Here is a 72,089-nt window from a genome sequence, read left to right on the forward strand (position 1 = left end):
GGCAGAGTCAGAGGCAGGACTGAGCGTGAGCAGGCAGAGTCAGAGCAGGACTGAGTGTGAGCAGGCAGAGTCAGAGCAGGACTCAGCGTGAGCAGGCAGAGTCAGAGGCAGGACTGAGCGTGAGAAGGCAGAGTCAGAGGCAGGACTGAGCGTGAGAAGGCAGAGTCACAGCAGGACTGAGCGTGAGCAGGCAGAGTCAGAGCAAGACTGAGCATAAGCAGGCAGAGTCAGAGGCAGGACTGAGCGTGAGCAGGCAGAGTCAGAGCAGGACTGAGCGTGAGCAGGCAGAGTCAGAGGCAGGACTGAGCGTGAGAAGGCAGAGTCAGAGCAGGACTGAGCGTGAGCAGGCAGAGTCAGAGGCAGGACTGAGCGTGAGAAGGCAGAGTCAGATGCAGGACTGAGCATGAGAAGGCAGAGTCAGAGCAGGACTAAGCGTGAGCAGGCAGAGTTATAGGCAGAATTGAGCGTGAGCAGGCAGAGTTAGAGGCAGAATTGAGCGTGAGCAGGCAGAGTCAGAGCAGGACTGAGCGTGTGCAGGCAGAGTCAGAGCAGGACTGAGCGTGTGCAGGCCTGAGCATGTGCAGGCAGAGTCAGAGGCAGGACTGAGCATGAGCAAGCAGAGTCAGAGCAGGACTGAGCATAAGCAGGCAGAGTCAGAGGCAGGACTGAGCGTGAGCAGGCAGAGTCAGAGCAGGACTGAGCGTGAGCAGGCAGAGTCAGAGTAGGACTGAGCGTGAGCAGGCAGAGTCAGAGCAGGACTGAGCGTGAGCAGGCAGAGTCAGAGGCAGGACTGAGCATGAGCAGGCAGAGTCAGAGGCAGGACTGAGCGTGAGCAGGCAGAGTCAGAGCAGGACTGAGCGTGAGCAGGCAGAGTCAGAGGCAGGACTGAGCGTGACAAGGCAGAGTCAGAGCAGGACTGAGCATAAGCAGGCAGAGTCAGAGGCAGGACTGAGCGTGAGCAGGCAGAGTCAGAGGCAGGACTGAGCGTGAGAAGGCAGAGTCAGAGCAGGACTGAGCGTGAGCAGGCAGAGTCAGAGGCAGGACTGAGCGTGAGAAGGCAGAGTCAGAGCAGGACTGAGCGTGAGCAGGCAGAGTCAGAGCAGGACTGAGCGTGTGCAGGCCTGAGCATGTGCAGGCAGAGTCAGAGCAGGACTGAGCATGAGCAGGCAGAGTCAGAGCAGGACTGGGCATGAGCAAGCAGAGTCAGAGCAGGACTGAGCATAAGCAGGCAGAGGCAGGACTGAGCGTGAGCAGGCAGAGTCAGAGGCAGGACTGAGCGTGAGCAGGCAGAGTCAGAGCAGGACTGAGTGTGAGCAGGCAGAGTCAGAGCAGGACTCAGCGTGAGCAGGCAGAGTCAGAGGCAGGACTGAGCGTGAGAAGGCAGAGTCAGAGGCAGGACTGAGCGTGAGAAGGCAGAGTCACAGCAGGACTGAGCGTGAGCAGGCAGAGTCAGAGCAAGACTGAGCATAAGCAGGCAGAGTCAGAGGCAGGACTGAGCGTGAGCAGGCAGAGTCAGAGCAGGACTGAGCGTGAGCAGGCAGAGTCAGAGGCAGGACTGAGCGTGAGAAGGCAGAGTCAGAGCAGGACTGAGCGTGAGCAGGCAGAGTCAGAGGCAGGACTGAGCGTGAGAAGGCAGAGTCAGATGCAGGACTGAGCATGAGAAGGCAGAGTCAGAGCAGGACTAAGCGTGAGCAGGCAGAGTTATAGGCAGAATTGAGCGTGAGCAGGCAGAGTTAGAGGCAGAATTGAGCGTGAGCAGGCAGAGTCAGAGCAGGACTGAGCGTGTGCAGGCAGAGTCAGAGCAGGACTGAGCGTGTGCAGGCCTGAGCATGTGCAGGCAGAGTCAGAGGCAGGACTGAGCATGAGCAAGCAGAGTCAGAGCAGGACTGAGCATAAGCAGGCAGAGTCAGAGGCAGGACTGAGCGTGAGCAGGCAGAGTCAGAGCAGGACTGAGCGTGAGCAGGCAGAGTCAGAGTAGGACTGAGCGTGAGCAGGCAGAGTCAGAGCAGGACTGAGCGTGAGCAGGCAGAGTCAGAGGCAGGACTGAGCATGAGCAGGCAGAGTCAGAGGCAGGACTGAGCGTGAGCAGGCAGAGTCAGAGCAGGACTGAGCGTGAGCAGGCAGAGTCAGAGGCAGGACTGAGCGTGACAAGGCAGAGTCAGAGCAGGACTGAGCGTGAGCAGGCAGAGTCAGAGGCAGGACTGAGCGTGAGAAGGCAGAGTCAGAGGCAGGACTGAGCGTGAGAAGGCAGAGTCAGAACAGGACTAAGCGTGAGCAGGCAGAGTTATAGGCAGAATTGAGCGTGAGCAGGCAGAGTTCGAGGCAGAATTGAGCGTGAGCAGGCAGAGTCAGAGCAGGACTGAGTGTGAGCAGGCAGAGTCAGAGCAGGACTGAGCGTGAGCAGGCAGAGTCAGAGCAGGACTGAGCGTGTGCAGGCCTGAGTGTGTGCAGGCAGAGTCAGAGGCAGGACTGAGCGTGAGAAGGCAGAGTCAGAGCAGGACTGAGCGTGTGCAGGCAGAGTCAGAGCAGGACTGAGCATGAGCAGGCAGAGTCAGAGCAGGATTGAGCGTGAGAAGGCAGAGTCAGGGCTGGACTAAGCGTCAGCAGGCAGAGTTAGAGGCAGGACTGAGCATGAGAAGGCAGAGTTAAAGGCAGAATTGAGCGTGAGCAGGACTGAGTCTGAGCAGGTAGAAAGTCAGAGCAGGACTGAGCGTGTGCAGGCCTGAGTGTGTGCAGGCAGAGCCAGAGGCAGGACTGAGCGTGAGCAGGCAGAGTCAGAGGCAGGACTGAGCGTGAGAAGGCAGAGCCAGAGCGGGACTAAGCGTGAGCAGGCAGAGTTAGAGGCAGGACTGAGCATGAGCAGGCAGAGTTAGAGGCAGAATTGAGCGTGAGCAGGCAGAGTCTGAGCAAGACTGAGTGTGAGCAGGTAGAAAGTCAGAGGCAAGACTGAGCGTGTGCAGGCCTGAGTGTGTGCAGGCAGAGTCAGAGGCAGGACTGAGCGTGAGCAGGCAGAGTTAGAGGCAGAATTGAGCGTGAGCAGGCAGAGTCTGAGCAGGACTGAGTGTGAGTAGGTAGAAAGTCAGAGGCAGGACTGAGCGTGAGCAGGTAGAAAGTCAGAGGCAGGACTGAGTGTGTGCAGGCCTGAGTGTGTGCAGGCAGAGTCAGAGGCAGGACTGAGCATGAGCAGGTAGAGTTAAAGGCAGAACTGAGCGTGAGCAGGCAGAGTTAGAGGCAGGACTGAGCATGAGCAGGCAGAGTCAAAGCAGGACTGAGCATGTGCAGGCAGAGTCAGAGCAGGACTGAGTGTGTGCAGGCAAAGTCAGAGCAGGACTACATGTGAGCAGGCAGAGTCAGAGCAGGACTGAGCGTGAGCAGGCAGAGTCAGAGGCAGGACTGAGCGTGAGCAGGCAGAGTCAGAGGCAGGACTGAGCGTGAGCAGGCAGAGTCAGAGCAGGACTGAGCGTGAGCAGGCAGAGTCAGAGGCAGGACTGAGCGTGACAAGGCAGAGTCAGAGCAGGACTGAGCGTGAGCAGGCAGAGTCAGAGGCAGGACTGAGCGTGAGAAGGCAGAGTCAGAGGCAGGACTGAGCGTGAGAAGGCAGAGTCAGAACAGGACTAAGCGTGAGCAGGCAGAGTTATAGGCAGAATTGAGCGTGAGCAGGCAGAGTTCGAGGCAGAATTGAGCGTGAGCAGGCAGAGTCAGAGCAGGACCGAGTGTGAGCAGGCAGAGTCAGAGCAGGACTGAGCGTGAGCAGGCAGAGTTAGAGGCAGAATTGAGCGTGAGCAGGCAGAGTCTGAGCAGGACTGAGTGTGAGTAGGTAGATAGTCAGAGGCAGGACTGAGCGTGAGCAGGTAGAAAGTCAGAGGCAGGACTGAGCGTGTGCAGGCAGAGTCAGAGCAGGACTGAGTGTGAGAAGGCAGAGTCAGAGCAGGACTGAGCGTGAGCAGGCAGAGTTAGAGGCAGGACTAGGCATGAGCAGGCAGAGTCAGAGGCAGGACTGAGCGTGAGCAGGCAGAGTTAGAGGCAGGACTGAGCATGAGCAGGCAGAGTCAAAGCAGGACTGAGCATGTGCAGGCAGAGTCAGAGGCAGGACTGAGCGTGAGAAGGCAGAGTCAGAGCAGGACTGAGCGTGAGCAGGCAGAGTTAGAGGCAGGACTAGGCATGAGCAGGCCGAGTTAGAGGCACGACTAGGCATGAGCAGGCAGAGCCAGAGCAGGACTGAGCATGAGCAGGCAGAGTCAGAGCAGGACTGATCGTGAGCAGGCAGAGTCAGAGGTAGGAGTCCAGAACAAGGAAGCATGGAGCCAGTAAAGAAGGCTGTGGTTGCCTACTGTGGTGGCTGCAAATGCAGCACCACAGCAGTCGAAAAGAAGGGTTTAAGACAGACAGCAACTTCTACCCCATAACCCTTTATGACACCAAGCAGTGGATTAAATTCCATTCAACGCAGAAAGAAGTAAAGTTAGAACCCCTCCATTCATTTTTAGGTTCCTAGTATTTCTTTTGTTTTTACTCAGCTCAATTTCTCTACCTCGCCTGCATTCTGTTTTTAAGTCCAACCTTGGGATAGTGTTCTCATCTACAGCACCCACCCTGATCTCAAGTCCTAGGAGTACGGGACTAAAGGCCAATAAAGGCAAGGCATGCTGGCTTTTAATCCTAACCTAAAAAACCTAACCTGGTATTTGTAAAGCGCAAACTAATCACCCCTGAGGGTCTCAAGGCGCTGGGGGCCATAGGGGAGAATAAGCGAGCTATTGTCCAGAGTCACATGGTGCTGGGTTGAGCTGCCGCCGGGAATCGAACTGTGAGCCCCATGCTCCAGAGTCAGCTGCCCTAGCCACTGCGCCACACCTGTCCAACCTATAATTCCGGAGTGAAGCAAGCTTAAAATCATACGCAGATAGCCATGGCAGTGCCAAAAGAGAGTGACCTCAACATACATACCTCACACACTACTAAAATGCATATAATATTACCTGATCTCTCACTGTCCCATGCCTCCTAACTTCACAGTAGGGGAAGCAGAGGGACAGCCAGACCTAAGGATCAATAAGAAATAAGAAATGTATATAAGAGGCTACGAGGATCATACAGTTGACCGACAGACTTCCAACAAACATACCTTAATCTTTTAATTGCATCATCTTTGATCAGAATTAAAGAAACATGCCCTCCACACTCAACGGTAGCTGGTGTCACTAGAGGAGCAAACAGCTGCAAGGAGGTGAACCGTGAGACATCTGCAAGCAAAGAAAGAACTGAGGCTTACATTTTAAATTACTGCCACCGACATAAGCCACTGGGGTGTGGGGAGGTGCCAGGGCGAACAGTAGGAAGACAGGGTGGGAAAGCCTCTGGTTTGGGCCTCGGCCAATTCTGAATCTGGCAAAGCCCCAAAATGGAAAGGTAAAGCAATGATAGGGTCTCTATAGCACGATTCCTATGGTGATGTAACAGCCAATGTTCAAGCAACATATATCTCTCTAGTGGAAGCATTAGGAAGTGACGGAATGTCTCAAAGACTCAGTCCAAGCAGCACAAACACTGCGTCCCTCTCTTTGACTTTATGCCCTGCAGTAAAAGCAATTTGCTTGGTGAGTCGTGCAATGCAGACTATATAGAAGCGGCATTACAACTTCACTGCCTGTCAACTCAGCCTCCTATCGCGCCAATCTAATTGTAAACAGGAGTTTGTTCAAGCTCGCACTTATATTTTACAGACATGGTAGCCCAGAGGCAGATTTAGCAGCAAGAGATGATGGAAATTCTATCTCCTCTCATTCCAACATGTGTGTGTCTGTTGCACTGCTCTACAGAAAGTCTTTAGTAACAACAAACAAACTGAACGTACCAGCAAAAGATTTCTGTCTATAAATCAGAACCAGTCAACATAAAATTCTGATGCTACAGCAAACTTCCAACTATAAAATATGGCAAGCTCAAGATTAACCTGAAGACTGAAACTAAATAACCCTGATATGCAACCCCAAAAATCAAAGGACACAGACCACTGGAGGCGATAAAGAATAGAAACGGATGGCTCAGAAGAAAAAACTGTCCGGGCTATTTCACTCATGTGGTTTTCAAACCCTATAACGGGTCAACAATAAGAGGTAGATCCCAAAAAAGAACTAATAGAATGTGGGAGAGGACACTTTCCCAGGATACTAAGGAGATTCTTCAATTTAGAAAGTGTATACTTAAGTATTCAATCTTTCTAAATGTCTCCATATCATCTACATGTGCGTGACATGTACGAAACCCTCGCATTACCTTGCTGTTTCCATGTAATAATCCAGCACTCCCAAAAAAAGTGTTGCTCTCTACTGGAGAAGGACAATTATCCTGAAACACGTGTCTAGATATACACAGCACTGGCTGCACCAACAAGGGTGAAAAACTATAGCCTGACATTGGACAAAAGTGTTATCATGCACTGCATTTACTATGATGCATCGGGGCAAACTAAGTGCTGGAGTGTGAGGCGGTGTGCGCCACCCCCCTCCTATAGGAAAAGGCTCCCTTGAGCTAACGAGCTGACGAGCTCTGGTTGATGCACCTGCGCCAAGCGAGTGGTACTGAGACCTGTGAAGACTTTGGGCAGCATCTCCAGTACCCCCAAAAAAAGTGTTGCTCTCTACCGAAGAAGGACAATTATTCTGAAACACGTGTCTGGAGAATACACAGCACTGGCTGCACCAACAAGGGTGAAAAACTATAGCCTGACATTGGACAAAAGTGTTATCATGCACTGCATTTACTATGATGCATCGGGGCAAACTAAGTGCTGGAGTGTGAGGCGGTGTGCGCCACCCCCCTCCTATAGGAAAAGGCTCCCTTGAGCTAACGAGCTGACGAGCTCTGGTTGATGCACCTGCGCCAAGCGAGTGGTACTGAGACCTGTGAAGACTTTGGGCAGCATCTCCAGCACCCCCAAAAAAAGTGTTGCTCTCTACCGAAGAAGGACAATTATTCTGAAACACGTGTCTGGAGAATACACAGCACTGGCTGCACCAACAAGGGTGAAAAACTATAGCCTGACATTGGACAAAAGTGTAATCATGCACTGCATTTACTATGATGCATCGGGGCAAACCGAGTGCTGGAGTGTGAGGCGGTGTGCCCCCCCCCCCTCCTAAATAATCCTAAATTTTCTCTGACTGTAGTTGCAGCATTTGTCCTTTAGTTATAAGAAAGTACTATTGTGCAGTAGTCTCCTATCATTTGTTGCCTTTGACCCTGTCCAGCGCTCCGCTGTCTGTTCTGGCTAGGGTAGTATTACGTAAATACCACATAAATAAAGATCTCTCACTGAGTCTTTGAGGGACAAGGAAGCTAGACTTTGTCCATGGCATCTCTTCTCCTCAGCACGTTTGTTGTCTCTTTTTGAGTCTGCAATATTTCCCCCGCTCTCTTGCAAAGGGGAACTCTTGCTATGATTAATAAAATAGATTTTCTGACTGCTTTTTTAATTAGTCTTTGTAATTGTTTTTACGACTGATGCATGATGTCCACCATGAAGAAAACCCTCCTATTCGTTCTGCTTTGTCTTTCTCTGTATTTTCATGTTTTTAATACATAGTTATCTAGACTCCCATTTTTATTTAAATTTTCATTGCTGATAATTGTTTTATATATCATAGCTTTACTGATACAACAAAGCAGGAGTGTCTTAAGTGCATTTAAATAAACAAGTTATTGACATAAAAAGCAAAATACTTTTATAAAAAATAAAATAAAAAACATGCCTCCGGCAAAACATACTATACAAATTTACAAGAATACACAGGACCCGTCTTGATGTTTCCATGGAAGGTGCCCAAGTGATTGTGAAATGAAATCAAAGTCTGTTAATCAAATAAAGATCCAATGTAATTTGTGAGTCTCTACTGTGCGGACAGGATGGACCAGATGAAGGGCCAAAACATGACTTTTTCTCAGAATGTTCCTTGATGGTTCTTTACATCTAAGATTACAATCTGGTCGTAGAAAAGTGGTTTATTTTGATGGTCATAAATCCTATTTTTGCTGAATCTTGTTGTTTTTCGATGTTAGATTTAAGAATGTGGAATACCATCAAATATATTTTCATCATCTATCAACACTATACTTTGTTTTCTTTTCTGCACTAGTCTACAATGACTTTATCGAAAACACGTTGTTCCATTGTTATGATGTAATAGCTTACCCTTTAGCATAAGTGGTCTGCAGGTATTATTCACGTTATTATTCTGGATAACTACTAGATTTAACATGTTTGTAGATTTCAAGGGAAAAATTACATTCAGTTATTGCAGAGTTAAAATGTCTTAACATCTTCCGTGCGGACACGATTTACCGCCGGTGCTGAGCCCTAATAAAAACGGGCGTGGTCATGACGGAACGGTTCCGTCATCAGCACAGCCCAACCGATGCTCATGACGGAACCGTTCCACCATCAGCATCGAAAGGGTTAATGGTAATTGATATGCAGGTACTAACGGAGTTTTTATGTGCTTTCTCCAGTTCACCTTTTTTCTTTGTGAATTTGCAGTTGTGATAGAAAACGCGTCTTCTGAATAAATATTTTATGCATAGTACAGGTAATAAAAGTACCACCTTTTCTGGGTCTTCAGGAGCCAAAGAAGGTGCAACTTGCTTATGAATCTCTTCTCAAATTCAGCTAGTGAAATGTCACCATTCATTTGACAATCACTCTGTGTGGCTAGCTGTTCTGTCTTTGCCATTTTTGCTAGAATCTCTCCTCACCTTCCGAGCAGCAAAAGCAACAGCAACTTTTCCCACGGTGTTATTAGGTACTTTCGAAGTGCAGAGTTTATACTAACGCTCGTTTCATGTGCCGCTCATTGAAAAAGCCGCTCTCCTGTATGTGTTCTTTGGTGTGCTAGAAGATTTTGCTTTTGAGTAAAGCTCTTCTCACACACAGTACAGAAAAAAGGCCTCTCTCCCCTGTGTGATCTTAGGTGTTTTAGAAGGTCTGACTTATGGGCAAACCTCTTTTCACAAACACTGCAGTGAAAGGGTTTTGATCCTGAATGTGTTCTTTGGTGTGTTACAAGATTTTGTTTTTGAGTAAAAGTCTTCTCACACTCTGTACAGTGATAAGGCCTCTCTCCAGTGTGTATTCGTAGGTGCCTCTGAAGATCTGACTTAAGAACAAAGCTCTTCTCGCACACAGTGCAGCGAAAGCGCCTCTCCCCTGTGTGGATTCTTAGGTGAGTTTGAAGATTACTCTTTTGAGCAAAACTCTTTCCACACACGGTACAACAATAGGGTCTCTCTCCTGTGTGTGTTCTTAGGTGGTTTTGAAGATCTGGCATTCGAGGAAAGCTTTTCTTACACATGCTGCAGTGATAGGGCCTCAATGATCTATGCAAACTTTCATGCCGTAGAAGACTCGACATTCCAGTGAAGCTCTTATCACACTTGGTGCACAGGTAAGGTCTCAGCCCAGCATGGATTTGTTGATGCTCCACAAGAAGCTCCTTTTGGTTAAATCTCTTCTCACACTTCGTACAGGCAAAGCATCTCTCACTTTTGTAGACTTGTTGGTAACTTTTTTGTAAGCAAGGGTCGAACTCTTCCTCAGGCATGCTTCTCGTCTCCTCTTGTTTGGCTGCAGAATGAAAATAACAGTTAAAATTGCAGTTAGGAAATTAATATATAAAGAGAAACAAAGACATGTAAAAAGTACATAGTATTATTACAGTATACCATTTGAATAAAAAGAGAATGTCCTTCAAACAAATGCTGAGCAGTCGTCCAATACGAAGTACCACCACTCAGTTCAACAACTGAACACCAAGAAATCCATCCTTCGAAATGAATCATTCAATGCAGCGATAACGATCTTAGGGGTACATACATCAATGTAGGCTTTTGAGATTCCTTAATTGCAATTATTAAGGAATCACAATTAAGGAATTGCAAAAGCCTATGCATGTAGGAATCGCTATAAAATTAGCGATTCCCAAACATTCCTTAATTGCGAGTTGCAATTTAGAAATGCCTTCCCATTCATTCCTATGGGCCGACAGGCCCATAGAAAAGAAAGGGAATTTGCATGCACAATTTGCGAGTACCCAATAGGTACTTGCAAATTGCGCATGCAATTTCAAGGGTGCAGAGGTGTCAAAAGGACACCCTGTTGCACCTCTGAAATTGATCTATGCACACATGTTGCGCAGATTAAATTGATGGTAATTTGTGACCCTTATTAGCGAAATCGCTATTTGCTATTTCATCATGCATTGCATTAAAGGAACCTCAATTTGTGATTCCTTAAATAAATTGTGATTTCTAAAACTGCGAGAGCCTTACAGTTTGAAGCATCTCAGAAGCCCTTTTTGCGGGCGCAATTGGGCGATTTTTGCAAATCGCACAGTTCGTGCTCGCATAAAAGGTTGATGCATGTGCCTGTTAGAGACCTGAGATATACAAGTGTAGAGAAAGACACCAATGGTAAATGGAAGCAATCTAGCACTATAAACAATGCTCCCAACTCTCCAAAAGAAGTAGTCCAGATCTTTTCATGAAATCTCTACATGGTTGTGAACAGAAAAGCCCCTTCTCATAAGGTTCTTCCCCCGTCTCGTTACAGGATATTCCTTTTTCTGTAAAAACCAAGCAAAGAATAGCTTGTGACAGCCAACTATAGGTTAAAGTGTTGTTGGCCTACAACCTTCTAAAACTCAGATACAGCTTGGACTCAATTAGGTTTTGGTTTTAGTGTTTTATTAATGACTTCCAGTGTTTTTCAACGTGTTCTTAAATTGAGAAAAACAGTGGTTATAAGTATTTACACATTTTGGGGTCCTAGAAATATGTCGGAGATTGCTTTCTTGAGCATAAAAAAATCCAGTACAGACAATTCCACTATTAACCTTTGTATTGTTGAGTCAGTTCAGTTCTTAAACTTTATTCGATTATTCATAAAAACAATCATAAAAGCGTACAGATTAGAAAAAATGACACATAAGAATTGTTACAGAATAAGGGGATTATGGCACAACAGATGGCACTCAAATATGGGCAATATCATGGACTTAGCAGCGAGATTAGACTGACACAATATTAAAAAAACCAGACTTTTTCTAACAGATACTGATTTCAAAATAAAGGTTGCAGTAAAAAAACAAATATCTGGGGTGGCAAGTGCAAAAAGAAATCTCATGGCATTAACAGTTGTGAACATGGAGTATTTCTTAAACAATGGTTTGAGGTAACAAATAAGTAGATGCTTATACAGTGGGCATATTAACATAAAGTGCAGCGTGCTTGGTTTAGTAGTTCCATCACACAGACAAGGGGTGGGAGAGTAGATTTTCATCCTTGGGAATGCCACAGGTTATGTACAATACCTAATCTCAGCCTTGTGAGTACATACTGATGAGACTGTCTGGTGATAACTTTTAAATACATAGGCATGCCATTCCCTTCATCCTTGTTGGAAGAATAGTAAACATGAGTTGAGTCATGGCTACATTGTTCTTTACGTCTGTTGTATTTATGCCCCAGAAAAACTCTTTTAACCTCCTGCTTCGGTAAGTCAATGGCACATGTGGGATCACCGTGGACATCCAGATCAAAAAGTTCCTTAAAAGATGTCAAGACATATTTTAACCATGGGATCTGGCGAGCATTGTCCTGGCGTAAACAGTCTTGAATTATTCGCCTGGTGAAACCAGTTTCATCTTTGGACCAAATAGATCTCCAAGCCATAAGGGGTCTCAATCCTGTTAAGTCAGATAAATAATCCAGCCCTAGTTCTTTGTGGATCAATTCGGTAGATGCCGAAGATGGGAGGCAAAGGAGTCTCTTAAGAAATATATTTTCAGCAATTTGCAGATCCCCCTGGGTCCGGTGTTCCCATACCCCTGAGCCATAAAGGGCAATTGACGCACACCTGTGCCGATAGACATTCAACATGTCAGGGATGCAGCGACTGCCTAGTTTAGCAGCAAAACGAAATACACCTGATGAGGCCTTGCCCATCTTACCCTTGACATTGAGTAGTTCCGGGGCCCAAGACCCTCTGTTGCTAAAGGTTATACCCAGATAACAGAAATTGTTCACAACCTCAATTCGATTTTCCTTAAAATAGAAAGATTTAAGTTGATTCATCTTTTTCCCGCAAGCCATGATAAAAGTTTTGGAATTATTGATTTTTAGTTTCTTCCCCTGAATAAAATCATAAAAATGGTTCATAAGTTTCTGAAGGCCTATGGGAGTTCTTGAAAGTAAAACCGTGTAGTCTGCATAAAGCAGTACCGGGATTGGTTGTCCCTCAACTTGTGGAGCTTCAGCTTGAACATTCTTCAGATCGGACTCCATAGATTTTCTAAAAAGGGATAAGAGTAGCGGGGCCAAGACACAGCCCTGCCTGATGCCAGATTTAACCCTGATCTTCCTCGTGCATTCCCCCTCATGTCCATAGGAGTGGTGTGGCTCACTGGTTAGAGGTGGCAGACCCGGAAGCTGAGGACGGCCCGGAACCAGGGTTCAATTCCCGACGCGGCAGGGTCGTGGACCAGGGTCAGCGGACTTGATAATTCTCGCCTCAGTGCCTACTCTAACCAGGGATCACACTCGGAAACTCTGGGCATTAGCTTGCCTTATCTCCACAACGGACCCCCACATACGCCGGGGATGCCTGGTTTCACCTTGGAGATACCCAGCAGGGACCATCTCACAGGGAAAGCCAGGACGGGTTCCCCAGTGGTCTACAGCGCTGAGATACCCCATGGCGGGGTGATAAATGCGCTTTACAAGACACCATTACATTACATTACATTACATAGCGAATCTGGGCAGATAGCTTGCTATAAAGTCTAGCCAGGAAGTGGATTATCGCAGCCGGTGCTCCCATTTCGAGTAGGGTTGACCATAACAAAGTATGGTCGACCAGGTCGAAGGCACTCGAGAGGTCTGCAAAACAAAGGAACAGAGAGCCCTGTTTAGCTTTGGTGTATTTTCCTATTAAAAGATCTAAATTAATAGACTGCTCAATAGTGCCAAGGCCCTTCCCAAAACCGTATTGGGAGACCGAAAGGATATTATTAGCTTCAGCCCATTCCTCCAGGCGTAGCAATAGAACCCTGCTCATGATTTTTAACGAGGAATCCAAGAGGGAGATAGGGCGGTAGTTCTTGGCATCTCCTCTATCTCCCTTCTTATAAATAGGCAGGATTACAGATTCACTCCAGGTGGAGGGAGTAGTATCGTTGACTGCGGTGTTAAACACCTGGGTCAGTAGGGGGCTCCACAGGGCCAAATCGGTTTTATATAGATCGACCGGGACACCGTCCGGTCCAGGTGCCTTCCCCCCTTTGCTCTTTCGGATAGCTTTGTCTACTTCATGGAGTGTAATCCCCAGGGGTTCAATAAATCTGGGATATTAACACAAGAATTATCCAGAACCTCACAGGCTGGGTCAAAAATGCCTGTAAAGTATTGGACCCAACTATCCTCACTAACCTGGGCAGTTAAGACTGGGAATTCCTCCTTCTGGGGAAAGGGGCTATTGACAGTGCTCCAGAATAGCTTACTGTCCCGCAGTTCTGCCGCCTTTGTCAGGTCCTCCCAGGCTTGTTCCCTTAATTCCTGTTTTCTACGTTTTAACTCATGTTTATAAGTAGCCCTCAGGAGCGTTACTGCATCCCTATCTCTAGGGTGGTTGGACAGTGCCCTCTTGAGATCTTGTAACGAAGACGTACAGGCTCTGTCAAACCAACCTAGCGTGGCACGCTTGGTTATACCCTTAGAGGAGGTGAGGGACATTTTAATTATATCGCCAAGTTTCTCGAAATCGGCAATAATGCAACTAGGGGCGGCATCAGCTTCAAGACAACGAAGTAACACTTTAGAGCCTGCTCCCACAATTTTCCGTAACAGTTTATCGGAATTGTCTCTACACCATTTAATCCGAATGCCATTTTGCCTGCAAAGGGTAATCTCATCAACAATCCTACCATTAAAACGGGTCATAGGACCCCAGATGAGAATTGACATAGTAATGGCATTGTGGTCGCTAATTCCAAAATCCACAATGATGGGGACCGTACAGAAAGGGGCAATATGTGCCGATATCAACAGATAGTCAATAACGGAGGCAGAATTCCTCCCAATAAACTTCGGGGCAATATTACCCTCTTTATCCAAAGCAGGTTGGTGGATGACCAGGTCAAAGTTTAACAGGAGGGTGTTAAGGGAATCACCATAAGGAGTGTGAGTAAAATGAGCCCGATGCTCCCCATTATCCCCGTCAAACCCACATATGTTAGTATATGAATAGGGACAGGTTTGAATATTAAAATCTCCGCCCCAGATGATGCCACATGGTTTATGGATATCTCTACAAATTTTATTTACAGCTGACTCAAGGTCATCTACAACAAGAGTACTCGTAGGGTCAAACGTATTGTTGTAATGATTAATTAACAAAGTATCCCGACCCCCTCTATGTTCCAACCTAAGTATTTGTGAATGTGAGCCAACGGTGGAGTGGGATCTCACGCGAACTGGGAAGTGCACAGACAGTAAAATTACCAGCCCACCTTTTGCCCTACCCATGGATGATTCTTGTGCTAAACAATTGTAAGACACAAAGCCGTCAAAGTGGATATCTGTCGTCGACCAGGTCTCCTGTAAGCAGAGATGGATTCCCTCCAGCCCAGGGATGACATCCTCTGCCGCCAACCGGCAATATTCCAGCTCGCGATTTTAAAGCCTGGGGGACTAGGTACCAGAACAGGTTCTACCAACGCGTCGGTACTTAGGGGTACTGGAGTGGTTGATGGCTCTAGAGTAATTAGCGGATGGTAGGTATCCGCTATGTCATCTTGCAGAAAGGGCTCCAGGGGCAACCTTTTAGATGTTAAGGTGGTTAGCAAGCACTCATCTGGGCACACTACATTAGTCACAGCTTCTCCAACGAATAAACCATTAACCATCTCGGGCAGAGAAAACCTTAAATCATATGTAGGAGATAGTCAGTCAACTCCCTCTAGACAACTGTACCGATTAATATCACAAAAGGGAGTATACTGGGGCAGCGTAGCCGGTCTAGCATCATATCTTCTTTGCCTGCTCCTCCGGTCAACCCTTATCCAGTCGTCCCTTCCTCTACCGTGGCTTATATGGTTAGGTGGAAAGAAGAAGGACACTGGGAGTGTCTGGATAGTAGAGTAAAAAGACCTGTTAAAACTAGAACAAATATGTGACACAGTTCTAGGGTCTCTGAAGCTGACCGTTATACAGTCCCCGTTTATAGACTTGACCGTCTTACCTAGCCAGGGCACCCTTCTTACCATAATAATTTGGTTGTGGAGATGGGCCGGGAGTGGTCTATTCCAGTTGAGCCACTTAACAACTTTGCCTTTCAAGGAACTAAAGGTTTCTGTTTCTCCTGTCTCCACGGTGGGGGCTCCAGCTAAAACTACCATGTAGCGGTTTGCTTTCGGTGGGAGATCTGGCAAACGTGGTCTGGGGGCTCTATGTGTTTTAGAAGGGGAGCCTTGTGTGCCATCAAGCGTAAGGCCGTATGTATTAATGTTACAAGGTTGCGGCCCAGATGAATGTTGTGGGGGTACATTTTTGCCCTGGTTGGAATCTTGGTGGACTACAGGGGGGCCTATGGGAGGACAGGTAGGGTGTTGGGCCTCATTAACTTGTAGTAGGCCAGAAATGGTAGGGGTAATTTGTAGGGTACTCGGGTTCTGGTTTTGTTGGAGTTGGCTAGGACAGTATCGGAGGCTTTCTCTGTGATAGACAATCTAAGTTCTATCCTTTCCATTTTGGCCTCTAGAGGGAATAGGATCGATTTAAAAAGGGCACCCAAGCTTTCAATAGAGACCTCGCTACTAGACTGGGTTTGTGTTGAATTGGGAGTGGGGTCATGTTGTAGCTTTGCTGTTTTCGATTTTCTACCAGCTTTCTGGGTATACGGCCTTTTGCGTTTTGAAGTAGCCCCTTCCTTAACCCCCTGAGACATTGTGTTATTAGCGGTATCGTTGGGTTCGGATACAATGGCGACATTATTTATATGAAGAACTAGATTGATTTCAGGTAGTATTTCGTTAACCAAAATGTCCAGATCCACTGAAGCCTGATTATCAGCTTCGGAAAGGGGAGCTTGGTCAGCCACAACCGTGGTAACAATGACTTACTTCATTCGTCCCAATCTGGTTTCAGGAGTGGTTACTCCACCGAGACTGCCCTGCTCGGGGTCACAGAAAAGATCAGGGAGCTTATGGATGATGGCCAAACGGTAGCATTGGTCCTGTTAGACCTCAGTGCGGCCTTTGACACCATTTCTCACTCCAGACTGCTTGCCAGGTTGGAGGAGAATGGTGTAGAGGGCAGGGCACTAGAGTGGATTAGATCATACTTATCCCTCCGCACCTTTCAGATCGCCTCTTCCTCAGCATGTTCCGATGTATTCTACTCCCCCCCTGGTGTACCACAGGGATCTATCCTGAGCCCACTATTTTTCAACTTGTACCTACGACCACTTGCCGACCTTGCAGAAAATTATGGTCTTACCTTAATGACCTATGCAGACGACTCTCAAATTCTGTTTTCACTCTCTAAATCTGACCCGTCTGCTCCATCTGCACTAAAAATAGGCCTACACGAAGTGTTTAGTTGGATGTCGGCTAACCAACTTAAACTAAATGGGGAGAAAACCGAGATCCTCCTCCTAGGGAATAGTAAAGATCTTTGGAGTGATCCCCACTGGCCGGCGTCATTAGGTAAGCTCCCGCCACCAGCTTCCCAGGTTAGAAATCTCGGGGTCATCATAGATGACAGTTTATCTATGACACAGCAAGCCAACAAAGTGGCAGGCATGTGCTTCACCATTCTTAGATGGCTACGCAAAATTGTCTGGATGTTACCACCCACCACCCAGAAGACCGTAGTCAATGCCTTAGTTACATCTCGGCTTGACTACGGTAACATCCTGTACCTGGGCTCAAACAAAGCAGTAATAAGACGCTTGCAACTCGTGCAAAACGCTGCTGCCAGATTGCTTTGCAGAATTCCTAGATCCGCTAGGATCACAAAACGTCTTAGGGACCTGCATTGGCTCAGGGTAGAAAATCGGATTCGCTTTAAAACCCTGAACTATCTGTTTAAAATCAAAGCTGGTACTGCCCCCAGGTACCTACAAGATCTTGCTAAGCCTTATCTCCCAAATCGCAGTCTCCGTTCATGTACAGCAGCGAACTTCGCGGTGCCTAGGTACAAAAGGGCTAGAATGGGCGGGAGATCCTTCTCATATCTGGGTCCAACTCTCTGGAACACACTGCCCGTCCATATACGCAAGGAAGAAAACCATATGAGATTCAGGAAAAGCGTAAAAACTTGGTTGTTCGACAAATAATTGCCTGCTGATTGCTTTTCTCTCTAGTTGTGTCATGTGCTTTGCTATTGCCGGCGCCGGGAAACCCTTCGTGGGTAGCTGCGCGCCTTATAAGTGCTATAAAATAAATAAATAAATAAACAGGTCTTTCGGGTGTTTTGGCATTAGATATTGTCCCCAGGGAAGATCTCTTGATAGCCAGCAATTCTAGCTAAATAGGGAGTGGAGATAGGAAGAGGCAGGGTGGGAAGAGGAGCCAGGTGCGGTCGGTCACTCGCCGCAAAGCAGCCTGGTCCTCGCAGTCCCGCAAGCTACAACACTCCTCTGCCCCAAGATCGCGTTGCTCCACAAGAGAGTCCCGGAGTCAGCAGGCAGCTCCACAAAGTCCTGAGCCTCTCACAGTTTAGCTCCACTAGAGGAGCTGGAGCCCCAGAAAATGTACCTGCATCAATTAGCTCTGCCTGAACACAGCATCTGCCGAGCACACTGCAGCTCTCAAACAGTCTGATCTAATGAGGACTGAGATATTTACCATAGTTGGCTTCCAAGCTGGTACCCCTTGAAAAGATAGTGCAGTTGGAGCAGCATCAATACTTCATTCAGATGCAGTTTGACATGTGACTCACTCATCTCGTCCAGAAGTTTCCCACTTCCTTTAATAGTTAAGTTGTCAGAAAGAGCAGCTAAGCAGATTCAGTTGGGCTGAGCTTCACACTGCTAGCTGTCAAGCAAGGTAGGGTAGTGTATCTTGGACTGGCTCTCAAAGGAGTGCAGCTGCCTAGCTGACCCTGACATTGTTGGATGTTTGGTTTGTGAGACATACATTAAAGTGATAAGAAGGATCTGCAGGCAGCTGTGCCTGCTTACCAGAGTGAGCAATGATTCACTGCGGCACCTCACATTCAATGAGAGACTCTCAGAGTACCAGGAATGATCAAGCACTTGGAAAGTTCTGTTCTTCAGGAAGGAGGAGAGCCATTTCAAGGCTGGGCCTTCGATGCCCACTGTGGAAATCCTATGGATAGGTGCAAGCTGTTTCAGTGCCGTGCTCTAAACTCCATTTGAGTGGGGTGCAGGATTTCATTGGATTACGGGAAGTTAGAAAGATGTTTATTGACATTCTTTCCCAAGAGCTGTGTCGGGCCAGGTAGACGAGAGATTGGCTTGTTATTACTGAGGCAGAGAGGGTTTAACCGCATGTTTCCATTGCAAGGGGACTTCCCCACTGAGGAGGGAGAGGTTCAACAGGTCAACCAAGATGGGGCAATGCTCTCAAACCCCTGGAGTAAGATGTGAATGGGGGGGGGCAGGATCCAGGGGGGAGCCATATTTGACCATTGCTAAAAGATTAGAGAGTGAGCCTACGATAAGACCAGGAAAAGCGGTAAGCGCCCCTTTCAATTGAGCAGAGGGAGGCTTCCTATCTGAAGTCTGCTCAGTGATGGGATCTGCAGTAAAAGAAGAGTAGATGTCTAGGATCTTTCTCTGGAAAAATAGCGCCAAATTATTGCTGTGCTTAGGTGAAGCCTCTAGGGCAGAATCTACAGTCTTAGGCTCTGTGATATCTTTCCAGATCCGGCAGATGTCTTTAGGAGAATTAGCAGAATGCTCAATTTTTTAAAAGAAGTAGCTCTTTGTTGGGTATGTGAGCACCAAGAAAGGCGAGGCGGTCCAGAAGTGAGCACTGTCCTGATGGATTGTCTTCTGCATTAAAATCTATTATGCCTTTACAATAAAGGAACCACCGGAAGGAATCTGGGTTCATTACGCCAGAGTGAAGGCATCCTCCTCAGCCAGGGAAGGCCTTGTAATGGATATATGTGACATGGCGACATAGACTTCATTATCACATTCACAATAAATTATTGCTTGGATCCAGAATTGAGAAGGGATGGCCATTTTGTTTATTTTGTGCTCACGGTAGAAGTATTCATCAGAAGAAATAGTTGCTTACATCTGGTGACAATCCTTTTGGCATACTTTATCTACGTGCATGTCTGCCCACTTCAACGTTGGTGATAAAAATGTGAAAAATAAGTTTCCTGTTTAAATGTTGCATTGCATTTTTCACAGTTGTTTTGCACTGGTCTTGTATCTGCCAATAAGGACTTGGAAAGTATGGGCAAGAAATGGACATCAGAGCCCCAAGGTCACTCTACATGATTACAAAAAGGTCACATCCATGTAGTAACCAAGGATGAGAGGGAGCCGATGGAGAAGTGTGGCTCAATGATTAGAGCGGCAGACCCTGATGCAGAGGTCTAGCCCGGGACCAGGGTTCGATTCCCCGCCTCGGCGAGTCTTGGGCTCAAAATTCCACGGACCTGATCATTCTCGCCTCGGTGCCTATTCCAATCATGGAGTCCCACTCTGCAACTCTGGGCAATAGCTTGCTTAATCTCCACAACGGCCCCCACAACGCTAAGGATGCCTGGCCTCCACCTTGGGGGTGCCCAGGAGTGGACGCCTCACGGGGAAAGCCAGGATGGGTTCCACAGCAGTATTCGTACAAGCACCTTGAGACCCTTGCGGGTGAGTAGTGCGCTATACAAGTATCAATTTACAATTTACCTACTGGTGCAGGAGATCTATTGTGAGTTACCGGGATTGAATCTGGCACCTGTAATCTTAGTTCTCTCTAATGTTATTATCCATTGAAATCATAAGCCCTGAATAGTCCTGCCCACGTGCAATTCTTTCAAAGTGACATTTTCACCTTAATTCTGAAAAGCCAGGAGGTGTATGTGACAAAAAAAGTATAATTTGTGGCCTCAAGACAGGATTTATTTCCAATTCCATTAACTTACTTTAAAAGATAGAAGGAAAAACAATTCAGTCTTCAGAAATCAGTAAAAATAAGTAAAAGTGATCTTTTAAAACGTCCTTCACAAACTCTTTTTACTTTCTTTTAAAGTGAATGAAAGGGAAGGATACCATAGCTGCCAAGGTTCAGTTTCCATGTGTGACGTTATGAGTGACATTTCAACAACTATGAGTGACACTTTCTCGGGAGCTGAAATAATCCAATAAAGATTAGGGAAACTTCTAAATATCAGAAATTACAGCCATATGAGCAACAAGAAACTCCAAGAAGTTCTTGAAACTGCTGCAGAGCACCAGAAATGGAAGGGCACTAACCCTAGTGCTCCCTCCTGTAATATGACTGTACTGTAAGGAATGGGTAAGGCCTCTGGCTCCTCCTTCCTAATGATGCAGCAGTTGGAGCATGGACATGCACCATCACTTCAGGGCCTCTCTCATGTGGTGGGAGATGACACCAGCTTAAACAGGATGTGAGAGAGGCTGGGCAGGCTGAACTGAAAGCGAACTTGCCTGGCAGGCTATCTGCGTTGTGCTGGTGGGGGCAGGTAGGGCCTCTCCTCCTCCCTTTAAATGATCATGCGGCCGGGCTATTGCTTAGAAACTTGACCCCAAGGCCTCTCTCATGTGGTGTCTGAGACCGTCCTTGCCCCAGGATCTGTGAGCAGAAGTTAAAACAGGTGTCACTGCTTAGCAACAAGATGGGGACCCCTGGTCTGGGCCTCGAGGAGTCGGAGTCATCATAGGCAAGCGGCTACAATAAGAAGTTAACAGCTCTGAGCTCTTAAGTTGCGGAGTGTCACTTTTGTCTTCTAACACACTGGTTGCTACCTCCTACATATTGTTTGCTTTAGACACTTGCACCAGTGCCACCATTGCCTACGTAACGTTTGTTCTTTCTTCCTGTAATGCACCGTTTGCTATCTCTTGTATTTTGCTTGCTCACGATTGTCACTTTTGCCTCATGTAACTTAACGTTTGGTTTTTGTAATGTGTTGTCTCATAAATAATTTTCTCCTCATGTATCAGTACTGTCTGTTCCTATTGTGAAGCGCTCTGACACCCCGGGGTAACTGTCGGCGTGACGCATAACATAATTAAAACCCAGTGACACCGGCCGGCGCCGCGTTCGCAGCTTGGACACTGACAGTGACTGACACTTACTTGTTAGTGAAGTGTCGACCTGCTGCTGCCTGCGGCTGCCTATGATGACCCCCGGCGGCCCACGATCATGTGCACTGGCCCTGACTCTGACACACTGCCAGTGGTGCCGGCTCCTGTCTTCATCCAGGAGGCTTCTCAGCTCTGTCCACTCTCCTCGCCGCGCCCACGACTGACTGCACTCCTCGGCCGCTGCCGGCCAGCGGCGTGGCTGCGCTCACAGTCTCCTGTTGGCCAGAGAGCTGACTCGTGGGCTCATCTGAGTTGCCAGGAGGTGACATTGGTGCAGCTGGCTGCAGCTTGCCGCAGCTGCAGTGTTTTAGCGGAGCCGGGCGCAGGCGGCCGCGGCGGGGGGTCAAAGCTGAGAGAGAAAGCGTCTGCACTGCAGATTGCACTTTCTAATCCCCGCGCCACTTCTGCACTTTTTCTTGTTCCTCCGGACGTGACCTGCACTACCGCGGCCGGCACATCCGGATTTAATCCCGGCCACACGGTGATTGACAGCTCTGATTCTACTTTCCAGGGCAACAGGAGTCGGACCAGGCAGCTCCAGGCTGGCAGAGACTGATACATTGTAGCGCGCCGCTCTCAGCCTCTACAGAGCTGAGAGCTGCGGCAGTCTGATTAACTGTTTAGGCACTCGACCCGGGCTGAGCAGCACCTCTCTCAGAACAGCAGAGAGAGGCTGAGAGCCCGGGCACAGGAGCGCCCTGGCACAGGTGGAAAATGCGTGACAATGCATTTCAGTCCGGTGATGCGGATCACCGCACTAAAATGCGTGAGCGTCACACCTGTTGCGTGACGCTTGGCAGGACTGGGATACAGCAAAGTAACTGTATGGGCTGCAGGACTGAAAACAATGAGAATAGAATACTGCGTTTTTAAGGACTCTCTAACTTCCTGTGTCCCATCATGCCCTACAGGTGGCAGCCTAGCCAGCTCTTTTTCCAGCTTCTGCTGACAGTATCCTGAAGCAGAGCTCTACCATTTTCAGGCTTTTTCACTTAATTTTTTCTTATCAATAGTGATTCACTCGACTTCCTTTACGGAGAAGAGGATTTTCTGATATTTTCCTGACAGGATATATTCTCTTTTTTCAAAAAATGCCATATTTCTTAGAATTTCTGAATTTTCAGAATGTGTCAAAGAAATGGCAAAACAGATCCGCACAGGATCTGTTATCTCTGTTTGCCAGAAACTCTCATCACGTACTTTGAGAGAGAGAGAGAAGATTCACCTGCATAGTCAAGTGAAACGCCGTACAAGGCAAGATTCCCTGGCTGGAGAGACATCCAAGGGTAAAGGAGAGACTGTTCTTTCCACCAGTGCCCATATTCGCCCTCTGAGGACTTCAGCAAAGGGCGATCCAAAAGGAAAAAATCCAGTGAGACAACGTCCCTGTTCAAAGTCGTGGACATAGACGACGAGTAGAGGTACAGCACCTACTTACTCATCCGTCGAGACATTGATCGACAACGACAATACACACCATCGAGAGGCACATCGGCAATGAGACATAGGTCAGCAATAAAAAACATCAACGTCGAGACATGGTTCGACATAAAGACATCAGGGGCCAGATGTACGACCATAGCATTTTGCGACTCGCAAATTGCGCTCAATTACGAGTCGCAATTTGCGAGTCGCAAAATGCTATGTACAACAGTGTCTGAGAAACTGTTTGCTATTCCCAATGGGGTCGCAAATTGCATGCCTCATGAATATTAATGAGGCACTCGCAATTTGCGACTCCATTGGGAATGGCTGGCCCTCCCAGGTATGGTGGCCTGCTGGGCTCAGCAGACCTCCATGTCTGGGACTCCTTTTAAATAAATCAGTTTTTTTAATGCAGTCCGTTTTCTTTAAAGGAAAACGGGATGCATTTGAAAAAAGAAAAATTTAACGTTTTTGTTTCATTTTTTAAGGGCAGGTACAGGTCCCTGGGACCACTGCCTGCCCCAAAAACATATTTTTCCCTGGATTCACAAACTGGAAGGGGTCCCCTAGGCACCCCTTCCCACTTGCGAGTCCTTTACCACCCTTCTGAGAAGAGTGGTAACTGCAACTGTTTTGTGACCACAATTGCGGTTGTAAAACAGTCATACATAGGGGTCTGACTTGTTACGCCCTCGGAATGCCCCTACCTAATAGCGAGTCGCTAATCCTATTTAGTGAGTCGCAAATAAATTGCGAGTCACTAAATAGAGTTAGTACATGGCCATTTTGTAGTTTGCATGAAACAAATTGTAATAAGGGTCAACAAGGGTGCGAAGGGTGAAACCTATATAGTGTGTCGGGACAGTTCAGTGCCACTAAACATTTTTCTAATTACTTTATTAAATAATGTTGTACACAACATGTTATCGACCTTTTTATGGGTAGGATATATTACATAATATATCTGCCATCCAACTTGCCTACTAGTGATCAGAGTTATACAAACAGAAGATAAAATAGGATAGCACAGTTATCGCCAGAGGTCAACCCCACACTTTACTCTTCCACAATGGCCAAAAATGGTCCCACAAAGCAAAGTCAGGGACATCCGTATCTGTTGACCACATCTGGCATACATATACTGGCTACTTGTCCAGGCACAGGGATGTTCACATATTCAGTGAATGAATGCCATACATGTTCAATATATTCATTTTCATGCACCATGGCTCATTAAACGTGGTGGGGAAAAAAGGGCACTGCAGGCTTTAGAGCCAGCTCTGAAAGATAACCCACTGCTTGGAGGTCTGCTACTAAGAGGATGGCTCCTCTGCCACGGAAAATACATGCATGTGGCCAGAGAAGAATTGTACACTAGATAGAAACTTGAATGGACAGTACAGAAATGTTTGTTCCATAGATAAGGAGGTGCTGAGAAACTACCATAACGTTTCTCCTGAAACCATGGGTTTGCTATTCCAACACGCAGCTAAAGGCCCAATATGATTGATCCATTTGATCGATTCAATGTTTTTTAAATTTCAGGTAGAAAAAGATGACATACCTGCAGGGCTGTGAGTGTTCTTATCTTCTCCAGAGTCCTGATCAGCCACAGGATAGGGCTCTTCCTCAACTTTAATGACATCTGATATAATCTCTATAGTGAAGTCTTTTTCTGTAATAAAGGAAACATCAAAGATTAATTTCACCACCAGAGACTGGACCTGAAGCCCTGGACCTCCATCACCTGCCCGCTCGCTTCATTACAGACACTGATTTCACTGCCAGTCACTGGGTTACCACCCTGCACCTCTGTCACTTCCCCATTTGCCTCATTAAATCCATTGATTTCATAGTCAAAGGGAGAGGGAGGAGGAACAAAAGCAATCCAAGCACTACAAGAGTAATCCCTACATGAAGTCTCTACTCCATGACCATCTAACATACACCCCGGAAAGGCCAAATGACACTTTAAGAACTATGTTACAAACAGAGTTAGACACAAACAAGAGAAACATAGCATTGCTTTTGAAGCAGCGCTGTAACACTGGTCAATAAATGGAAGTTGTACTTAATTAAATATAGCAGCAGGTACTGGAACATGAAAGAGGTGAATCCGGGCATGTACAAAGCAGGCAGATACATTTGTCAGACTGAAGTCTCTGGTTTGTAGTGTAGCGTATCGCATCTGACGGGGCCCGTGCAATGAAAGATACACTGACGGCTCCCAAAGGCTGGCTGAAACGAAGTGGATTTTTTTGAACAGTAAAATTAAGGGTCAGCTGACTGACCACCTCTCCTTTGTTGAACTGAACACCTGACCTGGTTCTCTTAACCTGCCCTTGTCATGGCTGCTCACAATCCAGAGTCCTTTTTTTCCTCCCAGCCAATGATCTCCCTCAAATATAGGTAGACCTTAAATCTGAAGACGTATCTCTTGATGCTCAGAGCTGACAACTGCTGCTGTGAACTCTTGGTTCAAGCAGTGCTGTTAACCAGATTACACCAATGCCAGCCAACATGTACAGGTTTCACAAAGAAGGGAATACAGAAGTGTAAAAAACAACTGTGCAAACTACTGATCACTTAAAGAAGAACAACCATGTGCCCACTAAAGGTACTGTAGTAAGGCGGCAGCTGATAGAACAAAACCAGCAGGGAGTCTCGAGCCTTGGCTGGACGGCAGTGAACACCAAAGCTCCAAAATAATGTTATGACCTATTATCTGACCAACCAATCATATTTCTTCACTCTCACCAGGATCAATTATGGTCCCATCCGAGAAGGCACCCGAATACATTTGGAGGCAGATCCTTGAAGACTGCAAGTATTTAACTGTGCAATGATTCTCCTTTGGCACGTGGAGGTTCTCAGCTTTCTTGCTGCTGCTTCATAAAGGTGGTCTGTCTATACTGTTCCCTTATAGTGTAGTTCTCATTACTTAGTTTATTGTCCTACTCGTGATTCATTTATTCTATATTTATCTGTTTTGTTTGCTGTGCCCTGAAGATGGGAATCTGGCATTATTGCGCACTACAGAATATACACTAAAATGATGTCAAATAAATAGCTTTCTGCCATAACTAATAGAAATATAAGAATTATTATTCTAATACTGCGTTAGATGAGGTCACTAACATCTCTTTCTCTGGCGAAAGCTACTTCCTCACCTTTAAAGTTGCTGGCACTTCCTTTCATCTCAGAGCACTGTTGATCCATGGAACAAGATCCCAGCTCCTTTTCAAATCCTGCAAGAATGTGACAAACACTAGTTACAGTAAACAATGGCACTGGTTATCTAGAATGGCCAGCACATCCGTTGTGTTTGCATATAAAGTACAATAAGAAATAATTCCTTCTAAGCGTGCTCAATGTCCTTGTACCGAGCCACTCACAGTAGTAAAACATATACATAGAATCCTCTATATATATACATATGAAAAACAGCATAGACAGAGCACAGCACCAAGTCAATGATAACTGACTATCCACAATCAGTACAAAAGTTTAATACAAGATATGAATCAGTTATTTGTCCAGCAAAAGGTCTGCTACTTACTTGGGTGTCATATACCGTTTTTATTTTATGACATTGCAAATATCGAGTTGTTCCTTAGTCCCTTGTGGCATCAACATGAGTGTTAATACATTTACCCCCACATGCATAATTGTTGGTATTTGCGATTCCTAAATTGCAAAAATTAAGAAATCGCAATTTAGAAATCGCAAATACCTATGCATTAAAAATTCGCATTTTAATTTGCGATTCCTTATTATTCCTTATTTGCGATTCCCAATTTTGCGAAACGCAAATAAGGAATCCCTTTACCATGATTCCTATGGGCCTAGGGGCCCATAGGAATCAATTGGAAGGCAATCACATTTTACGAATTTCAAATTGCGATTCGCAAAATGTGAATGCTATTTCACAGGTGCAGGAGGGGCTGCAAAGAACCACTCCCTGCACCCCTGAAATTTAACTGTAAGTGCAATTTACACACACACATGACCCAAGGCCATGTGTGTGTGTAAATTAAAACTTTCAAATATGCAACTAGTGCATGTTTGAAAGTTTTTGGTAAATTAGCATGAAGTTCAACTTCATGCTAATTTACCCCTTCCAAATTGCGAATACGCAATTTGAAAATAATCATGTATTGCATTTAAGAAATCGCAAAATTGCGATTTCTTAAATGCTATCGCAATTTAAGAAATCGCAAATAAATTGCGATTTCTTAAATTGCGAAAAAGGCCAAAACCTTAATGCATCCCAAAAAAGGGTTTTGCATTCGCAAACGGCCGATTTTTGCAATTCGCAACGTTTGCGAATGCAAAAACCCTTGATGCATGTGGGCATATGTCTTTTTGTGAACACATAACGGGTATTTATATTTTAGCACTTCGAGTATCTAAGGGCTGAATGACTCGGCTCGTGCGCTAGTTGCAGGCGACTTTTACTACCAATCATGAAGGTATTTACGCGGTAATTATTTGGATAAAATTTGCCTACCTTGATAGTTTTCTGTGGGACATATAGAGAGAATAAGACTATAACCTCACCTTATAATTGTTATTGAAATTAGGTTCTAGTAGTAACCAATAAATCTGTCTCCCAAAGAAAACTCAAAATACAATGTGTTGTTTTCCAGCGTCAGTCCACAAACTTTGGGATCAATATCATATAATTAATCTGGACAAACAATTTCCAGATCCTGCAGAGTTAGATCAACCAAGCATATGTGATCTTCAAATCTGAAATCTACCTATTGTTGAAGGTACTGAGAATTTAATTAGTTTTCTTTTCTCTTTTTTCCTCTTCCTAAGTCTTTCTTTTACTTGACATAATACTAATCACAGGATTAGAGGGTCTATAGCTTGTTAACATCTCCTGTGTCATCAAGTGGGGAACGTACAAACCTCTTTCATGACATTTTCGTGTTGCTTTTTTAAAATATTTTTCTCCTATGACTTCTTACACTGGGGTGTTATTTATGTTTACACTCTTTCTATCTCAATCATCATGTATATTAGTTATTTACACTTTTTCATACTTTTTAATAGCACTACTCATTCTGAGTGTATGTGTCTAACAAACACAAGTGGTGGATATGGCACCATAGGTTTATTAAGCTAATTTTTCCAATTTATCTTGGATAAAGTAACAAGTTACAAATACAATGTATCATTTTTTGTTTGACAGCCTTGAAAAAGTCGCACATGGCGACGAAACACGTGTCGGCTGTGGCAGAATCAATGTTACTCATAATCTAACGGGTGTTATCAAAATAGACTAGCTTAAATATAACCAATATTGGTAGAACTCTGATTAGATTTGTTATGGGCACCTCGTTGGTGAGTTCATGAAGCCCTTACCCACCAACCTGGTTGGTGGCATGCTTCATCATCGGGCCCACCCAGTGACACCTAATGTGTCCCGGGTGTGCTGCGACGCCTGATTACAGCGGAGCTGGTATTTTACTGAGAGTGCAGTGTGAGGTGTAAAGTGAAGTGTGAGTTAAAACAGCTTGGCGAGGGTCCCAGTACCCGAGGGTAAATTAAATTTTAATAACTGGGCCCCCGTGGGCGGTTAAAATAAGGCTTGGGGATGTTTAAGGGAGGCGAGTTACTACCTCCTACATCCATCAGTTGGTCGACATGTTTCAGCCAGTGCCTTAAACTTAATCTGGCTTTCCTCGGGACCTTTTTAAAATAGAGTGTAGTGCAGGATAAAAAAGATTGTAATCCAGGCTATGTGTTACACTCACTAAGGTGATTCCCTAAGTGTGAGAGGGGATTCCCTTCTCATACATATATGTGCTTAGATTTTGCAGCCAATGCTTTCAGGAGTGAAGCGGTAAGGGGTTGACCAGCTTTTCTGGTCAGAGCCTGCCTTGTACCTGTTGCACCGTCCTCATACTCCGGTAACGACCATGAAGAAGACCTTTTGCTGGACAAATAACTGATTCATGTCTTGTATTAAACTTTTGTACTGATTGTGGATAGTCAGTTATCATTGACTTGGTGCTGTGCTCTGTCTGTTCTGTTTTTCACTAGTTAAAGTAAAACAGAGGAAGAATAACAGTAACAGAGGAAAACATGAACAACCTGCCACAAGTTTGTCAAAGTATCTCACTGTGACCTGTGAGCACAGCATCGCTCCAGAGGTGTGCAGAGATAACTAGAAAGGGGTAAGTCTCTGCCCAATGCAAGCACTTCGAAGCATCAGTAATAGAAGAGGATGCTAACAGCTCAGCCACAGATGTTGAAAATGTGAGCTCTGCAATTTACCTGCACTGATGCCAGTGCATCGCTCTCCTCTTCCGTCTCCATCAAAAGTGCTCAACAATTTCACTCAGCGAGAGGAAGAAATCCTGGAACAGGTCAAAAATGATGAAACAGACAGTAACAATGCGTTTACTGTATTACAAATTAGGTTTGCCTCATTTACTGAGTATGTTTGTTGAAGAATCTCACTGGGGTCCATGGGCATAATATCGTAGAAATGTGGACAATCAATGCCCAGCCACAGCCTTGTAACATGCGGGTGCACCGGTCATTTACCTGGGCTGTCACTGTCGACGCCTTCTATTCCTTCTCCATACACAGGATGGAAATGCTTCACTTCAAGCATGGCTGTGAGAGATGGAAAGAGGTAAAACGGTTACATTTCAGACTGTGTACACACTGTATCTTTGAATACACTGTATTCTAAATTGGGTTTGACTCATTACTGCTTTTTAGTGAGTGTTACACAGTTGTATTCCTGACCGTGGAATGAAATAGCACTTCCATGGATACAAAGCGCTTTAATTTCTTTAATGTGGACTCATATAATTCTAACAACATCTTAAACAGAGATATAAAACATGTGATTAATTAGTTCTAAAGTAAATATGTTGAAAACATTGGAATAATTCCCAGCTCAACAGACTACCATGATGCTATCTCCCAGTGTTTAATTTGAGCCGTTAAGGGCCACCGGCACTTATTTTTCATCATCAGACATTTCTCGAGAGCAAAAGAGAGAGTAAAAAAACACAGATGGGAAAGAAGTTAGAACAAAAATATGGCACAACCCTCACCAAGGGAAAAAACAGGAACTTGCAAGAGTGAGATAAAAAGGGCCAAGGATGCCTGGCAGTGGATTAAAGAGAACCGTGGTATTGGTCGTGCTGACATTTAATAACGCCAGCTGTGGGCTTCTGCGCAACGATTTGGGCACCGGCACTCATTATTTTACAAAGTAGGCACTGCTGTAAACTCAATCACTTCAGAAGTACCAAGACCACATCTCCACAACCTGTGTCCCAGCACAGCTGGAGTAACAAGAAGCTATCTGTCTGCATCCAATCCCTTCACAGCTGCGACATTCGACAAGGGCACCTTATAGAAGAATGTACAATGGCTTTACAAACCTGATCATTTCAGAGGTTTATAACTGGTTGGCAGGTCAATGATGTTAAACCCTCTATTGATCATGGCGGCTAGAAAAACACTATTGGAGAATGTGCAGAATATACAAAACATTATTGAGAACCGATGAGCTCTCGAGAGCAGTGCGGAGGGCGTAGCTGGCCTAGTGTCTTACATATTTTGCTCTTGGGTAGGTTCTGGAATGTTCCAAATACGTAGTAATTGAGTTAGTGTGAGTTTGATTTTTTACAAGAATAGACCGATCAGTTTGATGCCTTTTTCCGACATGCAGGCGAAGGCCTTGTGTCATTGATCCTTTTGATGCCTCTGATCAATTCCATATCATTTTGATTCAAATTAAAAACAGATGTCTCTCCTGCAGGGCTGAGAAGGCTTTTAGCTTCCTTGGGTTTCTGATCAGGCACAGGATAGGTCACACCCTCCTTTTGCATGTCATCTGAGAAGATCTCTATAATGAGCATGTGTCCTGTATTAAAGGAAGTCTAAAAGCTTGATTTCGCCATTAGTAATTGGAGCTGGAGCTAAAGACTTCGACCTCAGTCACCTCCCCTCTCGTTTAATGACACCCTTTGGCTCCTCAATCAGATAATGAAGCTGAAGCTATGGCCCTTGACCGCTCTTGAAATCACAACAGGAAATAAAGGAGATAACCGTTCACATGGGGCACAGAATGATACAGAAAGCAGCACCTTTCAGTGTTTTATCGCTCTCTAGGCATTAGATACCAGAGCCAGATTTTCTGGATGAAGCGGCCTTACCCATGCTTCGTCATGGGCTTCCTCACCCCACCCTTCTTTACCCTACCCTGGTTACATCTATTGATTTCTCTGAGTCAAAGAAGCTGAAAACCTGTTCCTGGAGCACAGTCACCTCCTCGCTCACCTCACTACATCCGCTGATTTCACAGTCAGTCATTGGAGCTGGAGCTATGGTGCTGGACCTCAGTCCCAAATCCCTCCCTCCTTGTGACCCTTGGATGCACTGTGATTCTGTGTAAACAGGAGCTCCTGGGCAGACTAACAATGCATGACATGAATGATGCCTAGTAGTAGTGAGGGGTCTACTAACAGTAGGCAGATTCAGTAAGAGATGGGCAGAGTTGTCAAGGCATGACATCGATGCATGTCAATAGTTGATAAATCAATTGATGTGCACCTGCTGTCCGCATTAAATGGACAGTGATCTTTACACCGGTGAAAGTCACCCAGACATATCTGACGAACTGTAAAGTAGAAGGAAGAAGCAACACAGTCAGAAACTGCAAGTACTATTGCACAATTGGGACTAAGGGTGAAACCTTGCTGAAATGATGGGGTCAAAGTGAAACTGCTGTGAATGGAAAACCTTCAAGTCCTTGTGACGCAGTAGTAAAGGAGCTCAGATGTTAATACTTCCTGCACTGCATGGCAGAACAGTCCCCATGTCCATACATCGAACGGAACACACTGAAAAAAGGAATACAAATTGGGTTTGCTGGAAAACAAAAGAGACTTAAAAAGAAGTAAATATGTGTAAGGGGTTGGTCGTGCAATAGCTGCGAACCCTCAGACAGCACTACACGTACCCCACCTCTTGCAGCAATGGGAATAGCTTTGAGCAGGAGTAATGTTGCTGCTAGACAAAACTAGACTTTGCCTAGAAAGAAGGAAGGCATGGAAGGTAAGCGTCAGGGATGAAGAAGTAGCTGCTTTGAAAAGAGCCTGTACTTGAAATGCCCACATTGTGCTGAAGTCTATGTGCACAGTTGCAAGAGTGCTGCCTCAGAATTAATGCACCAAGCGTGTGCAGCAGACCGACAGGTGAAAAACCACTTTGTGGTGTCTCTGCCCTGCTCATGAATCTGCCGCTGGGCATCAGCATGTCTTCAAGCAAAGAGTGACGTTGGCTTGGAGTGTACATTTTGGAATTGATAGAAGATGCTTTAAGCAGAGTACAGTTTTAATCTTACAAAGATGTTGGGGCACATGGTACTGTCACATTTTGTAATCATACTACATGTGCAAACCAGATCCAGCTGAGCAAGTAGTTTGCGATTCTGCGGGCCTAACAGTTCTAGCCAGCATCCAGCTAAGCAATTTGTTCACAATGCAACAACTTTACCTGTTCATTTACCTTGTTAAAATAGAAGGATAATTCCTAAAACGGGTAAGCCAACTAACCCCTTTCACGAGATGTCACATCTGCGAAGACACTGCTAAGGTTTCCACCTCAAGCAATACTGAAGCTGATTGAGGGGGCCTGCTTGACGTACACTGTTCCTTTGTTCTCTGTCATTTCTGTTGTGTTACTGAGCAAACCAAGGACTTCTATATTGTAGAGGTTTACAACAGGGCCTTATATCATCAGAGTTCATTGTTGCACTGATTGCAAATCAAACGCCAGCCAGTCTCTATTCGGATCACAGTAGTTGTAAGTTTGGTGAAAATCACATGGAGTCTCACCTCACCAGCACCTTCCCAGAATCTACATCTGAATTTTATTTAATTCACACTTGGTTTACCATCAATGGAGTACAAACCTTGAAATCATTTTACACAGTCACCTTTTCTCTGGTTCATAATAAATAACAAGCATGTCTTGTTTTGACCTCACAATAATTTTCAAAGGACAAGGGCTAATGGACAACTTACTTACCTTCGGTAATGCCGTATATGGTAGAGACATGATCTAGCCATAGATTCCTTACCGTTGAATTTCCCACGTGTCAGACAGGATCCGGAAGATTTTTCTCTGAGCAATACGCTTCCATGCCGGTAGGTGGCGTTGGCCAGCTCAGCAGGACGTCATCGGCATCGTCTCCGCCGTTGTGACATCCACGTCACCTATATAGGCACCACCTCTGTGCGCTGATGTCAGTTACTTTTTACGACTTTCCACGCCAGGAGCACAGAGCCATGAAGTGCACTGGCATTGGTATATTCCTGACCAACTAGGGCCCTGAAAAGGAACAGTCCTGGCCCTAAGAACCTTACCGCCGAGCGGGGAGGATCGGTAAGGAATCTGTAGCTAAATCATGTGTCTACCAGATAAGGCGTTACTGAAGGTAAGTAACCTAGTCATCTCATAGAGCAGAGGTCTTCAAACATTTGTAGGTTGAGTCCCGCAGCTAAATCTTTTTAGATGTTGGCCCCCCACCCCCTGATAAAAATATCTGGAATCCTGTACACTACATAATCGATCGCCACATGCATATCATGGGCCATATCGTTCTACACAATAAGAGTGTTTATTAAACTGCAGGTTTGTGAAATGACAGAGGCTTATTACACAGCTCAAAACACAATTTTCCAAGATAAAATGTGCGCAAAGTGTTTTTACTAGGATGCTTTGTATTACACATCACATAGATTAATAATAACACCACCAACATAAATGTGACGGTGTGCCTGCTTTTCACCACAGAGATGGTCAACCTGTGGATGGATTTTTGCTTCTGCCATCCTCAGGTTGTGCTACACATCCAGTCTTGAACGGTACTTAGTCTTTAATACTGCAAGTGCTGAGAACCCAATCTCACATAAATAGGACGAGCTGAAAGGCAAGAGAGTTTTGATAGCCGTTTCTCTCAAAGCTGAATATTTTACGGACATTTTCAGCCAAAACAGTGACTGTAAGGGAGACAGTGTTATTAGATTTTTCAAACACTCCCTAGCTCAGAGTTGGTACACGAGAAACAATTCTTCTCTAGAAATCATTTTAGGCAGCATTATAATGGAATAATTGCCCACCAACCAGTTATGGATCCAAAGACAAAGGTGAAAGTCCACAGAGAGGGTGCTGAACGAGCACCTAATTGAGAATTCCTTAGTGGTACGATAAGTTGCTTGCCTGAAGTAATGGGGGTTTAGGACACGTCAGGCTTATGATAATAAATTAATGATGTTGCCTATTTTACTTCAGAACAATGTTGTCTGACAGACTTTGTGGTGGCAGGGACATGTTAAGGATTTTGGGTGCCCTGGGCCAAAACTATTTTGGGGGCCCCTGTTCAGAATAGATTTGAGTTTAAATGATTCACTTTCAGCTCAGCCATACCCTCTTTAGCCAGGCTACTAACGGTGCACAGGCACTATGGTCGAAATTCTAAAAGTGTTTACATCTAATATTCAGAGATAGTGATGTATGTTTTCACTGTTTTAACAAAGCAGCACTCCACTAATTTTACAATGAATAATATCTGCAATATCAGCCGATTTCTCATATGTGAGGACTTGTGTTGATCTAACATAAACTTTTTTATGGTTGTTGCATGAAACAAACATTTCTCTGCAAATAGTGATAGACTCCCTCACATCAATCATATTAAAAAGAAATGAGCCATTGTGGAAGTGCCCCAAAGTGCGACAGTACTGGGACAGGGTTACGAAGGAGATGGAGAGAGCGGGTGGTAAATCTCTGAAGGCCTTTCCCCAGCTGTGTCTCCTCAACATGTGGGAAGCCACGGACCTCACACAGGCTGAGCAGACATGGGCCTCAATGAGGTGGTCCATCGCAAAACGCAACATTGCTCAGAGGTGGGGAATGGAGGGATTGGGCGATTGACATGGACGGGGCAATGATTGCCAGAGAAGGATGTGTTCAAGCACAGAGGGTGCCCCAAGAAATGGAACCATAAGTGGAGGAGGTGGAATATATACAGAGGTGACATCCCCTTCCATTGAATTACAGTGTGATAGATGCCAAATATTGGATGTCTCTGGAATTGGTGCCATGCTCCCGCCCTAGACGGACAGACATTCCTGTTCGATCACAAGCAGCCGAGTGGGGTGGACGTGTAATCTGTATATTATTCTGCCTAAATGTTCGACGCTTCCTGACTGTGCCGCTCCTTGCATTTCTGTTTGGGTATGGGGAAGTGAACTGTGCACACTGTACACTCTCATTGTTGTAATTGGTAACCCTTTATTGCGGACCCAAAGATTGTTCTCTAACTGCCTTGTACCTTTTCTTTTCTTTTTTCAATAAAAATTGTTTATGATAAAAAAAAATGAAACAAAGCGGTATTTACAAGAATCGGTTTAGGAATTATTCCAGGCCATCAGAGGAAAACAGAGCTGCCTCTATCAAGGGGCCCCCTGAAAGGCTGGATTACTGTGCATGTAAATGTGTCCTTTTGTAATTTAGGACGAAAACCTTGATGGGGCACGACATACCCATACTTGTGTACAGGGGCACAACTAGACCAGAACTTCGGGTGGGGGCTAACACTCCCTACCAGGGCTGGCCCTAGCACTGGTCGCACACAGTGCAACAGTCTGTTTTGGTGCCCCCTCCCCCATTTCCTCCTTCTCCATGAATTTCCTCACTACCACTCACCAACAATGCACCTCATCTCTCTATAGCACCGTTCTGGCAAACTGGCATATTTTTATAGCACTCCTCATTGTTTATACACACTCAGTTTTTTGATCTGCATGGTACACGTTCTTTGTAGCAGGCACATTAAACCTCTGTGCTGTGTGGGTGGCAGGAGTACCCATGTGAGTGCACTGTGAGGCATGCAGTAGTGTGAGAGTAGGGTAAGAGGAGTGACTGCAGGGTGAGTGAAGTGACCATATGAATTTGTGTGCAGATGTAAGTGCAGAGCGGGACGAATGAATGTATGGTTAGTGATGGGCTTATTTGAGTGAGATTGCAGATTAGCAGTGAGGGGGACAGGTGAGTGAAATGTCACATGAATGCAGGCTAAGTAGTGTACTCGCATGACAGCAAGGTGAGGTATAGGGTGAACAGCGCAAGTACATTGTGAGTGCAGAGTGATCACTGTGAGTGCAGGGAGAGCGGGTGAATAGTGTGAGTGTGTCAGGATAAGTGTGAGGGCATTGTGTGGAGAAGGGTGGAGAAGTGTGGCTCACTGGTTAGAGCAGGCAGACCCTGAAGCAGAGGTCAGACCCGGGACCAGGGTTCAATTCCCGACGCGGCAGGGTCTTGAGCTCAAATGTCCATGGACTCGATAATTCTCGCTTCGGTGCCTGACCTAATCATGGGTTCACACTCTGCAACTCTGGGCATTAAGCTTGCTTAATCTCCACAACGGCCCCCCGCGGCGGGATGCCTGGCTTTCACCTTGGGGATGCCCTGTAGGGGCTATCTCACAGGGAAAAGCCAGGACGGGTTCCCAAGGCAAGCGCGGAGATACCCCTTCGGGGGTCGATATAAGACACATAATAATAATAATAATAATTGTGATCGCAGTGTGTGCAGGGTGAGCATGAAAGTGAAGGGCGAGAATGAGGAGCGAGTTGTCTGAATGCAGGGTGCATTTCCAGACACTTGAAGTAACTCAGCAGGTTATTGATGGCGGCATAGGGTTTCAGATATAAGTTGAACTATTGCTATTATGACATTAAGCAGGGATCATGGTGGAGGAAATGGTGTACTTGATGGTGAAGTAAAGATAAAGGTGTGAACGAGCTCATGAACACTACTGTTGAGACAAATTATTGTTTAATTTTCTTTTCCGCAGTCTGAAAAGAAACACCTTTTTCAGGAATGTGTCAAATAGGATTCCCATAACAAGAGAGTCTGTAATGACACTGGATTGGGCCTCTCTGCAATTATCAAAAAACGGTGTTCCTGAAGAATTCTGCAAAATTCTGCAGACATATTTTCTGAACCCTTAAAGAAAGAAGAAGAGACAATCAGGCACTCAACCTGGTATGAGAAGGCTAACATTCATTCTGAATGAATTCTTCCCACCATTGTATCTAAAAGGTTTTGTATCTCTGGGCTAATGTCAAGGGTTCCATGAAATTGATAAGTCCCTTCCTTTTTCCTCAACTGGCACAGTGAAGATTGCTGCTTTTTACAGCAATTTCTTAATCCCTTCTAGAATTGCCCTCTGGTAGACAAGACTGTGAGGCAACAGGGTCGGACAAATAATTCTCCAGGCATCATGGAGAAATTTACCAGGCAACCTTTATGTGGACACCTATCGGATATTTGTCTGAAGTGTTCAGTGTTACTTTCAGAATAAAGGGGAGACAGAGGCCCAGAAAGGTTAATCCGCCTTCCGATAAGTACCAAAAAAAAAGAGCCAATTGGTTTTTACGAACTAACCATCCAAAAGGTTAAGAAGACAATAGTTTTCAATGGTTGATCCCCAACGGTCAGGCCTCCCAAGGGCAACGATACGAGTGGTGAGCTGGAATGTCTGGGGGATGCTGGATAAAATAAAGCGAGGGGCGGTGCTACGGCTGGGGAAGAGGGAGGGGGCGGATGTTCTCCTCCTTCAGGAGACGCACCTTCAAGGCACCAAGACCCTCAGTTTACAAAGATATGGCTATCAACAAGTGTTCCATGCGGGTTTTGCGAGGGGGTCCCGGGGGGGTGGCGGTCCTGATACACCGCAGGCTCTCCTATGTACACGAAACACACTGGGTCGATGCTCATGGTAGATATGTGTTTGTTAAAGGTATGGTTGGAGATGAGCCGATGGTCTTTGGTAGTGTATATGCTCCGCCCCCGTTGCAAGATGCACTTATCGAGAAGCTGTTCGAGGTGTGGACTGATATCCCGGATGTACTGGCGATTGTGGGGGGGGCCTGGAATGATGTGATGGATGGACGGATAGATCGCTATAGGCCCGGTAGGGAACCCCAGACCACGGCGCCGACGAGGCTTCATGGCCTAGCGCAGGGCATGGGTTGGATTGACACATGGCGCTACCAGCATGCCTTGAGCCGAGAATACTCTTATGTGTCGGCTGTGCACAAGTCCTTCTCCAGGCTGGATTACCTGTTCGTACCGCTTCCCTGGCTGGCGAGGGTCGCTTCCACAGCCGTTCTCCCCCGTGGCATCTCGGACCATTCCCCCGTGACCCTGGATCTGCTATTGGACAGGAGGCGCCAGCCCTTTCGGTGGCGCCAGTCCGCTTGGCACCTACAGCAGGATGGCTATCGTTCACGTTTGCGCGAATCCATTTCCAATTATTGGACTGAGAACGACGGGCCGGAAGTTGACGCCGTCACCCAGTGGGAGGTGATGAAGTCGGTGCTCAGGGGGGTGGACATTGCTTGGTGTGCAGAGGCCCGCAGGACCCGTCTGCGAGAGGTGGATGAGGCTGCAAAGCGGGTTCGGGACCTGGAGAGAGACTGTACCGTGGGTGCCACGGATGAGGCGGTGGGGCCGCTCCTGCTGGCACAACAATCGTATTCCTCCCTACTACTCAATGAGGAACGCCAGCCTTGGCTGGCCACACAGAGCAGAATCTATCAGTGGGGGGATAAATCCAGCACCATGCTTTACAGACTCTGCCAGCACACTTTCCGGCCTCAGGCCCTACCGGGCATTCGAGATGGAGAGGGTAACCAGTTGGCGGCCCCTGAAGACATAGCTGCCAGTTTTGCACGGTATTATGCGGATCTATATGCCCCCCGAGAGGCCCTCCCTGCGGAGGAAGTAGATAAATTCTTGGCGGACATCCCGCCGCGCGCGCTTCCGGATGAGGCCAGAGATCAGCTGGACCTTCCCCTCTCCCTGGAGGAACTAGGCACGGCACTTGGGGAATTGAACTCTGGCAAAGCCCCGGGACCAAACGGGTTTCCGTGTGACTTTATGAAAACCTTTCACCTCCAGCTGGAGGGGCGCTATAGGTTGGCACTGGAAGCAGCCGGAGAGGGTGGTCGCCTTCCAGCGGACTGGCGACACGCAGAAATTGTTGTTTTCTGTAAGCCCGGGAGGCCCCCGGAACAACATTCCTCGTACAGGCCGATTTCCCTTTTAAATTTTGAGGCGAAGATATTGGTCAAGGCCTTGGCCAACCGTCTTCTCCCGTATATCACCGATTTGGTACACCCTGATCAGGCGGGGTTCATGCCCCATAGAGCGACATGACACAACATTCGCTGGGCGCAGGTGGTGGTGGAGACGGCCCGGGCCGCCGGGATCCCAACGGCGCTCCTCCTGGCCGATATCGATCGGGCATTTGACTCTCTCAGTTGGGTGTACCTTAGGGCACTGCTGTCCCGCCTCAATCTCGGGCCGGTTTTTCTCTCGTACTTGAGCCTGCTTTATACAGACCTGACCGCGTCGGTGAGGGTGGCGGGGGCGGCGTCCGAACCCTTCCCTATCGGACGGGGCACCAGGCAGGGATGCCCTCTCTCCCCCTATCTATTCGCCCTGGCCATGGAACCTCTGGCGGCGTGGGTGAGGATGGACGCACAACTCTGGGGGCTGGAGTGGGAAATGGGCCCCTCCGACCGTATTGCGCTATACGCCGATGATGTCCTGTTCTTCCTCACGGCCCTTAATAGGTCCGGACCCAGGGTCCTAGAGATAATGAGAATTTTCGGGGAGGTTAAAGGATTGCATCTGAATGTGCGGAAATCCAAGCTGTGGGTGCTGGGCGGCGGCGAAGAGCTGGGCGCTTGGGCCTCGACGTTACAGAGCGCGGCGGGTGGCCTCAAGTACCTGGGCGTCTTTCTTACGGATGCTCCGGACGTGGCATGGGAGCGCAATGTGGTGCCCGTGTGGGACAGAGTGCGTTCGGACATAAGAACCTGGTCCAGAATGCCACTGAATATATATGGCCGCTCGGCGATCTTTAAAATGGTGGCCCTGCCGCGCCTTCTATACCAGATGCAGAACCATCCATACCCTATAGCACCGCAGTGGTTTCGTCAGGTGAACGCCGCACTGAGTCAGTTCCTTTGGGCCGGGGGAGTGGCGAGAGTAGCTCTCCGCACCTGCTTCCTCTCTACGTACTGCGGGGGCCTGGCCACCTCGGACATTTTCTCTTACTATCAGGCGGCGCACCTGCTGGTGCTTAACGACTGGTGGTATGGGGATCGGGGTGACCCGACCTACGCCCTGGAACGGTACTTGATGGACCCGGACACAATCCACACCATTCTTTATTCGGCGGCTATCAGGAAACGGCTCCCCATGGTCACTCAGGTGGTCTTCCGGGTGTGGCGCGCAGCCTTGCGCCGCATGGGGTGGTGGAACAAATTGACGAGGGAGACCCCGCTGTGGCAGAACGGACGTCTCCCGGCGCTGGCATCCCTGCAGGGATTCAAGGGCTGGGACGATATTGGCATCTCCACACTCGGCCACGTCATGAGGGGCACCACCCTTAAGTCTTTCCAGATGTTGAGGGAGGAATATGCCATGCCCAAAACCCAATTCTTTAAATATCTGCAGCTGCGTCATGCACTATCTCCCTCTCTGGTGGGCTTGGAATCTCTGCCCGGGTTTAGCCCCCTGGAGGCCAAGGTGTTTATGGGGGAACTGGAGGAATTTTTTTTTCTCCAATATATACCAGACCCTGGTCACACGCTGCTCCTCCTCCCTGGATGGACTGCGTGCTGCATGGGAGAGAGATATTGGAGCTCTCGAAGAGGAGGACTGGAGGGAGGCCCTGGAGGCCCCTAGGGGGACGGCCATTGCGATGCGCCTCCGCTTTATTCAGTTTAAATACTTACATAGGGCCTACTTTACCAGAGAGCGGCTGTGGAAAGCAGGTTTGATTGCCTCCCCTGAGTGCTTGAGGTGTGGACGGGAGGTTGGGACTTTTGTCCATACTGTGTGGTCGTGTGCAAACCTGGCCAGATACTGGATGGGTGTCTGGGACTGCTTGGCTGAGGTTCTGGGCTGGGACCTTCCCCGATCACCGCAACTCGGCTTGCTACATGTTATGGAACAGGTGGGAGGTAACATTTACAAGCGTCACCTACTGGTCTTAGGCCTTACTGTGGCTAAGCGGGATATAGCCAGGGCCTGGAAGGACCCCAGGGCCCCCTTATTGGAAATTTGGAGACGGGGGTTGGACTTTTGCATGGGACTGGAGCGCCCGATCTTTGAGGCCAGGGGATGCCCCCGGAAACATTTTAAGATATGGAAAAGATGGGCGGATTACAGGGGACTGTGGCTGGAACCACCGATGGCCCAGGACACTGGAGAGGATCTTTAACAGCTGTACCCTGGGCGACAGGGAGTGCACACACTTGGCACTATCATGCTTTATGCCTTGAGATTAACGGACACTGTGTAGGGGACGGGGTGGGGCCGGGGGGGGGGGGGGGGGGTAGGGTGTTGGGGGTTGGGGGGGTCGGGTAATTAATACAATACTGCTTGTACTGAATGCATACCCTTTTCATGCTTAAGCTCATTGGTCCTGCGTTGTGTTATGTCAGTACTTGAATAAAATTTTGTTCTGAAAGAAGACAATAGTTTTTCTTATATAACTCTCAACCACCAAGGTTGCCTCTTGGTGGCATGCTTCATCATCGGGTCCATCCCGTTCCGCAGCAAACGAGGTGGGGTGGTATTTTATGTGGAAAGAAACCATAAAAAATAGCTGCCGATTAGGTAAATTAAACTATAAAAAGGCCACAATGATATGAGGCACAAATCCGGACTGTCGATCTGTACATCTGAACGCATTATGATCCAAGACCTTGACCACTAGAGTAGGTCCTGTGGGTCGTGCAACATCCTGATCAAACCTAGTTTGCAGGGTTTATAATACGGCTTGGGCTAATTATATTTCTTAAAAATTGTTGGTGATAATATAACCTTAAGCATTAGAGAGACATTTTAAATATCGCCACTTTACCTGTGCCACCAGACAGGAAATAACACAGCAAAAAACAAAAACAGCAAGTGTGACTTATGGTTCCTCCCCTAAAGCAGGGAGTGGGAAGGAGGCGTATTTGTAGTTTTTTGTAATCTTCTAGGACAGGTAAACTATGTCAATGAGTTGAAAATAGTTTCTCATTCACTGAGGACTGGGCTGAGGAAGACAGATGAGTAGGGAATGCTGCTTAGCTTTGAGAAAAGAAAGACTGTCCTACCACAGCAAGGTAAGAAACTTGGAGCATGTACACTTCACCTGAGCTGGGGCTGGTGGAGCTTTCTATTCCTTGAAATATATCATCCTCCATCAAGCAAGGATCGGACTCTTGTCCTACAGGAGACAATGACAATTAAGCATAATTAGGCTGGACAACAAAAGACTTCTGAATCATAATGATTTTGTAGAGATCAGCAATGTAATAGTTAATGGTTTTATCATATAAAAACATCTATAAAATAGGTCTTCTATAAGGACAGTAATATTGGCTTTTGTAAATTAGGGTTAGCTTTCTGAAGGTGGTTTATCTGTAACTAGGATGTCCCAAATATGGTTTTTTTGCCCTGGTTAAAAATAGAGATAATCGAAGTACAACAACATTCTAAAATGTTATTAAGTACAAATTCCAAATGGATTTCTTAAAAACATTAATTTATATTTAGGACTTGGAACAGCAGCACACCCCTAACTGCATTATTATTGACTGCTAAGTGACTACAATGGCCTACAAAGGGTCCATGGTCCCAAGTCATCAATCATCAAAGACAGCACTGGGGACACCCACCCCACCTGACTCAGTCCATACTTTCATAAATTTACACCACCATATCCTTCTCTCATAAATGACCCCATTAGCTTTCATGTTTGGTTCCTTCCCCCGAACAATCTTTCTCTGGTGGGATGAGGTCCCGCCACTCCTGTGCTCTGTCCTTGATCGCTGTCATCAGTCCCAAATCAACATCATTCTGTATAAAATATTTTATTTGAAACACAAACACATAAAATACTTTCTTAATATGAGTCTTAATGAGAATTCAAATGAAACCACCACTTAATTCATATAGCACCCAAGAAAATGAATTATCCGCCCTGGCTACTATTCTATCAATTGTCTTGGCCTTCTGGATACAGAGATCTAAATGAACCCATCATGTGTCCCCACCCGTCAGGCAACTAACATTCTATTCACTTCTAATAGTTCTTTGGCTGTTATAAAATAACAATCAATTTAAAGATATTAAGTGACCATTGCCACTAATACCGCGATGAACACCGACCAAGGGCCTTACATAGAGTTTGACGGACATGGTCCTCCAACACAAACATGGCGGAGGACCCTATTGGCTAAACTCTTATTTCACTGCTCTATCTTGATTCGGGGAAACCGCCTTGTTTCCGACAACAGAGCTTTCACTGGCTCTGTCAGGGAAAACTTTAGTCCTATCAGTCAGATCCCACTAACCCATATTCCAGGCACAAGTCAAAACTGATTTCTATCTGCATCTTTCAAATTCTGCTGAACTTCAACTTTGCCTGACTTAATTGCATCTACAGGGACAACTTTTCAAGCTCTAAAATATTATTTCACAGTTTCTTCTCGAGGGATTCTAACCTTGTTTACCATCCTCAAACCAAGCCGGGGTGCCAGATATCTCCACTGGATGTACTTTAGCAAGAAAGATCTTTCTAACAGCAGCTACAGAGCCGGCACCATACGTCTGATGGAAATACAGACATACCTAATATAAATTGCTTCATCAAATAGACAGTAACCAACAAGGGAGGAAGTACAGCGATGCTCAATCCCCTAAGTAGACCTGAAGAACAGTGCACTTGCTCCAATTAGTCTTATGTACAGAATATTCAAAACAGCTGAAAAACATGTAGCAGTCCGAGTTCAGCCAGCAGAAGGGAATGGATCGCATAGAGAAGGACATGGGCTGCATCCTGCAATGTTCTAATCTCAGCCTCAGGTCCCCTTTTGAAACCTTTCACCTGTTCTTAAATCCAGAAAATTCATTCCCCAAACAGCTGAAAAAACATGCAGTACTCTGGGTCTAGCCAGTAGGAGGCAGCTGCATATTTAAGGATATAGGATGCATACAGTAATTTAATATCCTCGACCTCAGGTCCCCATTTGAAACCTTTCGCCTCCATAGTCGTCCTGACACAGCACGCTAAGGACTCAATGGACACTGTGAAGAGCAGTAAGAAAAGGGGTGTCCAGCACTAGAGCCCCTGCCCTGTTTGAAATTCAGTGATAGCACACAGGTGACCTGCACCGCTTCAACTGGTATACAACGTTTACAACGAAGTTTTTACCACGCACTACCACTACAACGCAGGCATTACCACGCATACCATTACAACGCATTGCGCTGGGGGGCGCTCTAGGATAGGGAATAAGTATAATTTTATATCCAACACCTTCCCTAATGTCCACGGGGACTGGAGTTGGAATATAAAATTATACTTACCACTATCCAGCACCTCTAAGCGCTATGCGTTGTAACGGTATGCGTTGTAAATACCGCGTTGTAATGGTATGCGTGGTAAAAGTATGCGTTGTAACGTCATACATCCCTTCAACTGGATCTGCATGAAGTAGCCTCATCTAACCCATGCCCTGAACTCAGATCCAAGTCCCAAGCATTCAAGCACCAGTACCAGGAAGTCCTCAATGGAGTCGAATATCTTTTTAGTGTTAACAGATAGGCTAACCATGGGCTCTCCCAAATTCTCCGCCCTATTCGGGCAATTTTGGGGTACACTTGAGTTAAAGTTAGCAGAGGTTTGAGGCATGACGCCAGAGGGATCAGGTTGTAGAACTGAGGTGTTGATAATAGGAATCAATACTTTAGACTTTAGGTGGGCAGACTTCATACATAAAAGTTATAATCGCATGCCAAATATCATTAGCAGCCTCCCTATTTTCCTTGCCCCTAGAAACATTTTCAGTAGACGAGTTCCCACCACGAACGATGAATGCTTGAACAGCTCAGCTGCAAATTTCATGGAGTTCGGGTATCTTTCTGCTCTACAGCTGGGTAATCTCATATCTCTGTAATAGCTTCATCTAATTTAGCTATAGTTTCCTCCAAAAGTCACAGAATGGCCATGCCTGGGGGATACCCTATTACTGTAATAACTTCTGTATGAACTCTGTAAAGTGCAAGCTCTACTCACACTTAGTGAAGGCCTATGCAATATCCATGTCAATAAAGAAGACATCTCCGGAGGCAGTCATTCGCTGTACATACCCGTTCCTCTCCTCTCTTCTACTCATCCACGGCAGCAGCTGTCCAACATAGGTTTCTATCTTGTATAACTTCCCCCAACTGCTTAGGTAGTGTGCCGTAGCATCTCTATTGACTTTATTAATGTACTGGCATGAATGTGGTTCAGCTGTCAGGCTTCTCTAGTGGCTGCAGCAGGTCACCTAAATCCTGTTTGTGCCTCAGAAGATTACCCTCCAGTATTCAGAATCCCAACCTTCCTTTTGTAGCAGATCCTCTCTCCTAAGATCTTGCATAAAACTGGAAGTAGATGATCGTGGATTCCATCAGTCAGTCGACTGCCCCAGAGCTTCCATGTGTTCAGTGTCCAAATGTCATTCACATCGCTTTTCTTGACCCCCGGTTGTGTGAAGCAAGGGGACGTGGTTTGGGATACCCCTAGACAAACGCTCCACCAAATCACAATGTAGGACCTCAGCTCTCAAATAAAATGTAGTCAATTCTAGAGAAGGAGTAAATTACTCACGAAATGCAGGGATATTACTTTTCCCTCCCATGTCTTATGGTCCAGATATCAATCAACCTGGGGGAACCTCATCAGTTTAGTCAGCATGCTGCCATCACCTGATCCACTTTGAGTTGATTACAACATTGAATTAATTAGCCGGGAAGATGCGAGTCGAGGCCGGGGTCTCCTATTTGGTCAAGCATGCCCCGCTGCAGGTGTGGTGTGCATTGATACAAAACACAGAACATGGTAAAAGCAATGTCCACCACAACTGCCCCGCAGACAGGGCGATTTCACAAACTCCTCCCCCTCCTGCTTACTGGCCCTACACACCCCCGTCAACACGGGTTCCATTGCCACCCATCTCCTCAGCAAGAGGCATAAGTCCTCTCTCTTCTCTAATGGTCTCTTTAATATTCGTGCTTTCACCACTAGTAGTAGTCCTGACCACGGTGCTTCACGTCTGGGACATGACCCTCCTACTGCACTGTCACCACCTAGGGTGTAATTTCTACCAGGCACAAAGAAATCGGGCCGCAGCGCTGTCTGTAGTCTTCCTACACCAGTCCTGTCCCAAGTTTCCAAGACAACTTCTTTGCCTCACACTACTTCTAGCTTGTTGTGCTGTAGCCAAAAATGCTCTCCTCCAGCAGGCCACAAGAGAGAACTAGTCACCTTATTTAACCTGGGACCCTTCGCAGAACATAGGGCTTTAAGAGCAGAACACCAGCTCCACTAGGAGACCTGGGAGCCAGCACGACTGTCCAAATAACAGGGTAATTATGGGCTAACTGGGATCTTTCTCAGGACTCTCAGCAAGAGACAGCCACCAATTTGACATGTGATATATGGACACACCACTGCTACAAATATTGTTCACAATCACTACAAATAATGAGGATTAAAAACACTCTATGTTCAGTACCCTTCACAGAGAACCTACAAATGCAATGAAAATACAATAAATCAACTTGATGGTAAAAATATAAAAGAAAACACTGAATTGGTTAACTATATGCAAAAACCAATACAGGAGTTTTCTCCAGATGAATGCACAAACCTGGGCTATTACGTGCACAAAATCCCTCTTGCTTCCAATGTATTAGGTAGATGTGCTACTAACACAAATATACTCTCTCTACTTTAAATGCCTGCTAAATACAGCAGAACTGTTGCTGGCACAAACAGTAGGCTAAACAACCAGAACATCCTTGAAAACAGAATGGTTCATGGCGTTGCCAATAGAAGGTAAATAAAGTAGACACGTGTGGTCTGTACTGCAGGTGCTGAAGTGGGTGTGTCAACCTGAGAATGTGTGAAGGTTCCTGCATGGCCATGGGGGAGAGCAGCATTGGAGATCACGAGCCAGTAAAGTGTCATCTGAAGACACTATAATGGGTAGAAGCAGATGCATGAAGCAGGTAATGACAAAGAGTGATTTACGTTCTGGATAAAGGATTATCTGAGAATGTCAGCACTATGGATTTAATAAAACTTTAGTTACAAATAATGTAGTTAAATTCCGTAGACATGAAATATGTGTTTTTTGCCATAAGATCCAAAAGACCAGAGTTGCACTTGCACCGCCCTAGGGTTCACGGTCTGCTGGATCGAACCAACATTCTTGTCAAGTGCTCCTGGTGAGTTGACTGACGTGGAGGATGACCCAGGGTGATATGATCAGAGTATCAGTGACCCGGCAATGACCATCATAGTAATGTAGGGCTGCACACAGGGTATTAAGCTGTTCCCAAAACTGATGGGTAGAAAGGGTGGTGAAGTAACAGATTACAAGAAGGTGTTGGGATAGGTTACAGTCAGAGAGAAGGTCCTTTTGATATCACTATGGAAGAAAGACTCAAAGTAGAAGGGTTTAAAGTTAGCAGACATGAGGGAGAAATGTGTCCTCTGTTAACATGTGATCAAATCCTCTGCTTTGTAGAGATCTGTGGTATGCTTGCATTGTGGGTGGTTATGGCACTGTGACTGGTGCTCACATTTCCGCTTGTGGGGGCTGCCCCAGTACTACCTAAGCAGAAAGGCTCACCTCCTTGACGGTGCCTTCCTAGGTTGCCTGCGTGCGCATTCCTGGGGAAGCCGGCTTGGTTTCCTGTTTGTGGCGGCGGCAAGGAAGTCGGCCTTATATTCCCGACCGCGAAGCCCTAACTCTGGGTGTCGGAGGAGGGGCAGGGTTAGCATGGCTAGCATGCGTGCGCATGGGGGGAACCGCTCGTATTTCGTCTTGTGGCGACGGACTAGTAGGAAAAAAGAAAATAGTGCTTACAGACTAATAAACACGTACCATGCAACAACAGAAGTAAAGGGGTCAGTTGCCATTGGAGGTTACAAATAAAGAAAAGGCGGTACTAAGGAGGGACTAAAGCCGATTACAGAATCATAAGCCTGCAATTACGGAGGACAAAGACAGAAGCCAATGACAAATACCGGTGGAGAGTGGGCGGGGCTTCTCTCCCATAATCTACTACAGCAGATTACCAGAGCAGCGCATGCGCGCTGATTCAGGCTCGACCTAAAAACTGTGATCATTATCACACAACTAGTAATTTTGATAGCTGTGCAAATTTCTGTTTGCTCAATAGTCATAATTTAGCCCTAGACTTGTAATTCAGTCCTATATAGGGAAAGAAAACTTCTAAAAAACACTAGATCACGATTGTGAGGAGAATGGAGCAAATCCCAGCCTTGATGTGTGTGGTTATGTTCCCGAGAGGATTTGTACAAGTGTATGCTTGAGTCCACAAGTAAGTAAGCATCAATGCACATGTGTGATAGCTGCATAAAGTACCCTGCTAGCTTATTGATTAACCCTTCTGCTCTTCTTACTCACTTGGGGGATGTTCGTTTCTGTGTCTTCTCTCAGTGTCCTCGTCTCCTGCATGACAGGCACCATCCTTTTCTTTTGTTCTTAATGAAAAGATAGAGTTTGCAATCACAGGACCTGGTTAGAAAATGGTGGACATTTTCAAAATGATTAACAGCTTCTTGAGTTATGAGCTAGTAGAGGAAATGTGTAACTGTGGGGTTTGTAAAGAGGGTGGTTAAAGAAAAGAAGAGCACGCAGCCTTCACATGCAATGGTAACCACCGGCACAAGTATATAACGCAGGAGAGAAGTGTTGGATTAGGTGTTTGTAAACGAATTTCATCATTAATAAATAATGAACAGAACACACATTAAACCATGTCAACAATTATAAAACTGCTTATAATCATCACCTGATTATGTAAGCAATTGTGGAGGGACCCCGTGATGGTGGTCTATCTATTCTGCGTGAAGACAGAAGTTCTGGTTCTGGTGGTGATGGCCATTTTGTTGATTATGTTAGGATTTTAGAGGGAAGAGTATACTTGTGTTACCGTAATGATGGTGGCGTGACTAGAATCAGAGTAGTGAGTAGGGTGAGGGAAGAAAGGAAAAAGAGAGTGTTGAGTAGCTGTTTCTTTGTGTTATGAAGTACAGTGCGCACAGCGGCTGTGATTTTGTGATGACAGTGACATAAATCTGAGACGGCTGTACTCTGGAGATAGTAAGTTACTGAAAAGTGCTCTGAGTAGCTTCAGAAGAACAACAAATGATGCCACAAGGATATGCTGTTTTCTTGAGTTTTACTGGAATTACCAATACATACACTCCAGTTTCTATGCCCCTACAGACACCAAATAGAGTAATAATTCCAATAGCAAACCCTCCAAAAAAGAGCTCTGACCTTCATCTTCATCTAGGTGAGAGCTCGAAAGTGGGGTACGCATGTGCTATCAGCCGTTTTAATCCTGCACTAGTACTAACATAAGAAAAACAATTTAAATACATATGTACACAATTAACTCCTCAACAACTCATCCAGGCAGTGGTAAATTCCTGCACATTCAAAATTAATCTGCAAAATAAAACAAACATATTCTCAACAGTTTTCAGTTAACTCTACAAGAGTCTGGACCATAACTTGAGTGATTGAAAACATTTACACAGCCTGCACTATTGCAATTGTTGCTATGCCCTGTATCTTATGTTTATACAACACTTCAAAACCTTCAAAAAAACTCTTTCTGTTCTTTTGAAGATAAACAATGCAGGAACCAGACCTTTAATCATTCTCTATGGCAGTTGTTTCCCTATACCAAGAGAAGTTTATTGCATGTCCCCATAAGACAATACCATGAAAGCCTACCCCAATGTTACGAACCCCTCAGACACATCACCTATATTTCTTATCCTGCTAACATCATTTATACTTCTCACCTAAGGCTGTGATGCCACTTTGCAATTTGCTTTCAGTTCAAATGACAACATTCGAAAGGAAGTTCCGTTCAGTTCTTATTTATGCTTACACAATAAATACAATCTAGAAAACTGCAAATACAATAACCATACACTGAAGTAAATTTAAAAAGAACTATTTCAGAACCCTTTGAGAGTGCTGCACGTTTTCTAGTAATTTATAGACTTGCAAACTTTAGGCAGTACATTCAGTGTAACTTTACCCAGTGACATCAGGACTTGGTGAATTTCCTTCATCAGATTTGCATAAAGACCCTCCTGCCACTCGTACAAAAGCTTCTGTTCCTCTTGTGAGAAACAAGCAACGACATGCTGGAACGTGAGCAGCACCTAAAAGGAGGATTGTAAATAAACATTTATCTCGTATTCAGAAACTGAAGAGTCTGGCATGACATAGCACAAAATGTGCTCATGTAACACAGGGTTTCTTTTCTTTACTCCAGCTCTTGGGTCACACAAATCCTACATATAGAAATTACAGTGATGGTATCAGATGAGCAATGTTTAGTATCCATCAAAATTAGAAAACAGTGCAGTCTTATTCCACACTATTAAGGTCTCCATGGCATGAGCCAGGACTGAACTCTATTATTGATAACCTGAACGCACACCTCACATCTGCCTATCTAGTTACATTTATATTGGGGGTGTGAATAAATAACATGCTACTCACGGTGTAATCATATTAAATCATAGAGTGTTAAAGTCTAGAGAAATGGAAGGTCTAAGTAACATATTTAAAGGCTCAGGTAACATGCTAACTAATTCACTGACACACATTTTAGACAGAAAATTATTGAACTGTAATAAAATGCTGCTAAAGGCGGAATATACGTTTAGTCGTCAGTTAGGCAAGTATATGTGGATGGCTCATTTTCACCCCCACTAGACGTTCCATAAATATTCTGTGTTTTAGACAGGCCAAAAAGCTCGGTTAGGGAAGAAGGCTGGTGACTGTGTTGTGATTTGGTTGCTAATCATGGTTCCTGTACTTGACTGCATGGTGTGATCCGGCCCAAATTACTTTACCTGTCTTCGCTTCAGTTTCCCTATTTGCTAAAACAATGAGCACTGAAAGGTCCAAGTGTTAAGCAAAAACAAATAAGAAAATGGACACTTGCATTGTGTTCAGGGCTTTTTCTCCAACATTGTGATGTGTGTAATTAGTGGTCACGGAAATAAACTGAAAAGGAAATTAGCTCCCTGGATAGAACGTTGGGAGCTGGCCAGCCAATCAAAATGCTACCTTTGGGGGCTCTATCTACCTTCACAGGACCACAAAGGGCATTCTGTGTTGCCAGCCCCTTATCCTCTCGTGTGCAATGGGCTGCTACCTCTCCCTAGCTCAAAGGCAGACGGTGGGGAAAACAGGGACCACTGTGGAAGCTGGAGCGGCCACTAATCCGAAAGACGGAGAGATAAAACAGCTTTGTTCTGCAGCGTTGCTTCAAGCTCAAACTCTAGAACCAAGTGTTGCGCCTCTAGGAAGGTAAGAAAATCCCAACCAGTCAAAGAAAAGTAGAACACAAACAAAAGGAGTAAATTGCTTTCTAATTTCTTTCGGCTGATTGGGATTCTCAGAAAAAAAGAAAAGTAAGGGGAGGAGCCCCAGCATCCATGATTGAAATGACTGCATCAGTATGAATGAGAGCGGCCGGAGATAGAAGGGGTCAATTGCCAAAACATGTTTCAGAGACTGATGTGCTTCCATGTGTTGCTTCAGTATGCCGCTATTATGTTGCTCACATGCTGGCTCAAACAAGTCATATGTACTGATTAGAATGCTTCCCTCGATGGGGCTCTCAGGATTCCATTGAGATTTGAGGCAGGGGTGTGTAATTTAACAAAATATCTATTTGCTTCATAAATCTGCTTGTCCTATAAAAGAAAACCACTTGTCCCTTTGGTGTCACGTAGTGCAGCGACAAATTATGGCAGCAATCTCATTATATGAAATGTCTGATATTAACCTTTCTGATTATGCTTGGGCTCTTTTATAGTAAAGTTTGAATTCTAGCAATTTCCTTACTTTGCCACAACATCTTTTCACATGTTTTAATATATATGACTTTATCAGTGTATATATTGTAATGGTTTTAATTAATCAAAAACAATAAATATTATCTTTCTTTATTCCGACAATTTGTTTGTCATAAAAGAAGAATTACAAACATTTATTACATCTAAAATAGTTAAAACGAGGATAAAAAAGTTAAAACAATTCAACAAATCCATATACATTAGACGGTAAAAGTGCGGGGCGTGGTTTGGACGCCGATGGCGGCGGTCGCCTGAAAGCTCGGCTCCGAGACCGAGCCCGCAATTATCCTGAATTCTGAGGGTCTTGAGCGCCCCGAACCCCCCAAACTAAAGAGCGCGGTGGGGCCGACTCGAGGGGCACCTGAAGAACCCTGGAAAACAACTGGCCAAGAGAGAAATCAGAGGTGCGAAGTGAGCGGAGCGGAGCTCAAGATGGCGCCCGCTCCGTCTCTATAGGCCCAGAGAGAACCTCGGACCTGGGGAAATCACCGTCTCCGAGCTCACCCTCTCTACACTTTTACTTTCGGAGGAGCGGCGCTGCGTCCGACTGCCTGGGGGGCTACAGACACCGGAGACCCCCCCGGACGATCGCTGGTCACTCTGTCGGCGCTACGGAAGCCCTCGGTGCCGGAGGGTGTGGCTGAAGGCGCCAAGCTGCCCGAAGCGGAGCAGACTTACTCCGTCTAGATCCTGAAGCTAACAGCGGGCGTGCTCGGCGCCATTGAGTCTGGACCCCCTCGGGTCCTGAGGAACATAGCGAGCAGCTGAACAGCACTCGGATAGTCTGCCGGAGGTTCGGCGAGATCGGTGGCTGAGGACCGAGGCCTAACCCGAGTTCGGCGGGACTACATTACCTGGCGGCGATCGCTCCTTCTTCCCCCCCTCTGCTTGCTCCCGGAGACGAGGTCGCGGCTAACCCCTAGACAGCCGACTGGTGGGGGAACCCCGCGCCACTACGCTGGATACGGTTAACGGCCTACGGCGACACAGACCCATATCGGGCACCTAAAGACATTTTGCTGAAATCCCTTCCTGACTGGACGCCTGTTGAGTTCCCCACCGCAGAGCACGACCGCCATGGGGAAACCGAAGGGAGCTAAAGGTGGCACACAAGCCGTCTCGGACACGGAGGCTCCTGACAGAGACGACCGGCAGGACCCTGAGAGATCCGAGGGCCCTTACCTACAGCAACAATTCGATAGGATCCTGGAGGCGATCCCGGATACACGATCGGCCTTACAACAAGACATTGCTCAGGTCGCGACGAGTTTGGGCCTGCTCAGAGCGGACCATGGTAAGCTCTCAGACAGGGTCAAAGAAGTGGAGAGCTCGGTGGGAATCCTGGAACCCACGCAAAAGACTCTGGCCGCTACCATAAAAGATGCCCTAATCCGGATTGGGGACTTGGAGAGGCGAGCGGAGGACGCGGAAGGGCGTAACAGGAGGAATAACATCTGTGTGGTGGGCCTACCGGAGAAGATTGAAAATGGCGACATGGTGGCCTATCTAGAGAATTGGCTCCGGACTGTGGTGGCGCCTGAGGGGCTCTCCGCCTTTTACACCTTGGAGCGGGCACACAGGGTACCGGCCAGGCCTCCACAACAGGGCCGATCCCCGCGCCCAGTGGTGGCGCGACTACTGCACTTCCGGGACAGAGATCTCCTCCTCAACGCCGCCAGGCACAACGGCCCGTACCAGGTGGAGAACAGTCAAGTGACCATTTTTCCAGACTACACCTACGAGACCCAGCGTAAGCGGGCCTCCTTCCTGGCGATCAAACGGGAGTTGCGGAGCGAGAGCATTCAGTACTCCCTGCTGTTTCCGGCGAAACTCTGCATCATCCTGGATGGCACGACCAAATTTTTCGAAAACCCGGAGGATGTATGTAGTTGGCTTGAACTGTACAGAGCTGGCAAAGATGGCTTTGGATCCTCCTTCCAAACCACATCGGAGGTTGGGCGACAGCGGAGATCTAATAGACTTCGGAGCCGCCGTGGTAGGCCAGGCAGACCCTCGACGGTGGAGACCGCGGCCGAGCGGCGAGGGGTGTTGGAGATGGTTTCCAACTTGTCTAGCTCCCAAGGCGGACCCATCACGGAAGAATCGGAACCTGGTGGAGGTGGGGGCCAATCGGACACGGAGGACTCTGAAACTGACAGTGTGAACTTACCTGTGGTTACCCCTGACTCGGCAGAAGGCCTACTAGATGGGCAGGGATGAACTCGGGTGAGATGGTTCCATTTGGGTGAGGGGGCGTGGCAGAGGGTGGGGGGGACCTTGGAGGGAGTTGCTAGACCACTGATTACCGGGTGGGTTGGGGTAGCTCTATATTCCCGATCCCCATGATCTGGAGCTCGGTCATATCTCGGCAGCACTGAGACACGGTGATCCCCTATCGGCGCTCGACCCCCACTCAGCCCTTAAGGCACACCCGCGGTGGCTACCGTCGGGTTAGTTGGGGGGGGGGCGTTTTCTGAGGGTACGGTTTGGATGGGAACTAGATGGCACTATTTGGGACCTGTTCTGGGGAGGGTGGGGGGGAGTTTGAGACAGGGGGAAGTTCTGTTGTTGTTGGGGGGGGGGGGGAGACCACCATTGCTGTGAAGCTAACTGTAAAACTTTATAATTGAGCATTGCTGGGGGAAACTAGATGAGACACCATGGGACAATGGCTGATATCACTAATTTGAAATGTATCACTTGGAATGTGCGAGGCCTTCACACCATGTCCAGACGGCATAAGATCCATGCTTACCTAGTGCGCAGAGGGGTGCAGATTGCGCTGCTGCAGGAGACACACCTTACTAAATCAGAAGGATCGGCGCTGCAGCGTAGGTGGAGAGGACAGGTATACTGCATCACATACTCAGCTTACGCGAGAGGGGTGTTGATCTGGGTGCGAGCTGGGGTACCCCTACAGGTTACTAAGTCCGTGGTGGATCCAGAGGGATGATACGTGGCAATCTCCGGAACATTGGGGGGTAGACCACTGAACATTTGCTGCATTTATGCGACTAACGTGGACCAACTCGCTTTCTTGACCGCGCTGTCGGGCTCCCTGGCCCATTTCCTATCGGGGTCCCTCTTGATGGGAGACTTTAATTCGGTGGTGGACGTTGATCTCGACCGATTGCATCCCCCCCTCCCGGACTCACCAGTCCGACGGGTGGCCAAAGGTAGGAGGGAGTGGCAAGTCCAATGGGGGCTGACGGACATTTGGCGAGCGCAGCACCCATATACCCGGGACTCCTCCCATTTCTCTGGCATGCATGAGCTGCATGTGAGACTGGACGGGCTGTTAGGATCGGCGGAACTAGTGTCCGCGACCGTGCGGGCTGAATACTTGACTAGGACCATCTCCGACCACAACCCCTTAATAGCAGATTTCCGATGGTTTCCGGGTATCCCTAGTGTACCCACTTGGAAGTTGCGCCCCGAGATATTGGAGGATCTGGTGTTCAGGACGGACCTAGAAGACAAAATCGCTGAGTACTTTGCGGTGAATGAGGGCACGGCTGGGACGAGGGCCTCAGAGTGGGATGCATTTAAAGTGGTCGTTAGAGGTTACTGCATAACCAAGAAGGTGGGAATGAGGCGGGTCATCCTAGACGACCTGGCCAACGCTGACCGGAAACTCTGTGAAATGGAGCTTCTCCGCCCCGGAACGTCAGGAACAAACCTCAGCAGGGAGGGAAGCGGTGGCTGTTGAAGTCGAACGGCTGCGTAGCTTCGACTATAAGGCTTATGTAACCAGGTCACTGACGGAGGGGGATAAATCAGGGGCACTCCTGGCTTGGCTGGCCAACCCTATGAGACGAGCCACCCCAACGATGACAATGCGCACCGCGGAGGGCACCGACGTATGCACTCAACCAGAGATACTTGATTGTTATCTGCGTTACTATGAAAGGTTGTACCGCAGTAGACTAGCACAGGACACTGCCCAGATTGATGAATACTTGCAGGGTTTGCAGATCCCGGCACTGGAGCCTGAAGTAGCGAAAGAATTGGGTAAAGACGTAGAGCTAGGGGAAATCCGCAGCGCCATAAAGGGGATGGCGAGAAACAAGACTCCGGGCCTAGACGGTCTCCCGGTGGAGTTTTACGCCACATACGTGGACCTCCTGGCTCCCCGATTATTGGTGGTGTACAGGGAAGCGAAGCGCCTGGGACGCCTCCCCGGCTCGATGTGTGAGGCCTTGGTGGTCCCTCTACTCAAGCCTGGCAGGGAGGCCGGTGACCCGGCGTCTTACCGACCGCTTTCGATGCTAACGGTAGATTACAAAATCGTGAGCAGCATACTAGCGTCAAGACTGTTGGGTCACATGAGCTCCTTGGTGCATGACGATCAGGCGGGATTCATTCCCAAACGCAATATGACAATGAATATTCGGCATCTATTCCGCTTACTAGAGGAACCTCACATGGAGGCCCCGTGCCCCTTAATCCTTTCGATTGACCTGGAAAAGGCCTTCGACGGCCTGGAGTGGGAGTACCTACGTAGAGTGCTGGTACACTTCGGTCTGGGAGAGGGGTTCATCCGGTGGACCATGGTACTATATGCTTCGGCAATGGCCAGAGTGAGAGCGGGCCCATTGATCTCCCAACAATACCCAGTGGAACGAGGCACGAGACAGGGATGCTCGTTGTCCTCCCTACTCTTCGCGCTCGCGGTGGAACCACTGGCACTGTCGATTCGGACTGGGGCCTACTTCGGAGGGTTACGGACCTCGATGGGGCGGCAATACATCTCCCTTTATGCCGATGATCTGCTGCTCTTCCTTGAGGATTCGGGCAGAGCCCTGACCGGGGCTGATACGGCCCTCACGACCTTCGGAGAGCTCTCGGGCCTTAAAGTGAACTGGGCCAAAACTTGTTTGTTCCCGGTCCGAAAGGGGGAGCCCAGACCTGACACCACCAGAGAGATTAGATGGGAACCTAGCTGCCTCAAATACCTGGGAGTATATGTGCATCATGACCCCGCCGATATCCTAGATGGCAATATAGCCCGGTGTGTTCGCGCACTACGGGGCAGTATGGGCTTTTGGGCCACTTTGCCGCTGTCGGTGGCTGGACGCATTGCACTGCTGAAAATGGTGGCGCTCCCTCGGCTGCTATATTACTTTCAGACGCTCCCGGCCTGGATCCCGTCGGCCACCTTCCGGTCCCTGAACTCCATGTTGGTGGCGTTCCTTTGGGGATCGGGCCGCCATAGAGTAGCACTCAAGACCCTGATGAGGCCGAAATCAGAGGGGGGTCTAGCGGTGCCGGACTTCAAAAAGTACTATTTGGCAGCTCAGCTGCAGACTTTTACCCAGGAGGTAGCGAGGGAGTTCCGAGGCCCAGAAGAGAGGAGTGGAAGTAGTATGCCCAGACATGTTATATCCTATATCGCACTGCGACAACGGTTGGCCTTGAGGGACCTCACACACGAAGAACGCACCATAGGTTTGTGCTGGAACCGTGTCCATGGCCGAGCGGAGCTGAAACATCCATATGCTCCGGAGATCCCGCTGGGGATGCTCACTGCCTTGCCACACGGGGGCGACTGGTCGCGACTGAGGTGCGGGAAGACGCAGGGCTACAACTGGTGGGCGACCTCTATGAGGATGGAGTGTTGTTGCCCTTCCGGGAAATTCTGGACCGCTTTGACATACCCCGGGGCGATTTTCTGCTTCACGCGGCGGTCACGCGGGCGATCCAGACGCACTGGCAGAAGGGCATGGAGGACCCGCCAACGTCAGAGGTGTGCCAATATGCCATGATGTCGTCGGGGACGGTCAAAGCAGTAACATGTTTGTATTCCAGATTGGTCAACGAGGGGCTGCCCCCGCTCGATACACTCAGGACTCTGTGGGAGGCTGACATTGGGAAGGACATACCGGAGACCACGTGGGCACAATTAATGCGCCGAGCCTGGAAGGGAACGCGTCACGCCCGGTTCCAGTTGGTTCATTTCTACATACTCCACCGGGCCTACCTGACCCCGGAGAAAATCTAGAAATATTTCGCCTCGGACACGGCGGCTTGCCCCAGATGCCGAACGATTGCGGCGGACCTCATACATATGTTGTGGTCCTGCCCAGCGCTGTCCTCATACTGGCTGCTGATAGGCGACACCCTTAATGGAGTAACTGGGAGGACCCTGGTCTTTGACGCTGCGGTGGGTGTCCTGCATTGGTTCCCTCATACTCCTAAAAACAAACTCTCCAGTAAGTTCATTGATCTGGGGCTCATTCTGGCGAAGAGGGAGATAACCAGGCACTGGAAGGCACGAGTTGGTCCCACAGGCAATAAATGGCGCAACAAACTTCTGAAGTGGGCTGCGGCGGAGAGCACCCTGAGATATCAAATGGCGAGGCGGCAGCAGAACGAGAAGGCGTTAGAAGCAGCACAGGAGTGGGAGACGCTAGTGCAGGCCTTGCGCGATTACAGCTCTTCCAGCGACTCCGATAATGATGATGTGGTACAGCCTCAGTCCCAGTAGAAAGGTATCACACTGATCTTCTATATAGCAGGAAATGGTTTCCTCCCACAAGCTCTTACCACACACACAGCACACCATTGGCGGGGCAAGGGGAGGAGGGTGGTGGATAGAGGTAGAGGGAAGCATAGAATACTCTTACTGACATTGCTGTTATTTCATACCGTGTGATTAGTCCTTGGTCCTCTGGGGGGGTTGGGTCGGGTGGGAAGAAAGGGGTGTTTTAAGTTGTTTAGAAAAGCAGAAGAAGACTGTTCATTTATTCGGATCGACACCAGAAGACTACCAGACCCTCATGCATGGACTCTCCGCACACGCCGCCCAACCTCCGGGTTGTGGGCTGAATGGCTGTGTACAAGGGATGTTCCCCTACAGGGGTTTCTTTCTTATGATTAATATTGATGATGTGTCTTTGATCTGATATGTAACCCTGGCTAATTCCTGCAATAAAAATATATTTAAAAAAAAAAAAAAATTAGACGGTTAAAGTGCATAATACATAGTCTCTCGTACCCCAACAGAGATAGGAGGGGGCAACCCCCTGTGGTCCAGTCAAATAGCCACAATTCAAATCTCAGGGGGTAACTAACAGTGACCTCCTCATGTTCCACATTGCTGCTAAGTACTTAGTTACAACAAAGACCACAACCGACGAGAGATCGGACTTAAGAATCCTGTATGCTTGGGCACAGTGAGTTAACCCCAGGTTTCTACATAAAAGGGCAACCCACCTAAGTATTATCATATCTTACCTTACTTTGCCACCTTTTAACAGATCTACATACTGGGGCTGGGGGTAGCATTAAGCAATAGTTCCAGGGTTGGAATGCCCACTTAATTCTGTGCAAACCTACTAAATTGCATGTTTTATATGTTTTACCCAGCTCTTCTCTTATCTTTTCTCATACTGAGAAAAGATGGAAATGTAGTTCTGGCAATGGCAGAAGTAAAACTTCTTCCAGGGTTGGGGACGAAGTGGCTGGAGGGAAAGTGAACTTGTAAACGTTCAACAGATTTTGGTCGGAGCAATCTGCACCTGCATCTTTGCTTGTGCCAACAAGCATTTACAATGCAACGGTCTCGCCTTCGCAAAAGTTAGAGCTATTGGCATTGTGAATGACAAAATGTTTATTTATGTGTTGGTTTTGAAAACAGATAAATAAATGGCATTGCCATTTACAATGCCAATAACTAAATCTCTCGCAAATGCCACACACAAACACACATCAGACCCACACACACACACACACACAGAGCCCCCCCCCCACACACACACAGAGCTCCACAAATACACACACAGAGCCCCCCCCCCTCCCCCACACACACACGCAGAGCCCCACACACCCACAGCTCTGGTTCTCTATGAATTTGCCCATCTGCCCACCTCTATTTTTGAAAGCTGCTGTTCATAGGTCTACTCCATCCAATGCCGGCGCTGCAGTGACAGGCGGGACCGTCTAATCACTGTTTCCAAATGCGCAACAGCTACATTCACACACTCATGAATATTAAGCAATGTTTCAGGAACAATCAAGTCAGAAACCCTCGATTTTTGAAAATTACAGTATTAATTCACATTGACAAATGCAGAGGAATGAAAAGTCATGTACAGCAAAGGAGCAAATAATTAAAAGGGTGCTGAAGGATTATGAATTATTAATGGCATCAAATTGTATTTATAATCTAGATTGAATTGTGTAACATGCATTATTAATAACACGAATGCAGCTTAGTCCCACACTTAACCCCTTCGCTGCTCATGACGAGCTCAGCTCGTCATGCAGTACACTGGTCGTGTGCTTATGACGAGCTGAGCTCGTCATGAACAATGGGAAATCAGAGAATGCAGCGCCGCGGGGGAAAACCTCTAGCAGCCAAGGTGTTAATATGCATTCTTGCTGTTGTGGTGCATTTCTGGCTGCTGCTTGGTGTGCCTTGTTACTTACTACGCCAGCACGTCGGGCGCCTGAAAATTCCCCAGTTAAAAGTGCGGGAACAATGGCAACGGAACCCCTCCCCAGCTGCACAAGGACAGTTTGGAAGAAAGCTTGAGTGGGTGGACTGCCACGGCAGCGTGTGCAATGCCTGTGGCCCCAAGAAAGGGACTGTCAAAGGCCCTCCACACATTCAGGGCCAAAATAATGTCTCAAATGCAGTAGGGCACTAAGGGCAGCGGTGCATGCCTATTTACTATGCAATGGACATTCACAAACTCTTCGGAATCCTGTGGTTTATAGCAATGATCCACAAGATTGCAAACAGAATTAAATCAATGAATACATCTACAATTGTTGGGAGGATGGGAGGAGGAATATGGCATATGCTGCAAATAATGTGTATGCGCATAAGTCCATTACAAAATACGCAATTGTGTTATTTTATATAGTGCAAGTCAAATATTTGTAAGCGTGCTGTTTCATTCGTCGAAAATAGTTACCATCACTATATATATATATATATATATATATTGCAGCAACTCCTCTGCCAGCCGGCGTTTGCGATACAGCAAGAAACAGGAGCACGGACCGCAATTCAGTGCACAAAATCAGTTTATTAGATTGTGCTCAGTCAGCCATTACGCGTTTCAGCACCAAAGTGCCTTGATCACATATATATATATATATATATATATATATACCTATTCAAACGCCTTTTTATAGCATTTTTGCAATCAAATCAAATCCATTTAGCAACAATCCGGATCTGATCTAGATCTGTTCCTCGTCCCCAATCATTAATTTTCAGGCAATAACTTGAAGCATGTTAAAGACTGGAAAGGGGATACCTAGAAAAGCAATAGGAAAAGGCAAGTAAGAATACTTCAGTCTGATGGTTACAAAAGTACGGAAAAACATAAAAGTACTCATGACATTGTACTCTAATATTTCCCAAACGTGTCTCAAAACAATGCCATTGGCACTCCAATGATTCCACAACACCGCCACAGTGTGCCAACGCTACCAGCACTTTAAGACCACCCTTGAGGCCTCCCTATTACAACTTTGCCATTACCTCCAACAGCCCAATGCCAGCAAGCACCGATAAAGGCCAACACTATTGTTAGACCTGACATCATTGGCTTGAGTCTCTCCTTCATTTTTTCTGTTTGCCTCAACTGTTCTACGATGTTTTGCTGGTATATGCTTTGGGCGCTGTGCCACTGCTGATCAGTGCCACAGCGCAAGTGCTCCCTATGTTAAATTGAGGTATCGATTGTATCCATGTTTGGCTTATTTGGTTTACTATCAGTCCCTAGTCTAGTGCACCAGGAGTGCCGGGGCTTGTAAATACAAATGCCGCTCGTGGGCTTGCAGCACGTGTTGTGCCACCCACAAGAGCGGCCTCGTAAAAGAATGTCTACGGGTCGGTCATTGCGAGACCCACGTGCAGCCTAGTGCTGTCACGCGGGCTGCGCAAGTATACCTACTTGCCAGCCCCTCAAACCTTCCCTTAACTTCATGTTAGTCACCCCTATGGTAGGCCCACGGGCAGGGTGCGTTGTAAGTATAAGGTAGGACATGCCTGACCAAGTTGGCATGTCCTAATAGTGAATTACAGCCATCGTCGTTTTTCACTATTGCGAGGTAACCTGCTCTCCATTAGTTAGAATGGGCCGCCGGGATTATTAATGCTATGATCCTAGCTGGCTCGGGGAGCATGGTGCAATGTCGAGTTTGGTATCCCTGAACTCGGGGTTTAATTACGCATCCGTTGGTGTGGATGGTTTGTGGACTCTGGGTTTGAAAATAGCACTTTTAGAAAGTGTCTATTTTCTTGTCTAACCATTTCTGGTTTCTGCTGGTCTTGCGTGTGTGTGACAGGAGCTGGGTGGCTCCACAGGTCTGGATGAGTCAGTGTGGGATGAGTGGGACATTTGCGTTGAGAGTAGGGGGAGAGTAGTTGTTGATAGCCTGCCCTGCCTGATACTATGCCGGCTCCACCTCCTGCCAAGCGGCTGATGGCTCTGTGCCTGCCATGGACGATCCTAGCCCCACCTCCTGCCAGGAGGCCGATAGCTCTGCTCCTGCCAGTGACAATGCTGGCTCCACCTCCTGCGGGGCGTCTGAGGACCCAGCCCTGCTCAGTGAATAGGCCAGGTGCTTCTGCCTGGCTCCACCCACAACGGACCCAGGATGTTGGGAAATTCCCCTGCATGGACAAAGGGATCAAAGCCGAGAAGGGGTATAAGAGGAGGACCCCTGAACCAAGAAATCAGATCACTTCTGACAAGGAACCCTGTAACCAAGGACAAGAGGCCTGCTGATCTGAGGACTTGCCTACCCCTTCTGCCAGTGTGCTGTTTGCTGGGGGGAATCCTGCAGTGCTTCTTTATTTTTGCCAAGGAACCAGGAGGGAGGAACTGTGTGTGTACTCTCACGCTTGCTAAGAAAATCTCCAAGGACTGGAAGAGTGCCAGTCTCCTGCTGAAGTCACAGGGCTAAAGGACTTCATCTGCTTAAAGTGCTATTTGCTGGAACCTGTGAATCCAGCACCTCTGAAAGAGCCCGCAATCTCGACGCCGACGGACGTCGCCGAATCCAGCTCGACACCGTGAGTGACGGCTCAAGTGTCCCGCTTCCTCGACGCCGGCCGCCGGGCCCAATCGACGCCAGCAGCAACGCCAGTGAGTAGTGAGTTCGGCTCCAGCTCCAAAGGACCTCGTGTCTGCACCGCTGCTGATCGCATCGCCCTCGTGCCCTCTCGACGCCGTGAGCGCTGCTCACTCTTTGCAACAGCATCATCAACGACGACGCCTGCTGAGGCCTGATCGACACCGAAGACGCGACGCCGGATTGCTCGACGCCGTTGATAATCGTGTGCTTCCTTTTCCAAGGTACTGTGTTGTTGGGGGTCCGTGTGACTCCGGGCTCGACGTAGCGCTCCTCGCGGTCGACGCCGAACCTTTGGATTAACTTTGCCTCGACGTCGTGTAGCCCCCGTGTGGGTTACCCTGTTGCTAAGAACTGTGTTTCCAAAAAGAAGATTTGCTTGTTACGAAAGACTTTGTGCTAAAGAAGAAACTACCTTTGAACTAACATTTTTCCCTTCCCAAAGTATTTATCCAGATTGTGTATATTTTTGTCGTTATTTGGTCTTGTGCTAAGCCTTATATAAAAATCCTTATTTTTTATAATACTAAAGTGTCGTGTCCATTTGTAGTGTATTCACTTTATAACTGTATGTGGTCATAAATGCTTAACACACAGCCTCTGAGATAAGCCTATCTGCTCTGCCAAGCTACCAAGGGGGTGAGCAGGGGTTATCGAAGGGTGTGATCCCCTTGCCCTGACTAGAAAAGGTGTGTCCCTATTTGTCAGAAGTGTATACCTCTGCCAACTAGAGACAGCCGGTTCTAACATTGGATGCAGCGGTGAGGATTTGGACCTTGCATTTATGACCCATGTGCAGTGATTAGTGTGCGCTACATAGTGAAAGCAGACCATAGCGCAGTCACAATCTAATTTGGAAGGATCCTATTTTTGGTTCTCCGCTTTTTTGAAGCTTGATTTTTTGAACACTGCCAGTTTTGACCATGAGTGACAACGGAGTCACTACCCCTGTTGTTGTTGAGGAGGAATTCGACAGAGCAAAGATAAACGACTACGGCTTGAGGGAGCTGAAACTCTTTTGCAAGCAGCTGAAAGTGCCTACCAAAGGCCTCTCAAGAAAAGAGCAATATCTCAAAGCTTTGGAGGCCTGGTTGGAGTCAAGAGATCCCACTGATCCGGTGGTGGTACCGCCAGTGGAAGGGGATGAGGAGGCGCCAGCGAATGGGCCTGAGTCCTCTCCCGGAAGCAGTGTTTCCTCCAAAGGTCTTTCCCCTGAAGAACGAGAAGAAAGGGCGAAGGAGCGTGCATACAACATGGAAATGGCAAGGCTAAAGATAAATGGGCAGTTGGAGTTAGAAAATGCAAGAGGTAGAAGAGAAGCTGATTTGGAGACCAAAAGGTTAGATTTTGAAAGAGAGAAGTTAGCCTTGGAGCGTGATACCAAGTTGAGGGAGTTGGACATCCAAGCTAAGAAGTTAGAATTGAATCCCTCTGGTGGCAGCATCCCATCTGGGCCTGCAGAAAGTAAGTTTTACTTTCCCAAAGATGTGATAAAAGATTATCATAGGAACGAAGATATTGGTCAGTGGTTTAAAGCATATGAGTTAGCACTGTTGGCCCACCAGGTCCCTGAGAAGAATTGGGGAGCGGGGTTGTGGGGTCGCTTTGTGAATGAGGGGAGAGATACCCTGTTAGACATGCCTGTTGAGGATAGGATGTCGTATACTCATATGAAAGATGCTTTAATGTTGCGGTATGGCCTAACCCCCGAGAAGTACAGACAAGCTTTTAGAGAATGTAAGAAGTTGCCTGGTACGACGTGGGTTGAATATGTGTCTTATTTTTGCAGAGCCATGGATGGTTGGGTGAAGGGCAGCAAAGTGGAAAGTTACGAAGCTCTTTATGATTTGTTTGCTTGGGAGCATTTGTCTAATAACAGTTTTCCAGAGCTGCGCCAGCACCTGATTGATAGCAAGATATCTAACCCTAGAAAAGTTGCTGAGGAGGCGGACCGCTGGGTCAGTACCAGGGTAAACAGAAGGAGTCTCAGAAAGGGCCCCAAAGTAATCCCCAAGGGAACCAAGGGAAAGGTTCTCAGCCTCCCCCTGAGAAGAAGCCAGGGGCCCCGACGGGTAAACCTGTTCATAGGGGTCCCCTAACCTGCTACGGTTGTGGGCAGGTGGGACACCGGTTTTATGACCCCCCAGTGTCCCAAAAAGGATTCGAATGCACCGCCGCGTGCACCCCCCCGTCAGTTGGCAAGTGTAGCCCTGGGAGGGGAGGAGATGGTTGTCCCTGGTGGGAGGGGTCCCGCAGAAATGTCCCTGGTCTCGCTAGGAGACATGGAAATGGTCCCTCCACCCCCTCTGCCTAGTAACATTAGTAAATATAGGCAGTGGGTGACCATTAATGGCCATAGAGTGGAAGCCCTCCGAGACACCGGAGCGAGTGTGACAGCTGTCAAGTGTCACTTGGTGTCCAGAGAGCAGGTGGTTCCTCACGCATTCTACCCTGTGATAGCTGCCGACAACTCCCAGAAAGAGTGTGAGGTAGCTCAGGTTTCCTTTGAATGGGGGGGAGTTTCAGGTACTCTTCAAGATGCTGTGAGGCCCGCCATGCCTGTCGATTGTCTCCTGGGCAATGATTTAGAAGACTCCCCTTGGGCTAAGGTGGAGAGGGAGACACATTTGAGAATGTTGGGCGTGCCAGAGTGGGTGTGTGCAACCACTCGATCGATGACAGCGAGTAAGGGTGTTGATGGGGTCCTGGAGCCTGAAAGCACGGCCCAGGACCCAGCTGTGAAGAGAAGAGGCAGGAGGCGCGGGAAACCGGCCCCCATAGTTCCCGTGGTCCAGGAGGAGGTAGACCCTGAGGGGGATGCCCTGGAGCCCACAGGGGAACAAATTGCCGAACTGGGAGACCTGCCCGAGCTGACCCATTGGCAGCAGGATGGTGGTCCCTCCAGGGAGGAATTCTGTGCCGAACAGAAAGTGTGCCCTTCTCTTGTGGGTATGAGGCAGCAGGCCTCAGCCCAATCCTCAGGTGATCAGTCAGGGTCACATTTTGTGTACTGGGAGAACGACCTCCTGTATAGCGAGCCTAAGGCTGCTGAGCCTGGGTCAGCCCGTGTGCTGGTGGTACCCCAGCGCTTCAGAGCCTTCCTACTGGGTTTGGCTCATGACGTTCCGTTAGCTGGACATCTGGGGCAGGACAAGACCTATGACAGGCTTGTCACCCATTTTTATTGGCCTCAGATGAGAAGGGATGTAGACATCCATTGTAAGACTTGTCACACTTGCCAGGCAAGTGGGAAAAGCGGAAGGAAGCAGAAGGCTCCCCTCCAACCTTTTCCAGTGGTCAGTACCCCCTTTGACCGGGTGGGTATTGACATTGTTGGGCCCCTGGACCCCAAGACAGCCCTGGGCAACAGGTTCATCCTGGTCTTGGTGGACCATGCCACACGGTACCCGGAAGCCATCCCTCTCCGAACAGTGACGGCCCCCGTGGTGGGACGGGCACTGATGGGTGTTTTCTCCCGGATGGGGTTCCCCAGAGAGGTGGTGTCAGACCGGAGCACCAACTTCATTTCTAACTATATGAAGTCTCTATGGAAGGAGTGTGGGGTAACCTACAAGTTCACCACTCCTTACCACCCTCAAGGAAATGGGCTGGTTGAGAGATTCAACCGGACCCTTAAAGGCATGATCATGGGTCTTGAAGAACCAATGAGGCGGAAATGGGACGTCCTCTTGCCATGCCTGTTGTTTGCTTACCGAGAGGTGCCGCAGAAGTCTCTAGGGTTCAGCCCCTTTGAGCTTTTGTACGGTCACCCGGTAAGAGGGCCTTTGAGTTTGGTCAAGGAAGGCTGGGAGCAATCTCCCAGGAAACCTCCCCAGGATGTATACAGTTACATGCTGGCCTTTCGGAACCAGACTCGGCGCTTCAGAGAACTTGCTCAGGCAAATCTGGAGGCCAGCCAGGAGGAGATGAAGCGATGGTACGACCGGAATGCCACTCTGGTAGAGCTTCAGCCTGGTCAAGAAGTGTGGGTCATGTCCCCTGTGGAACCTTGTGCGCTCAAGGACAGGTGGACTGGACCTGTTTAAGGTTGTGGAGAAGAAGAGCGATGTCACCTACTTGGTGGACTTGAAATCTCCCAGGAACCCCTTGCGGGTCCTGCATGTCAACCGTTTGAAGCCCCACTTAGAAAGGTCCGAAGTGGGCATGCTCCTAGCTACAGATGCTGGAATGGAGGAGGAGAGTGAGCCGCTTCCTGACCTCCTGTGTGCTAAAGAGCAAGACGGGTCAGTGGATGGTGTGGTCCTCTCTGACACACTGACCCTTGAGCAGAAACAGGATTGTCGTCACCTGTTGGGACAATTCCCGGATCTGTTTTCCTTGATTCCGGGTGTCACTCATTGGTGTGTCCATGACGTTGACACCGGAGACAGCCCTCCTGTGAAGCACAAGGCTTACAGGGTGACTGACAAGGTCCGAGCATACATTAAGGAGGAGGTCTCCAAGATGTTTGCGTTAGGGGTGGTTGAGTCTTGAGTCTCTCCTCCAATTTTTCTGTTTGCCTCCACTGTTTTACGATGTTTTGCTGGTATATGCTTTGGGCGTTGTGCCACTGCTGATCAGTGCCACAGCGCAAGTGCTTCCTATGTTAAATTGAGGTATCAATTGTATCCATGTTTGGCTTATTTGGTTTACTATCAGTCCCTAGTCTAGTGCACCAGGAGTGCCGGGGCTTGTAAATACAAATGTCGCTCGTGGGCTTGCAGCACGTGTTGTGCCACCCACAAGAGCGGCATCGTAAAAGAATGTCTACGGGTCGGTCATTGCGAGACCCACGTGCAGCCTAGTGCTGTCACGCGGGCTGCGCAAGTATACCTACTTGCCAGCCCCTCAAACCTTCCCTTAACTTCATGTTAGTCACCCCTATGGTAGGCCCACGGGCAGGGTGCGTTGTAAGTATAAGGTAGGACATGCCTGACCAAGTTGGCATGTCCTAATAGTGAATTACAGCCATCGTCGTTTTTCACTATTGCGAGGTAACCTGCTCTCCATTAGTTAGAATGGGCCGCCGGGATTATTAATGCTATGATCCTAGCTGGCTCGGGGAGCATGGTGCAATGTCGAGTTTGGTATCCCTGAACTCGGGGTTTAATTACGCATCCGTTGGTGTGGATGGTTTTTGCACTCTGGGTTTGAAAATAGCACTTTTAGAAAGTGTCTATTTTCTTGTCTAACCATTTCTGGTTTCTGCTGGTCTTGCGTGTGTGTGACAGGAGCTGGGTGGCTCCACAGGTCTGGATGAGTCAGTGTGGGATGAGTGGGACATTTGCGTTGAGAGTAGGGGGAGAGTAGTTGTTTATAGCCTGCCCTGCCTGATACAATGCCGGCTCCACCTCCTGCCAAGCGGCTGATGGCTCTGTGCCTGCCATGGACGATCCTAGCCCCACCTCCTGCCAGGAGGCCGATAGCTCTGCTCCTGCCAGTGACAATGCTGGCTCCACCTCCTGCGGGGCGTCTGAGGACCCAGCCCTGCTCAGTGAATAGGCCAGGTGCTTCTGCCTGGCTCCACCCACAACGGACCCAGGATGTTGGGAAATTCCCCTGCATGGACAAAGGGATCAAAGCCGAGAAGGGGTATAAGAGGAGGACCCCTGAACCAAGAAATCAGATCACGTCTGACAAGGAACCCTGTAACCAAGGACAAGAGGCCTGCTGATCTTAGGACTTGCCTACCCCTTCTGCCAGTGTGCTGTTTGCTGGGGGGAATCCTGCAGTGCTTCTTTATTTTTGCCAAGGAACCAGGAGGGAGGAACTGTGTGTGTACTCTCACGCTTGCTAAGAAAATCTCCAAGGACTGGAAGAGTGCCAGTCTCCTGCTGAAGTCACAGGGCTAAAGGACTTCATCTGCTTAAAGTGCTATTTGCTGGAACCTGTGAATCCAGCACCTCTGAAAGAGCCCGCAATCTCGACGCCGACGGACGTCGCCGAATCCAGCTCGACACCGTGAGTGACGGCTCAAGTGTCCCGCTTCCTCGACGCAGGCCGCCGGGCCCGATCGACGCCAGCAGCAACCCCAGTGAGTAGTGAGTTCGGCTCCAGCTCCAAAGGACCTCGTGTCTGCACCGCTGCTGATCGCATCGCCCTCGTGCCCTCTCGACGCCGTGAGCGCTGCTCACTCTTTGCAACAGCATCATCGACGACGACGCCTGCTGAGGCCTGATCGACACCGAAGACGCGACGCCGGATTGCTCGACGCCGCTGTTCATCGTGTGCTTCCTTTTCCAAGGTACTGTGTTGTTGGGGGTCCGTGTGACTCCGGGCTCGACGTAGCGCTCCTCGCGGTCGACGCCGAACCTTTGGATTAACTTTGCCTCGACGTCGTGTAGCCCCCGTGTGGGTTACCCTGTTGCTAAGAACTGTGTTTCCAAAAAGAAGATTTGCTTGTTACGAAAGACTTTGTGCTAAAGAAGAAACTACCTTTGAACTAACATTTTTCCCTTCCCAAAGTATTTATCCAGATTGTGTATATTTTTGTCGTTATTTGGTCTTGTGCTAAGCCTTATATAAAAATCCTTATTTTTTATAATACTACTGTGTCGTGTCCATTTGTAGTGTATTCACTTTATTACTGTATGTGGTCATAAATGCTTAACACACAGCCTCTGAGATAAGCCTATCTGCTCTGCCAAGCTACCAAGGGGGTGAGCAGGGGTTATCGAAGGGTGTGATCCCCTTGCCCTGACTAGAAAAGGTGTGTCCCTATTTGTCAGAAGTGTATACCTCTGCCAACTAGAGACAGCCGGTTCTAACAACTATCAACCCGCATCACTGCTATTAACCAACCGACGTCTATACACACAAACTACCACCTTGCGACCGTATGATCAGGAGAGGTGACGAAGCACAGAGCTTCAATAGAATGAACATCGGCTGCACCTCCAGGAGCTTGTAAAAGTCCCTCGGCCTCACACACCTTTCACCCGGGCAGACTTGGTCTCAAACTTGGTAAGCATCTTCTCTCTTCTCCGATCAACAGAGGTTCACGCAGGTTCAGCTGTTTCCGTGGACCCAGAGCTGACAGAATATTGCCCGGGACGTCAAAGAACCTATCCGCCCCTCTCTTCATGCGGACTACCGGCAGGCAGCACTCCCCCAGGCCGCTTCTGCTGCTCCACGTCAGCGCACCGGAAGTGCCGTGGTGGAAGAGCAGTCGACGTCTCTCTGGCATGAAGGAGCTTCGACACTGAGAAAGGACTAATGAGTAGACGAGCCGGCCGACTTGATGGCCATATTTGAAAGGTTAGTTTCACTATATAATATTTTTGATCTCTAAGAATACAGTAGTAGATTATAAATGTGAATTATCCAATTCTTATTGCTCAAAAGCTCTAATCTCATGAAAGAGCCGGAGGCTAATGTTACGCTGAGTTCATGGCTATTTATTAGATAGCGGTCAGATTGGCAATAAAAACAAGCGTTGTCAGAGCCTTCCCCGTGGGAGCACAGGGAGGAGACTGCAAGTGAGCGGCGGGCGCCTTCCGGGCCTAGGGTGGTCCCAAACGTGTCTCAAAACAATGCCATTGCCACTCCAATGATTCCACACAACACCGCCACAGTGTGCCAACGCTACCAGCACTTTAAGACCACCCTTGAGGCCTCCTTATTACAACTTTGCCATTACCTCCAACAGCCCAATGCCAGCAAGCACCGATAAAGGCCAACACTATCAACCCGCATCACTGCTATTAACCAACCGACGTCTATACACACAAACTACCAGGAAAGAGAGCGGGCGGCTGGTGCTTTACGAGGCTGGGCAGGGGAGGCTTCAGAGGGGATTGGGATCGGGACCGAGCTGGCACAGACTGACGAAAAAACAGGCCTGGCAAAAAAAAAAAAAAAAGGAAACACCCACAATGGCCCACCTCTGAATTACGAAACAAAGGGGTCGGGGCCTAAAAAAAAGACAGAAACGCCCACGAATCTGCTCCAAGACTGATTGACATCATTCTCTTCCAATGGCTAGCCTCCATTTATGGAGCTAGCCAATGGAAGAGAGAGGAGGGTTCAACCCCAGTACTGAAAAACAAAAATTCTCGAGCTGCGCATCACTGCTGCAGTGTCGCCAGTCGAGACCTAAAAAATGTTTTAAAGACGCACCGGCGGTGCAAGGGGCCTGCTATAAGACCATGCATTTTTATTAGCATGTCTAGGAAGGGGTCAGATATGTTAGTGACATAATGGGAATAAAAACACGCAGTACAAGTTATGTTTCAACTTCAAGTATTTCAAACAATTATTTTTCGATTTAAGTGTTATTTACATAGGATTTCAAGGCTTTTCGAATATTTTCATTCATATTGAAAAGTCTTCACCCAAAGTGCAGGTAAGTGAAACCCTTTCCACTGTTCTAGAAGCTGCACCCGCACTTCACCTCTAAAGGAAGCTGTAACTGAGGCCGGGTCTGCTGCAAAGTCAGGGGAGAAGCGCTAAAATGTGAGTCTAGTGTGGATCTTTGATACAGGAAATCTAAAATTTAAAAATGATATTCTCCTATCACTGATGTATTGATTTCTGTAAACATATATGACCATTACGGATTCCATACCTAGGACATTGCTTAGGAAGAAGAAGGTGGCCATGTTGTTTCTTTCGGGATAAGTAACCAGCTAGGATTTTATAAAAGGTTTGGGATAGGACACTTCATTTTGGGTCCCAAGCTCCTCTTTATCTTAAGACTTTAACCCAGTCAGAAAAGGGAGGAATAGGAGGAATAAAAAGAAAACAAAGACAGTGTCAAGGAGAGGTGAAAGAGAGTGTCATTAAGGCAGTGTAGGGCGGTGGAAGAAATAGCCATGAGGTAAAATCAAGTATAGGCAGCCTGGGATTAATGAGAAAAAGTGACAGAAAGTGTAAGGTGATGAAATAAAGAGTCGTGAGGTTGAAATAATACTAGGCAGCCTTGGTATTCAAGCGAGAAAGAGACAGAAAGTGAAGGGGGATGAAATAAAGGGGCCTGAGGTTGAATCAATACCAAGCAGCCTTGGTATTCATTAGAGAAAGATACAGAAAGCACACTGTGATGAAATAAAGAGTCATGAGGTTGAATCAAGACTAGGCAGCATAAGTATGCATGAAAGAAAGAAACAGAAAGCGAAGGGT

At 47.4% G+C, this 72,089-nt stretch overlaps 1 pseudogene across 1 annotated transcript; it reads right to left on the minus strand.

The window, feature by feature from the left end:
* Positions 1–7,709: 7,709 nt before the first annotated feature.
* LOC147700317 (uncharacterized) lies at positions 7,710–58,065 on the minus strand (annotated as a pseudogene). Its single transcript, XR_015299471.1, has 9 exons — positions 57,976–58,065; positions 50,039–50,165; positions 48,385–48,495; positions 42,051–42,125; positions 29,345–29,416; positions 29,072–29,154; positions 25,954–26,031; positions 24,348–24,458; positions 7,710–9,619 (listed from the first exon to the last, which is right to left on the minus strand). The product of XR_015299471.1 is annotated as an uncharacterized LOC147700317 (transcript).
* Positions 58,066–72,089: the final 14,024 nt, after the last annotated feature.

Source organism: Lissotriton vulgaris, chromosome 8 (assembly GCF_964263255.1).
Source record: "Lissotriton vulgaris chromosome 8, aLisVul1.2, whole genome shotgun sequence".
In the NCBI taxonomy this organism is placed as follows: domain Eukaryota; kingdom Metazoa; phylum Chordata; class Amphibia; order Caudata; family Salamandridae; genus Lissotriton; species Lissotriton vulgaris.